Source organism: Artibeus jamaicensis, unplaced genomic scaffold (genome assembly GCF_021234435.1).
Source record: "Artibeus jamaicensis isolate MK-2021 breed Jamaican fruit bat unplaced genomic scaffold, CSHL_Jam_final contig_465, whole genome shotgun sequence".
Classification (NCBI taxonomy): Eukaryota; Metazoa; Chordata; class Mammalia; order Chiroptera; family Phyllostomidae; genus Artibeus; species Artibeus jamaicensis.
The window spans coordinates 22,158,862-22,230,950 of NW_026521843.1; the positions used below are offsets into that span (position 1 = coordinate 22,158,862).

Below are 72,089 nucleotides of genomic sequence, written 5' to 3' on the forward strand. Positions count from 1 at the left end.
TCTACATTGATAAATCATTATGCTTCATGTAGGCCCATGAGTTTTGTAAAACATTTTAAAAATCAGGTAGTTTATAGAGTCAGGGACCCTGCAAAAAACATTTGCCCAGGAGTGTGCACTCTACGGACAGTTCTTACTTGGTGCCACCTTATGTTCTTTCCAATTAAGTTACTCTTACTTCCATTTGTAGTTCCTCATATCCTTCTTCAGGGCTGAGCTTTCCCATATGTATTCTGCTCATTTAGGTTGCTCTTCCTTTGTTTTCTCCTTTTCAAAAATCAGCTTATGCTTTTTAATACTGTATATTCCTCAACTCATTTTCAGGCAGGTAATTGCCACACTTTCTCTCTGTCTGTTTGATCATCTGCCTGTCTTAGTCTGTCAGGCATTCTTTTCTCTGTGTGTCACACACACACACACACACACACACACACACACACACCACTATGCATGCACACACACAACCGATGAACGTAATTCTTTAATATATAGGAAGTGTGTTCAAGTAGAATTTGCTTCTTGCTTTAGAAACTAGGAAACCCATGAAATGACGAGTCCCATATTTAATACAGAAAAAAAAAAACCCAGCCAAGATCACCCACTGTCATTCTCAGATCTAGCATCTGACAATCAGGTCATAGGATGCCAAGAATGCCCTGATGCCCAGGGTGGCACAAGTGGAAATTCTTTGAGGTGCCCTGTTCTGCGTGCTCCTGTCTGTGGTTGCAATTTGGCTCTTTAAATCTTTGCTTGCTTGTGGATCAAGTGTCCTGTGACTGGTGACAGCTGCAGTGTTGGATGAGATGAAGGGGTGCTACGTGTATCTCCTGGCTCTGTGTCTGTATTTTTACCATAGCAAGCCAGTAAACTAAAATCACATCTTTATATCATTTAAAAGTTTTTGGATAGTGTAAGATGCGATTTTTTGCTTTCAAACAACCAGGAGCCAAGATAGTCCATTGTTATGTGTTGTGTCCTCTTTGTTATTATGAATAATTTATATGTCTTTATTCCTGATACTCTCTGGCTGTCCTCGACGTGGCCAATGCCACCATTTAGGATGCAAAATCAGTTGCTGCCAATGCGCTGTCTTATTGTGCATTCATGCAGCGCATGGGTGTGGCATTTGAAAACCATTTGCTTCAGCTCATTTAGATAATGTATGGTAAAGGTGACAGGCTTAGGTTTGGTTTTTTTTTTCCAACTTACACATTAGTGTCTCTTAAGTGGCAGATTAAAAATTTCATAAAGCACTAACAGTGATTACAATTTTTTGTTTAGGCTTGTTCAGGACTTCAAGTGCTTACGGGCTCCAAATCACATTCTTGTCCTTTATTAAACCAACAGCATTTTACAAGCTGTAATGGCTCCATCTTTTGTAGCAAACAATAATAAATTCCTATAGCACTATATATTTTATAAGGTAAATAATGAAAATGTGTAAACATGGAAAAACAGTCCTGATCCATGGAAACATTTGCAAGTATATGTATACTTAAACACTTTCTGTCCTATTAGTCTGCAAATTCTTTTGATACATTGGAGACATGCATTATTCCTTGTTTTCTTTTCCTCAGAAATTCTTTTTCAGAATGCAGGGCATCTCCTGCATCCAGTCCTGGGACCTGAGATGTCTTAACTTCTGTGGACTTAATATGTTGTGGACTAATGAAAAATATTCTCTGCTGAGTATATACTTTAGTGTCTGCTTTTTATCCATTGGTTCATTCTCGCATCCTTTCCTTCCTTCAACAACGGCTCCATGCCTGGCTGGGAGTCAGGTCTGAGGACTGCGCTGTCTCATCGGGAGGATGGACTTGGTTATAACACCGTGAAAGACACGCTGTGCAAAGTGTGATGGGGCCAAACGGGGATAATAATTGATTCTAATGCAGGCTTCCCAGAGGAGGCAGCAGTGTGTTCGGAGTAAAGGAGAAGCTCCTGCAAAGACACAGAATGAACTGGAGACGTGTAAACCGTGCTGGCAGGTTGAGAGAGGGTCAGGGGTTTGAGGCCGGGCTCTATGGTTTTCAGTGGGAGAGACTGGAGCTCGTTCTCTGTGCCACATTCTCCACGAGTCGATGACACTGATAGACAGTTTTAGCCACGATGGTCAGAAGCCAAGTCACAGTTCTGTCCTTCCTGTGAGATTAAAGACTTTGGCTATTTAGATCTTTCTCAACTCCCCAGAGGGCTCCTGAGCCTCCCGGGCTCCCTGTCCTGAGAGCCCCCCTGTGTCTACAGTCACAACTGAAGGGTCTGCCCTGCCCCTGCTGCTGTCACTGCCACCTGGCAGTCTGGCTTCACCTGGTGTGACACTCAGAATCCCCTCTAGGGCTACACTTTCTCCTTCACCTGTTTGTGTCACATTTGGGTTGCAGGACTCTGGGTCTTATGAAGAGCTCAGGGTGGCTCCATAAATAGTTAGGGGTTAGTGAGATGCGAAGCACTCTGGGCGTTATTCATTCCCACAATGCAATGGGTGAACGTCAAATGCCTAACAAGGGCCTTGAGGCATTGAACCCTCAGCCCCTGGGACAGGTAGGTAGGGCCTGTGTCAGCCATAGGAGCGCTTTCATTTCCCTTCCAATGTCTCCATTTCCTTTGGCAGGACTCCACCTCCAGCACCCTGGCAGTCTCTTTGCCCGTTAGCCGTGGGAAGGACATTTCCAATGCCCCTCACAGCACTCCTGGGCCGCAGCAGGCCCTCTGGCTGCTTCTTTGATCCGCCCTCTGCATCCTGGGAAGGCTGATTTCACTTTGCCTGGCACTGGTGTGGGCAGGGACACTTCTGAGGCAAAAAGCTACTGAAGAAAATCTCCCAGACAACAGCCAAGGGCCCCTGTGCAGTCTTTCCTTCAGTTGTTATCTGAATGACAGGGAGAAGCAGGCCCCTGCCCACATCAAATGCTGCCTGGGGCAGGAAACAAGCCTCAAAACATGTTTTAAATTTTTTATTTCCTTCCATCTCCCCTAAGTTTGCCCACCATGTAGACGCTTGACTTGCATTACACCAGCAACAATCAATTGTGAGTGACAGTGACAAGTAAGCCTGAAGGCAGCTGCCTTCGCTCCCAAGGGCTGAGGTATCTCACACCCGTGTCTGATTAGACACTGTTACCCTGTTTGAACACAAGGCACATGGAAGCCGCTTTGTCTCACGCACTTACAGGGGGATGCTTTCTGGAAAGGCTACTGCAGAGCTAGGCTTTGCTCCTGCTGATCTGTCTGGAGATCAGGAAGGTTCTCTTCCTCTTTGACACCAGCCTGAGCACACCTGAGTCAGTGTGAACTCCTCTCCTAGTACTGGAGACTGAGGTCTGGGGAGGTGGGGTCATCCTGGGCTTATCTCCTTAAAGAACCTAAGTCTCTGAGGGGCAACTTTTTATTAACTCTCTGTACTAGACAGCGTGAGCCGCCATAACAGGACACTGTTTAAGCCTGGGTGGCTTAAACAACAGCAATTTATTCTCACAGTTCTGAAGACTGTGGCTGAGTTCTCCTAAGGCCTCTCACCTTGGCTCACAGATGGCACCTTCTTGCTGTGTACTCATGGCCTTTTCTCTGTGCATGTGCAGAGAGAGAGAGAAAGACAGAGAGAGAGAGAGACAGAGAGAGATCTTTCTCATTCTCTCTTTTTAAAGGCCATCAATCCTACTAAATTAGGGTCTACCCTTATGACCTGACCTTATTTAACCTTAATGACTTCTTTAAAGACCCTGTCTCCAGAAACGGCCCTGTTGGAGGTTAGGGCTTCAACATATGAACTTAAGGAGAACATAATTCAATCCATAGCATTCTCTATCCTTAAAATGCTCCGTTTTTCTGCATTTTCTCCTATGCTTAGGTTTTGCAGTAGTTTCCTGTGGCTGCTTTAACAAATGGCTACAAATCTGATGGCCTGAAACAACAGGAATTTATTCTCTCACAGTTCTAGAGGCTAGAAGCCCCAAGTCGGCACCACTGGGCTGAAATCAATCTGTTAGCAGGACTGCGCTCCCTCCAGAATCGCTGAGCTATAAGGAAGAGTGTGTTCCTTATCTCTTCCAGGCAGACTCATGGCCACATCACACCAATCTCTGACTCAGTAGTTTGTTTCCCCTCTTCTGTGTGCCAAATTTGCCTTCACCTCACTCTGATAAGGACAACTGCAATGGCATTTAGGGCCCCACTGGATAATACAGGAGAACTCCCCAGCTCAAGATCCTTAACTCAGTCATATCTGTAAAGATCCCTTTTTCCAAATAAAATAACATTTTTAGGTTCTGGGGATTAGTACCTGATACTCTGCAGGGGGCAGGGGCGGGGGACTCCTATGTAGCTTGCCATGGGTTTATTATTCATATACTGTCAGACGGTGTTATAATAGCAATGTCAGCCTTTGTGAGGAGCTCCATTGGAAGGACAAGAGACCCAGAGGTGTGTTTCTTGGGCATGTCCAGGCGGGATCACACCCTCCAAACCATTTTCCAGACAGTTGGCTCCTTCCTCTCCTGTGACCTTCTCCTAGGACCTGAAGGGAGAGCTGGGAGCTGGGAAGCTGAGGAGTCTCCCCGGGGAAAATATGCTTGGATGTTCAGGGACAGGAAGAAAGGAGAGTGTTTCCTAAGACTGTCTAGCATGTGGCTTGTAGCTCATTAGAGGGGTGGGAAGCCATTTCCCTGGCAATCCTTTGTTTATTGAGGGTTGGAGCAGTTTCCAGGAGTGGAGTCTTGGGTAGGAGGACTTGCGCCCTCTTCTCTTCCACAGCAAAACCTACCTCTCTCTGTTTTCTATTATGATGCAATTTTTTTCTCTTAATTGCCTAGAACATCTAATCCATTTTTAATGTGCTTATAAAGGCCAGAAAGCCAACTGAGTTGAAAACGAGCAATTTAAATCAACAGTGAAGGCACCACTTTAAAAAAAGAAGAAAAAGAAGGGGTTACTTTAGAGTGAATCTTCATAAACAGTGCTTTATTTGGTCACAGGGCCTTGGTCTGCTTCAACGATGGGAGAACTTTATTGGATGCTAATCTAATATCTAAGATTGTGCTCATCTGCTCTTCCTTCTTGCCATTTATGGTGAAAAATGTGAGGCCAGGGAACCATAAATGTTTTGCTTCTTGTTTCTAGTCCCACCCCAATTGTACTTTTATGCAATGAAAATAGAGGTTAGAAGATAATTAGCAATTTTCTTTTTGTACTCTTACCAATGCCTCTGCTTACTTTACAAAGATATGCCTAAACATTACTGTTTACTCTGAAAAATTCAGTATGTAATATTAATGTTGTCTCAGGCTTTTTAAAGTTTCATGTGTTTCTGGGACATGATGACTATTTACCTTAAAATGCAGAAAAACTGTTAGAAAGAAGACTTCAGGATAAAAATCATAATCTCTTTAAGGAAAGCAGGTCACTAAGATGCCATTGCTCAGGAGTGGGATGGAGGACCCACAGAGGGGTTTAGACAGTAATTTAAAAATCAACATTGGCATGGAGCCAATAATAAGGCCTGTTACCTTGTGGCCTAAAGGGAGAGGGGAATCTAGCCAATCACTGATAGTTTTATGTCAATCTTCTTCTGCCCTGTCTAATTTGTCTTGATTCAAAAGTAGATTTGGTTGCTTTTGCAATGGTTGCATTTAGTCTCTGACACCAGGGACACCAGCCAGCTAGAACCTTTGTTATCTCCTTTGGTGAAGGTCACATTTGGTGACAAGTAAGTCTTTTAGAAAAGCTTCTGTCCCCACTCCTTATTTTGGGTCCCTGGTAAAATATTGCATTAAGTGAACGCACTCTTCATGCTTTCCCTGGTCTCTCTTCCGCTGTGTCTCCCTTGCCCCAGTCCTATTGCTCAAGGCTTATGCTCTTAGAGTAGACACCTGGTGAGTTCACATCCTGTTGCTGATGGCTTCAAGATGCTGATTCTCCTGGAGTAGTCTAAGGGGACTCCAGGCCTAGCATAATACCTGATCCAAAGGAATGCATCTCTAATGGTGAAGTTTTGGCCCTGCGGCAGCTACATAGAGGAGAAATTGTTCTCAGCAGTGTCACTCAGTGGCCCTGATGACAGGGTCCCAATTCTTTCAGGCCTGGAACTGAAGTTCTGCCTATTTCACTATAAACAAGGCTGGTCATGGGCATAGGACACATCTTTGGGGTTTTTAACATTTATTTATTTTTATTTAATTTATTATTTTTGACATTTATTGTGACTTGTATGAAAGAAGGAATTTTCCAGGGAGGTGGTACCTCAAGGAACTCTTTGTTCAAGACCCAAATGTCATGAAAGGATCTTCCCACTTCTCACCATGGCTATTTGTGGTGTAAATAGCCATGACTGTGTGCTTATATGCTGAGATGACTCTTTTCCTGATGACCTTGTAGGGTAAGGGCTCATCCTACAAGTGAATGTGGTCTTCCCTGCAGGGTGCCTGGTGCAGCAGTCACCCCTAGAAAGAGGCAGATCCTCAGACAGGAAACCAGAGTCTGGAGGTCCAGGACTTCCACACCTGTCTGGGCTTCAGTTTTGTGAGTTTGGACTTCAAGGAATTTGAGAGAACGTCAGGGCCTTCTACTCCACTGAGTTAGCTTCCCTACTCAACTGAGACTTTTCCATGACATTTGCACTTTCTATTTCCTGAGGACTTTTCTCCTTTAATGTGGGAGTGCTCAGTCAGAAATTACAACCCAGCCCGGGGAAAAGATGATTTGAGAGGAGGTGTGAGGAATCACGGGTGGGGTAGGTGTCCAAGGCTGTTCAGTCTGGGACTGTAATAGGAACTTGTTTCATCCGGTGCTGTTTCAGAAGATACTTAGCTCCTCTCACTTCTTTCATCATCATAAATGACTTTCCCCAAACACCCAGCAGCTCCCTGTTGAAGTGTCCCCAGTCTGCCTTCAGGTGACAGCATGGGCCCCACTGAATGCGCATGAACTTTCATGTCATGGTGGCTTGTCGCATACACATTTCTAACCCTTGACTCCAGTCTCTTTTCATTTCACTGGGAGAGTAGTCTCAGGAACAGGCCCAATTCTTTCAGGCCTAGAACCAAGCATTTTCTACTTTAATCCCTGTCCCAGGACTGTTTTAAGTAGGAACCCTACTAAGATGCAGTGTATCTGTGTGTTTGCTCATCATCTCCTTCCCCTAAGTATGCCTCTCTCCCTTAAAAAAAAAAATCTCACTAGTTCCCTTCGGTCCCTTTTGGATCCTCCTCTTCCAGAAGGAAGGCTTTCCCTCCCCAGAACTTAAGGCACTTTTCTCCCAGTGATCATCTGGCAATGAATCACACACATGCCTCATGACCTACCCCAACAGTTATTTTATGGTACGGGCAATGCCCACTGCACTTACTCAGCCTTGCTAATTTTGATGCAGGGCAGCAAACTCCATCTGCACAGTAAGTCTCTGGGATACTAACTCTCGTCTATGTCGTGGTTTTGATTTGAGCAGATGTTTTTTCATCTATCACCCATGTCAATATTCTTTCCATGAAAGAAATCTGGCCGACCTTCAAAGGATGACGATTACAGACCTCCCTGGGAAGCCAATACAAGTGAATTCACTATCAGATTGTTTTTTAAGTAAAAAATGGAAGATAATTAAATACAGTGTAGTTGTAAAACGGATTTCATTGTGTTCTACATCACTTCATAAAATAAGCAGTTTCCATATGACTTTTTTTTGGTGGCATTTTAATCACAGAACGACTCCCTGAAAACTCAAGTACGAAACGTCAGGCCTACTTCTTAATAAGCACTTGCTCTAAAAATAAGGTGAAAATTGAACATTCTGAGATGGGAGGCTGGTTGGATGAAATGCTGTGCCATCAGACTAAAGCATGACATTCTAGGTATCATCAGATGAAATAAACATGCAAAAAAAAAATCTGTCTGGGAGACCATCTTCCACCTTAGACAATAAATGTATTGCTTGGCCAGAACTAATCAGTTAGTGTGAATGTAGTTTTGAGTACCATGACCTTCTTGAGTCCTGTACAACCAAACAGAAGTCTACCCATCAGAGTCAATGGTAGCTTATCATTTGGCATCTGAAAACTTCGTATTTTGCTGGATCTGACCCCCAAGTATAGAGACACAGGGCAGCGGCCAGTAACCCTGTTTATACAGCTCTTCGACTTAGAACAAAATAAGTCATTCATTTGTATTAGTCTAGTGGGCTAATTCTAAAGTCTGAGAATTTATTGGAACTATTAAATTTGGGACCAGGCTGGTAACATAATTTCCAAAGGAGAAACTCTTATTAGAGCAAAATGATCATATTTATTCACTCTATTGTTTATATATTTCCCAGTAAAATTGATTCTCTCCAGGTTCCATAGGAGGATCAGAACCATCATCTGATATGTCATGTTATTTTGTCTGTTTTAAAATATTTACCAATCTAATTCATGGACTCATGGATTTCCTCCGGTCTGCGATTTCAAGTGTCTTGTGGAAAGACTTGAGGGAAAAATGGTACATTTCAGTAACGTGAAAAAGGAATAGACTGCTTCTGGAGCTCCGGGTTCTTTTGGGCTTAACCACGTCAGGTTTTGTTGTTGATGGTGACTTTGATTCACTGAAATGTGATAATCAGTGACATTATACTTGTGAAGTACTCTGATGTTTTGATCTTTCTAAGCAGATAGTTTCAGGTGGAAATATTCTGTCCTTTTGTTAAGTCTCTGCCCAGGGCCAGTGCCCCACAAGAACCTGCCGGCTACAATGCAAAGGGTCTTTACTCTCACAGATTGCCTGGGTCACAGGTGGCTTGCCATTCCCAGTTTGCAAATAAAGTGCATCTTGATAAATTAGGTTAAAAGTAGAGTGATCACAGGCTGAGAGCACCAATTCAGCTCTCAGCAGGTGCCAGTCAAAAGTGCCTTTTTGCAGGATAAAGCCACCGCCAGCCAGCTCTGCACCTGCTCCCCCGTAGAGGGGCCAGGTATTAGAAGGCATGCCACAGAACTGACTCAACAAAATCATGCATAAGCCGGATGTGGCTTTGTATTCTCTGTAATAGGGGCATGTTTGTTGCCATCTCAACTCTACTTAACCTTGTATTACAGACTTTTTGTGTGAAAGGGCTCAGGGGAGCCCTATTTAATGGCTAAGTACCTGCAAGGATGCATTATCACCCGAATTCTATTGAGCAAACCCAACCCTGGCAGAACTGTTCTCCATATGTCACAGAGGGAGAAGAGAATAGGCAGACATTTCTCATCATTTCACCTAACAGTTCAATCTTTTCCTTGAGGTCATGCTGCAAATGAAAAGTTAAATGAGAGAATGAATATAATTAAGATGGAGAACATGTTGAAAGAGTCTGGCAAAAAATGAGATACGCCAGAGTCTTCTTATTCACCAGATTTGGAAGTAGCTGAGAAGTCTCCTCTGCAAGCTGTGAAGGGGGTGTGCTCGACAGAAAAAGAACACTGGAAAATCGTGGGATAGAAACGCAGCCGGGAAACGAAGGCAGGCACTCAGTGGTCTGAGGGAACTGGTTTCCTCTCCTACATAGTCCCCCTGACTTCCGTTCACTCACTCGCAGTTCAAAGGTTATTGCAGATGAACAGAGAATTACAACCACCCCAGACCTGTTGAGGGAATCACTGAAGTCTTTGAGAGAGGAAGTCATTTCAGGGCTATATTTCAAGGACAAACAAAAGTTATTGTGGGCAAGTGTTTGCCTTGAGGGGGGAGGGGTGGTTAACAAGGTGCTGGGAATGTATGTGTGCATTTCCTGTTACTGTTTCCTTACCTGACACCCTCAGGGAGTCTCTGGCTCCTTGCGGGGCAGGTGCTCTCTGCTGCCCCCCTTTAGCCTTCTTAGTCAAGTTACACAGCACCTGCCCCCTGGCAGAAACACCTGTCCCGTGGGGATGGGATTGGGCCTGTAAGAGTTCGCAATAGAGTGTGTTAGAGTAAGGGCGGGGGGAGTCACAGAAATGAGCTTTGAAAGGTCGGCTGGCATCAGTGAAGACTTAAAAAAAAAAATTCTAATCTCAAGTTTCTTTCTGAGAGTGGATGGAGATCACCTCTTACCTTATTTGAAAGACTCATGTACATTTAAGAGAAGCAATTTTTTTCTAGCTCTGGACTATATAAAAGAAAATATTACTATTTTCTTTTTGTTTATTACTATAATCATGCAAGTTCATTTTAACATTTACTCTTTATTGTGTTGTATGAAGTACCTATGAAATGCAAGTATGTACTGCACTAAAATACCCATATTTCCAAAGAACATTACGTGGTGTAGCCCACAGTCTCTGCAGAAGCGTCTTGAGTAACCTGTGCCTTTACACTTGATGATCCATCGGTGGCTGCTATGAAAATTTAACAGGTGCAGAAAAAAGAAAATAAAGCTAAAGTACGAATACACTTTCCAAACATACACACGAGCAGCTTACAATGGAACCACAATGGAATCAAGTCAAATGACATTTGCTGTAGTATCTATAAAATGTAGACTCTGCAATAAAAAGCCGAAGGCACATAAAAATATATTTTAACTTTAAAAATAACTTAGTTACAGTAACACTTTGCTTGTGTCTTACCAACATATCGCCGACAGTCCAAATTCCACAAAATCAACATATTCTATAGAGATATATAAGAGCTACAAGAAAATCCCTCAAGCCCATAAAGTTGTTCAAGTGTGAAAGCAGAGAAAAGTTTTAACACTGAAGAACCTGCTATGGTGAGCCCAAACAACATGATATAGAAAAGAGTCTAGAAAAAAGGCGTAGGTGTAAAATTAATGTCAACTTCCTCTTGCTCAGAAAATGCCAGAGTATTGTCAAGTTCCTCACTGTGACGTGGCGGCCCTTTGTAGCCAGTGCCCATGCTGGCCAAGCCAGGTTCCCACGTGTCCACAAACAAAAAATGTGAGCTGAGCACCAGCCACGCCTGCTGAAAATGGGTTCTGACCGACTCACTTCCTCTTTTCACCAAGTCTTTTTTTTCTTTAACTGTTTTTGCAAATAGGGTACAGAAGGTAGAAAAATACTTTGTAGGAACATTGCTTTAGAAAACCCATCACATAACTGCAAATAGCCATCGAAGCTCTTCTCTTCGACTGTGGTTCATTATTGTTGAGTGTTTTGTTTGTTTGTTTGAGACCTTTCATTCCAAAGAGATTGCTGGAGGTGTCCTGTTACTTATTTTTATCCATGACATTCAGCACCTCATCCAAAAATGAGGGCCCGAGATCGAGCTGCAGGGAGAGGAGGGAGCCCGTGAGATCAGAGAGGGACTCCTCGGATTTAGTCTTTTCCTTGACGAGCTCGCACGTGGTGGAGTGTTCGAACATGTCCTCAGCTGGCCAGTCGGGGTACTGTTCAGAGAGGCTGGAGGAGTGGCTGTCCCTGCCCTGGCTGGACTGCGATGCGGACCCGCTGGAGCCCCATGAGACATCTCCCTGGTGGACCGTCCCGTTCTCCAACAAACCGCTTTTCTCGGGAGCCTTTTCCTCCATGACAGGCTCACAACTAAGCCTGGGCAGCTTTGCTGGCCCAAAGGACTCCTGTTTGGAATTAAATGTCACTGGTGACAATAAGGGTAACATGAGTGCTTGGGACCCTCCGATGGTCGGGAGGGAGATGGCGTTTTTGAGCACAGGGGAGGGCGTTTCCGCGAACACAGAGTCGGAGGTGCTGTTGGCCCGGAAGAACTCGTTGTGCCCGGGGAACTGGCCCAGGTGAGCTTTCTCCTGGTTTCCAGGTAAAAGCTCGTAGTTTCCTTGGAGAAAGGAAATATCTCCAAAGACGTCGTGCTGGCCCTCTTTGCCGATGTGAATGGTGTGGCGAAAGTCTCCAAGGGGGGGACTGATCATGTCAGGAGACAGAATGTCCCTCAGTTTAAATTTCTTTCCTTTCTTGTTATTGGCAGCTTTCAGGTAAATTGGGGTCTTGGCTGGCATTTTGGAATTTGAGAATGTCACTTCTGCAAGGGGGAAAGAGGGCCACTTCCTTCACAGAGGTTCCGCGTTCCCGGTGCTCCTTTCCAGTAGGAATGTCACACCATTTTCCTCCAGTGGCTTCAGAAGTGGCCGTGAGGGCAGGTGAAGGTTGGAGAGACCCCTTCGGAAGTGACCGCCAAGGGGGGCTTTCTGAGGAGCCGCTTACTACGTCCACTCCCTTCCACAACCTGGAGAAACCTGGAAATGGAAGCAAGGCAGGTTAGGATCACCTGACACTTCAAGGCTCCCTCGGGCAGGCTGGTTCCCACCTACAGCCAAGCTTTATGGTGGTGTTTCCCTCCACGAAAGCAGGATAAAAACGTAAGTCTTAACGAGAGCCTGCGAAACTCAGTCTTACTTCAGGGGAAAAAAGGAAAAAGAAAAAGAGAAGGAGATTAAAAAGCGCCAAACCTATGTCATCAGCACTTTTTAAACGTGGCCCTGGGCAGAGTTGTCTAGGCAGGTGTACGATTTTAGCCCCTTTCCTTTATTAGAAGACAGCACACGGCCAGAGTGAGCTCAGCTCCTTACATACGACTGAACTTGTCTTCAACTACATTTTCTCTTTCGCTTTGGCATTCGCACTAGCAAGACCAATATCATGTTTGTTGAGTTTCGTAGATAAATAAAATTAGTGCAATAAAATGATTCGTTCCGTAAGGAAAGGGGCTAGAAATATTTACTAAATGCCAGTGACTATATTATATGCTAGTGTTCCAGTAAATCTTAATGAAATGCATCCTCACAGATGAGAAAATTCTCAGATCCAAAGCCAAAAACAGAGGAATTAAAAAAACCCACTCTTTCTCAGTAGCAGTCAGCTGATACAGGAAGGAGCAGGTGCTGAGACCCAGCTGTGGCAGAAAGAACTGTGCGGTCCAGGGGGTCAGGGTTTGGAGGTGTTGAGATGGAGGAAGAAGAACAAGGTGCTTCTTGTCAAAGGAAAAAGTGGGATCGCACAGAATAGGCTGGGTCTTCACTTGGAAATCCTCTTGAAACATTGACTGGTAAGTTTGTTTCCTCTCCCTGTGGCAGGAAGACCCCCCAGGGAACCTGCGATCTGCCCCCGGGTGTTAGAGCTTCTGGGGCCAGAACCTGTGATCTGCTTCTGGCCCACAGCACATGGCAAAGAGGATGGGACGCCACACGGCGACCAGGTTCCATGATAAAAGATCCATCTCGGCGAACTGGAGGGGAACTCCCTTTATTGGCTTGGAACTGTGCTGAGAGAGGGCCTGTGGGATGCATTCTGCCAATAACCTAAGGGCACCCGGGACTGGATCTTTCCCCAACAGTTCTGACACCTGGTTCACATCCTGAGGGGACCAGGAGCTAAGGCCCTGCCCACACTGCTGACCCACAGAACCCGTGGGGCATGAAATGGGTGGTGTTGTAAACCACTACACGGATGGCAGTCTGAAAACTAACCCAGCCTCCTTGCCCAGGCTGCATGACGAGATTAGCGGTGATGAGCTACGAGGAGGTTTGGGGGCTCTCGTTTTACAGATGAGAAATCTTCATCCTTGAAAAGAACTCTCCAACTCTCTGGTCACATCAGCTGGCAAGGAACAGCTACACTGTCCTGCTGCAGGAATTCCTGCAATGGCTCCGCTGTGACCCATCCCTGGCCGCAGAGCAAGTAAATAAAGAAATGCTCCTGGGGTGGGTTAGATAGCGGCTTGGAGAGCCACACTTGCTTTGTAGCAGCTGGAGGCTGGCTCATGTTGGCCCATCACTCTTTCCTTTCAGCATGAGTTTTAAATTCATGTCCCTGTAGCAGGTGGCAGAGACTGCTGAACTGGAGAGACACATCCCCACTGGCTGCTGGAAAGGGGAGGGGGCAGAGGCAGCAGGAGAGGGGCTGCACCCACAGGGAGCCAGCCTCAAAGCTGCCAAACAGAGCCCTTCAGCCACCATCTCCCGATTTCTCTTTACTCCCACTAAGGCACTGGCTCGGCCTCCCTGAAGCGCTGTGTTGTGGCCACATGGACAGTCCTGGGGGGGGGGGGTCTACTTGCCCATTTCAGGTTACAGATGCATGGAGATTGTTATTCAAAGAGACACTTGATACTGAGAGAGAAGACGGAGAACTCAATCCTAGGAAGACATTCTCTTTCATAGTTGTAACTCTCATGTGGGGTCTCCCAGCAATAAAAGTTTAAACACTGAGTCTTCCTGCTTCCACCTTAGAAGTTCCTTCCCCTGGAAGTGCACCACAGCCTAGGGTCCCTGCCACCTGGGGGTGGGTGGCATTGCCTTCTGCCAGCCGGGCCCAGGGCCACAACTGCCTGTAGGAGCAGCTGGGGAGCCTCCTGCAGAAGCCGGGAGCAGCCCTGGGGGACAGCTGCCCACTGGAGTGTCCTCCCACAAACAGCCGGGAGGGTAGCTTCCATGGAAAGATATAGTGTGTCCACCCCCACACAAGGGCGTGCAAGGGCTGGCTGCCTGTGGTCAGCTGGTGCTGCCAGGGTTATGCAAGGCCAGAAACTGAGGCAGGCCATGTCCCATTATTTAGACAAATGAAAGGCTGTAAAGTCGCAGCAGCCAGGGTGCAGTTCTCTACCTCTCTCAGGATCACTCACACTCACTGGTTACTTGAACAGCTGGGGATGAGGGACATAGGGGAGGGAAGTAAGGAAAGGGGAGAGAAAATGCCTGCAGTAGTCAGAATGCTCCAGGAGGCATGCCGAGTCCACTGTCCCTGCCTGGCCACAGGCACTGCAGGCCCCTTGGCAGAGGCTTGCTTTGCCTGGTAGAAGCTGGGTTTCAGGTCAGTGGCATGGAACCAAAGGTGGCAAGGAGGTGACAAAATAGAAGTGGAGAAAGGGTTAGTGAGTGTAGGCTCATTAAGCTGCTGGCAAAGAGATTCTGGCGAGTGGGAAAGAACAAATCTTAAAAAGCATTTTCCTTTCTTTCTACAAATATTTATGTAGAGTTTACTGCATAATAGGGACACGGGCTTCTAGATTTTGGAAACAGTCATTTGTATCAAACTTTCTGCTCTGTGCCAGGGCTAAGAGCTGCCAAACACATTGGATGCTTTTTAAAGAAGGAACTGGGGCAAAATGTCAGCAGTACAAGTTTAGGTGCGTGGATGTTTTCGACGTGACACGGGGGAAATACCAGAGAGCTCCGACCCTAACCCCTCGATCTTATCTGTTATCTCTCTCCTCCAGCTCAGGACCAATCAGACTGGACCTCAGGGGAGACAATCCAATGACATCTTACCCTGACTGCTTCCGCCCCTCCATCCTAAACCCTGGGCTCCCTCGCTTATCAGCAGTGGACCTCCATGCCTGCTTCCTTCCCGGGCTGACTGCTCTCAGTATCTTCCTTGCCGTGGCTCATGCAGAAACCCAAGGGGCCGTTTCTTCCCCGGTAACAAAGTGGCTGGGCCTGGAGAGGGTACGTGTGTGTCTCCAGGGAGTCACTGACATTGAATACCACAGTAATGTTTACGTAGCGGGCACTGCCCTAACCTTTGATGTGTACTAACTCACAAGAACTCACGAGGCTGTCACTGTTCACACCCCCACTTTCCAGCTGATGCACTGAGGTGTAGACATTGAGCTGCTATGCCAAGGCCATGTGGCAACCAGACGCTAAGCCTAATGGCCAGGGTCTTTCCAGACTTCTAGAATTTGAAGTCTTGACACTTAATGAGCACACTCCCTGGGAATTCAAGTCAGCTCCCTACGTGTGAAGGGGAGGCACTTCAGAGCTGTTTAAGACACAAGTGTGTGGTAAGACACAGGCGATGAGGATGGGGAACAGGCCTTGCATCCAGAGAGGGCATACGCTCACACACAGGTCTTACCTCCATGGAAGGCCATTGAGCAATACCTACCAAAACTGCAAGGCTCATGCCTTGGGCCCTGGAATTCCGCTTGTGGACATTTATGGAGATTTATTCAACATACGTACTTGGGGAATCATCTATGTACAGAGTTATCAGTCCAGGACAGTTTATAACAGCCTAGAGCTGGAAAGAACCTGTCTACCGATATATATAAACTAAGGTGAGTCCATACAAAAGAATATTAGGTCTAAAAAACGATAAAACAGATCTTTCTATGCTGACACAGAAAGATCTTCAAGGATATGTGTCTTCAGAGGGAGAAGAGGTAGGTGCACGAGTGTGTTGCCACGCTTGTGTTGGCCGGTTGTCTGTGAGGCACCTCTGGAGGCACACAAGTAACGTGACGGCCCACAGAGAGGGGGGAGGGGGAGAGAGAAACTTGTCACTGTGTAGCCACTGATGTTTTGGATTTTCCAGTGAATTAGTTACTTTTTAAAAAAAAGATAAAGGAATGGGTGGCTTGGGGCTCAGACTGCACTTTCTCGCAGAGACAATTTCATACACTGGCCCCGAAAAGCCTACTGAATCTAGAAGTTACTGACTCAAGGACACTGGAGGAGTGGCCACCGCAGGGTGTCCACATGGGGGAAAGCAAAGAGCTGGGCATGCAGCTCTTTGTTTGGGAGGTGGCCAGTGACATGAATAGGCAACATTTTATGGTGGAATGGTCCTAAATACTGCCACACAAAATCCTGTCCCTCCTTGCTATTTTCAGAAAAGGAGACTTGGGCTCCAGCTGGCTGGTGGCTGACCACAGTGGAAGTAGGCGGAGTAAGGAATGAATCAGGTGGCACAGCCTGAGTCAGGGGGACATTCCAAATCTTTGCTCTTTGCCCCCAGGGAACGACATTCTTGCCATGGTAGTGGAAGGAGAGAAAAGGAAGAGCTAAATTCGAAGGGCTTACAGGACAGAAGCGAATTGTTAGAGCAAAAGCTGGTAGGCAAGCCCTCGTGGGCATGTTGTAGGCCAAAGAGAGAATCTCCAGCCTTCGTGTTTCAATTGGACTTGACCCCAGTAGTAACTATTAACTATCAGGTACTGAGCAATCCTAGGGTGCTGCCTGCCCACACTTGTGTATCTCCTGTTCTCCAGCTTTCTTCCGTTGCCATAATTCCTCTACTCCTACTACCTTCCTCAAATTGAAAGAAAAAAAAAAAAAAAAAACGAAATAAGGGGGGGAGGGAGTGAGGAAGGGAAGGAAGGAGGGAAAAAAGAAAAAGCAGGGAAAGAGAGAAGAAATTGAAAGAATCTTCCAACGTGTAGCCTTTTCTCAATACCCCCCTCCTTGACCTTGAAATCAGAGCTCTCCACAATTGTCAATCCCTTTCTCAGAGTTCTCGGTTAACTGTTCCTCTTTCTCCCCTTTAGATGACACTCAAGATAATATTCACCTGAGAAATTAGATGCCTCTGAAAACAAGGGTCTCGGTTCCTGGCACTGGAGAGAACAGATTCCCAACAAAAGGGTTCAATTCCCCAGTCAATGGCTTGTCACCTTCTTTCAAGGTCAGAGATTGTCCGGCAGATGTGCAGGCATGGAAGTCCAGCTGTAAGTACAGACTCCCACGTGCAGGTATTTGTGAGAAATCCCAGGTTTAAAAGGACTGGAGAGGAAGTTAAAGTCAGTTTTGATCAGAGAGACACAGTGCCCACGGTCATTCCTGCCCTAGGCTGGCCAATTCTAGTTTCTCACTGGTGACTGATTTCAGCCTAAGTGACAGCATTCGTTGGAGACACCACCTCAGCAATAATAATTCAATGACGGAAAAAACAGAAGTGGCCCTTCAGTTCATTTCTTTGTCATATTTTTGATAAACAGGGTGTTGCTGAAAAGACCGAAGCAGGGCAGTGGCCAGGAGGCGGGGAAAGACAAGGGGACACGACAAAGTGACACACCGAAAACATCAGTCCCTCAATGACTTAAGAGCGGACTGTACTGGCAAATCACAGGGATCTGGGGAAAAAAATAATTAAAAAAAATAAACAATACAAAGAGATGGAGGTTTTCTGAAAAATTCCATTTATTTTAGGAAAGGAATGTTTGGTTTGTCTAGTATTTGTTTTTAGATCATTCTTAGTGGAGAGAGAGGATGAAAAAATGTTTTGCATCCTGCAAAATAGGCTGCAATGTTAATTTAAAACACACGTGTTGAAAACAGAGGCAGGTGGAGGGAGGGGGTATAAAGATCCTGAGGGACCTACAGGCCTTGGCCTTTCTTTTGCTGGCAGGAAGTGAGCCTGCACAAGACTTCCCCTTTCTTGTTCAGTGGTCACATCCTCCAAGGACATCCTAGCTTCTGGTCCCTCTTCTCGGTCTCGGCGTTGTGCAGTGTGCCCTCCTTCCTAGCACATCTGGGCCCCAGGCAAAAACACTAAGTTATTCCCCCAACAGTCCCTGGGAAGGACGACGAGGTGTCCAAGAACCTTCCACCACCTCCTCACCCCCAAGCATCTTTGGAGTATTTTTCTCTGCTGCCAACGAGAAGACAATTCCACTGTGATAAGCCCCAGAAAACTGCATTTGACCCCGGGCACCTCACTTTGGAAGGAACAAAGACTACCTGTACCATGCTCTGATGGGTTCTGAGGGGTTCTAGCAGGAGCAAGGGGACTTGGTTGTGACACATGAGAAATAGCTAAAGGAATACAGCAGCTTCAAGAAAACTCAGACATGGAGGGGACAGAAAGCTTCTGGGATCTGAAAGATTCACTTCGCTGTAATGGAAAAGGCCTTAGCATCACTGAGCAGGAGCTACAGGGAAGTAGACTTTGGATCCTTCCAAAGAAAGCCCAGGTTTCTGGAATGATGGAATGGTTTACATGGGGAGGGGACATGAATGAGGACAAGGGTCTCCCAGGAGGCAGCAGCCTTGACCCTCTGAGCCCACCTGATGGTTGACCACAGGTGGTACTTACATACCTGTTCATTCTGGTATGTAAGTACCAGATAAAGGAACACTATCACTGCTTATTTCCTTGCATCACATTCACCTATAAAAATGCTCAGACTTTCCCTAGAAGACTTCCATTTGGAGATAGAGCTGTGTTTTTCCTAATATAAAGATGACCAGCTGACCTTCAGCATCAGAAACAGGGAAACCTCACTACAGCAAGGCCCCTCGTGTCAACCCCTGGCAAATGTCTGTGGGAGGGCTTCTCCGAGTCATCCGAAGACTTTTAAAATTCGAGAAACAAAAATCATAGTATTAGAAATTCAACATTGAACTTCAATGAAAATCTAAGACAGAAATAAATGTAACTAGAGAACATCCCGTGAACAGCATCCTGAAGATGCTTTTCATATTTTCGGTCTGTTCTACTCCACCCAAGAGAAGATAAGAAGATGCCTTTTCTATTTTTAGATTCTCATCCTCTCCTCCTGTCATCTACACTGAAGACAGAACTATATGCCCTAAGACTCTAAAACTCCATTAGCTCACGTCCCGGTGGCCTAACTGCCATGCAAATGAACTTGCAGCCTGACTGGGCAGACTATATTTTATAGACCCATTCAGAAAGCCTGTGATGTATCCCACCTTCAATTATTTATAAATAGGCTTCTCGTGTATGATTCAGCTACAGCTTGTATTTTTCTTTTACAACCCTGATTATATAGAAACCCACAAATACCATATGGGAGACTCACTGCTAATCCGCAAACACTCTTTACATTTATAGGATCTGACTGTACTATCTGAAAGACTTCAGAAGTGAAATGGGAAGACAGAATATTCTCCTCACAAAAGATCAAGTCTGTACTTTTGCAGAGGCCATTATGTCCTTCCTCCCCATTAAAGTGACTTATTGGGGAAGGACTCAATGTGGACACGGATCCCTGGCAGGGGGACAGGTTCTCTCAAAATGCCTGGCTCATTCCTCATGACCAGCTTGGCATGGATTCAGTCAGAAGGAGCAAGGCAGGCACTCTAGTTTGGTGGATAAGAATCAAATAAGGCCAAGACTGTAAACTGGTCCCAAGCTTCCATAACCAATAGATCTCACGTTATTTGTGAAGCTCCAAGGACTCTATCAATAGAGGAAGGGAACCCGAGGTTTTCAGCAATTTTCAGCCAGGATATTCCTTCTAAACTCCGCTCAAAAGAGAGTAACTCATAAAGTTGCTAGCTGCTCACAAAAAAATACAATACAATAAAATAAAATCTAAGTCAGTAATTATTTTCTGAAAACTTCAGCTCCAGCAACAGTTAACACTGAATGATCCAACAGGTTTGACAGGTGGCCAGAAATTCAGGCTACAGGCACGTGGCCCAAGCCACCACAGAAAGTGAAGCTCCTCATCCTTGGCCTTTAAAGCGTATCCTCAAATCTAGGCTTCCCTGGTGGGGTGAAGAGAGATTTCTTCACTCCCATCCTGCCAGGCCTTTGACAATCACCCACGTTTGTTCAATGGGCTGAAACCTGGCTTCTCCACCTCACACCAGCCACTGGGTATGTTTGGAAACTGTGGTGGCCATTCCACTCTCAGTCCACCTCCATGGCGGGCTCCCCACTGTGTCATCTGTACATAAATATCTGTCCACCGAATGAGTGAATGTTCCCTCAGATCGGGCTGAGAACTCTTCTATGAACACAAACTGGCTCTTATCCATCTTTTTGCCTCACACAACACATGGCGCACAGTGAACATAAGATGTGTTTGAATCCCTAACCCCTGCTCGACCTTCCATCATGAGAGATGAGTTGGTTTGCCCCCAGCTACCAACTCCAAGTCCGAGTCCGAGTCCACTGGGGCTCCTCTAGAAAGCGGCACATTTGCAACGCCTGATTCCCTAAGGAATTTACAGTTGTGAATAGTAATGGCTAACTCTTCACTGCTTGCCATGGGTCAGGCAGTGAGTGTTAGAACACACCTCTTAGGAAGCAGTCTTAGATTACCATATTTTTCAGACTATAAGCCGTGTATTTTCCCCTGCAAATTTGGGAGGAATAATGGTTGCTAATGCTGCTGTTGAGTTCTGTTTATATTTACACTGGTGAAATATTATGTTTTTTATGTTATTAAATATTTTACCACAATTTTTGCTTCAAACCTTTTCCCCTATCTTTCTCCTCTAAAACCCAGGTGTGTCTTCTTATGGTCTAAAAAAACAAACTCTTGGGTCGGTCAGCCCAAAGGTGGAGAAGCTGGGATTTCAGGCACAGCTGGACTGCAGTCTGTGCTCGTAACTCCTGCTAACTGGGTGACGTGGGGGCTGCCATGGAAGCTGGTTGAGAATGGAATGGCCACTCCAGACTACCTGGCTAGAAGGCCGACAGCGCCCAGAGGAACTAACAGGCCACGGTCTCAACATTAATCAGAGGCAGAGGCAATACAACGACCTTGTCAGGAATCAAGAATGAGTAAAATGGTCCCAAACACCAGCTCCTCCAACTGTCTTCAATATTTTTGCTCTTGTCAAAAAGAATCTCAAAGGGAATTTCACTTTATGGAAAAGGAAAGCCAAGAGATTAACATTTTGAAGTATTGAAAGCCCCGAGTCTCAAAGAGAAAAACAAACATCCTGTTCTTAGAAAAGGCCTTAGTGCCCTTAATTCTTTCCCCAGAGGAAGCACGTGCACAGGGCACTGTGAGAAACCACGGGGCTTTCTCGGGGACAATGGCTCCCTTTCCTCACCGTGGACACGTCCCTTCCCTCCTGCCTTTCTAAACCTCAGAACCCTGTGTTCCTTACATGGACTTCCCTCCTGCCTTCTTACCATTCACCCCTAATCAAAACATCCGCCAAGACTGCTCCAGTCACGTCCTTCCTGAGGGACTTCTCTGACTCACCTTGTGTAATGCAGGCCTCACACCGCCTTGCTTGCAGGTTTTCTGAGGGCTCCTGTAGAGCTGGTATTTTTCTGTTACTTCCCTGCCCTCTGTTTTTGTCACAGCACGTCTGGTATCTGCAGGTACGTGGTGAGCTGGGTAAGATTAAGTAGGCAAAGGTGCTATCCGTAAGACCTGCTGATAAAAATCACCTACAGAGCCTCCTCTTGGCCATGAACACAAGAGCCCCTCAAAGGTTATTGATTAAGCTCTTTTGTTTGTCCTCTGCCCATCCCTTAGAACAAGGGTCTGCTCATTACTGTAGGTGGGCCCTGTACTCCCCTCCTCTTGGTAAATGGCAGAAGCCACCCAAAGCCAAACACAGTTGTCATCACCAACTCCTGGCCCTGCCTTGTTTTCCAAGTCAAGTCCCATCATCTTGTCTCCTTCTCCATCCCACTGCCTCAGTCTCACTTGGTCTCTCTCCTCTACAAAGGCATTTGCCTCCCCACCAGTCTCCCAGTCTCCAGCTTCATCCCCTTCCATTTATCTCCCACTCTGTATCAGAACAGGCCATTGAGCACTTTTCCACCCTTGTGGCCCAGAGATAAGACACCTGGTGAGGTTCACTGGTGCCATTTGGACCCGTCTCCAGCCAGTTTCTCCAAGGCCTCTTAAACTTGTTTACAACTCAAACCTACCAACTACCACACCACACTGCAATCACTACTTGTCTGCCCCACCAAACTGCCTTCTTCCGGGGACAATTTAATTCGCAGTTGGAACTGAATAAGTGTTTGTTGAATGAATGAATGAACAAGTAAGCAAGTTTGAACAAGATTGCCTTGAATTTCTTCCTCTTCAGTTGTACCCTGTCACCCTGGAGAGGCCAGGTGGAGTCTTTCTATGACTCCTACATGAAACAACTAACTAAATCAAGTCATTTAGCAAGGCGCTGAAACCTCTTCTCTAGTAGGGAAGGCTTTCTCTAAGTTTTCCATCTGTAAGACACTTTAACCTTTCTTGATCCATGTTAAGGTAAGATTTTAACAGCCTATCAATGCAAGCCACAGTAATCCTATACAGGCTCTTACAGATCTTTTGTATTAAGGCAAAGAATATTTGTTGATTTGGAATAAAAATTACTTCTACCCATGGCTGCAATGTACAGTCTTAGAAAGACAGGCAAGAAAAATTTCACAATACATTCCCCTGAACGCACACTCACTAGTTACGTGGTAGTCACTCTTCGGGAATGAGGTCCTGGAACAACAAGCTTGCTCTGTTGACCTCTCCTTTCAAAAGGAAGTGAGTTAAGAGGGGAACTTGGATTATTTGGCACAAGATGTACAAGGGAAACTCAAGAAACTCTAGTGAACATTCTATGGAGAGGGTTGTTTTCAACACCAATGTCTGACTAGCACAGATTAGTTTCTTGAAGAAAAACACGGACCCCATGAATGACTGCCTGGGCAAACAACACTGGCTAGGCCTCAGGGAGACAAGGACCCAGCCAGAACTTGGGCCAGCCCTGTAGGATCCTTGTAGAACTCCAGACACATAGGGGTGCCAGCCATCTCCCTTGTAAATGGAGATAATTATTATCCCAAACCTGCCTATTTCAGAGGCCATTATAAGAACTGAGAGTGAACATCTTCATACCAATAAAGTGCTATGCAAACACAAAGCATTATCTTTATCCCAAATGAAGAACCAGAACAACTACTGAAATACTGTATTTCAGTAGATGTTCTGAAGAAAAAGAACCAATCTAATCAACAAAATAGCCACTTCCATTTTCTTCTTAAATGTTGTCAATCAGTAAAATGCCTGTAGATGGTTTTGTGTGTGCCCTGTGAACAATCTCCACAATTGGAAGGGATTCCTATCCTCTAGCTTGATCAGAGGGGAATTCCTTCTGTCAACAGAACTCAAGTCTAACTTCTATACTATATAAGTTTCCTGTATCTCTGGGTGCAATTCTTCCAGCCTTGAGAACAAATGGGACTCCTCTGAGTTATGAAAATTACAACCAACCATTATTGGTCTGATAAAGAAAAGTTTAAGGGCATATGGTTAAGGTTCATGGGGAAGGGAAGATATGAGGTCAGAGTTAATCAGGTTGAAGGAAGGGAGGCCCATCACGGGAAACTTTCCCACTGAGTCTGAGATTGGTGTAGAAATTCCATAGGGAAGGGAACAAGGAAAAGAAAGCAAGCATCCTGCATGAGGAGAGGAGTTAGGGTGATAAATATCCCTATTCCGTGTCCCTAATTTAAGGTAGCATTGCCTGGTATGTGCATGTAAACTACACGTACATAGGGAGAAGAGACACAGTTATACACTTGTGCTTAAGATTTATTTTAACTTAATATTACAAACTACTTTAGGACAGTGGTTATTCACACCGTGTTCCCTGGAACCCCAAGGGGTCAAGGAAGGCACCTCTGGGACACTGGTGAAGGGCAGGAGGACTTGGAGAAGTGATGCCAACCTCCCTACCCAGCCCCTCCCTCCTATTTAACCAAAGAAATTCTGCTGGCATCTGTTAATATATCAGGATTACATTTTTCCTTGGCCTAAATAAATAAATAAATGAAAGAGAACTCGACTAAGAAGGAAAAACCAGCCATTCCTTCTCCTTCTCTCTCGGACTCTTAGGCCTCGGTTTAGTCATGTCCGAACACAGTGGGGCTGAAATAAGGACCTGACCGCCCATCACGAAACGTCAGGGTTCTACGTTTGCAGAGGCATCAGCTTCCAGGGAATTAAAAAAAAAACTTTTTAATAAAACTAAGGCTATCCTTAGAATCAAAATAGCTTTTTGCCAGCCTTTTTCATCATCTCTGCTGACCTTTCCTGGTACTAAACTAAGGGCCCAGGGCACTGCCATGGACTCTCTGGGAGCCTGTGTCCTCATCCGTGGAGACAGCAATGGCCAGTGTCTTCTTCGAGGGAGACAACACACACCAAGTCTTATTGGGCACTGAGCCTCCAATCCAGAGAAAGGGCAATTATTACTAATTCCTCCAAGAAACTAGAGCACTGCATAAGGAACAAGACAGGCTGAAAGCTCACAGCAGGCACTACTTCCAACTTTATTTCTTCTGGACATTGGGATTCGAACACCTAAACTGATTATTTTAAATATAGTGTGAAAATCCCCCAAATGTTCTGGTTCCAAGTATTGGAACAAAGCCACCGCCACCCCTGAGATAGGTGGCTGTGGAACTCCACCCGTCTGGCGGGCGAAGCAATACCTGGCCCCTCTGGTGAGCACACAGCTTCAGGGCTTCTTCACGAGGCAGGTGAACAAAATCCAACCGTGAGCCTAAACTTTCACTCAGTGAGAGGCAGGCTTTGGAGGCAGCCTTCCATGTGCCTTCAACTGGCCCCTAGCTAGTCACTCATTCCACAACAAATATCTACTGAGGGCCTACTAAGTGCTAGATACTATTCTAGGAATTGAGAGGCTACAGCTATGATGCACTTACAGAGCTTACATCCAGTGTAGACAAAAAGGACACCAAGTAGTGGCTCCTACAGGCACGGCTGAGGATTCTAGGCAAGCACTAGAAGGAAGTGCAACGACCCTTATTCTCTTCAGCACCTGGGCTGCCCAGTCTGTGCTCTAAGTGGACACGTGGTGCCGGGCCACCACAATCACAACTGGGTACAAGAAAGCTGTAGTGGAGGTTGCAACTGCCCAGCAAAGACTTCGAGGAAGTTCGGGTGGTGGCTTGATTTTCAGAGAACCTTAGATGATCATTATCAGGAGTGTCAAACCACTGGAGGTGCCTCCCCTCAAAAATTGGAGTGTTTTGTAGCCTGGCAAGGAAGAGCTTTACTACAATAGGGACTAAAAAAGCCAGGTAAGTGGTAACAGTTTTTGGCTTGACAACACTAAGAGAAGACATTGCCATAGGCAGAATCAGATAACACAGCTAGGACTCGATCGTTTGCTTTTTCATTAAGTCCTACTATTAAAAAGGTGAATGTTTAGTCCCTACTCTCAGGAAGCCAGTGGTCTAGCTAGGCAGCCACGGCATCAATAAACAAGAATTTAAATGCAGTATGTGTTACAGGAGAAGGTACAAGACACTATAGAAATGCCTTTTGTACAAGGAAACAGTAATGGAATTAAAGCAACATTAGAGCCAGGAGAAACTGCACACCTTTCTCTGTACCCCTCCCCCTCCTCCCCAGACTTCTTCACCGAGGAGGGCACAGAGCCAGCCCAGACAAGGGCAGGGATGTGCCTGGTGACCTAGCTGGCGGGGTTAGCGTTTAGAGCCTCACCTCCAGCTGTGTTAAAAATCACTGTTATATGTCTGAACTGACCCCTGGCAGAAAAAGTTTTTTTTAAATAAATAAATAAAAAGGAAAAGAAAGCAAATATATTCCAAAATGGCAAAGCCACATTTCACCAAAAATGCCTTCGCTTGTTTGAAAATGTGTGTAGCCTAAGTGATTATAATGGATTTGAACAGAACAGGTCTTTTTCAACTAAAAACACAGTGATCTATCTTGGGCACGATGTGTCTACAAATAGGACCTTCAAGTTGTCACCAGGACATGATGGATTCCCAACGGTGTAAGCTGTCCAAACAGAGGCCTGCCTTTGAAGTCCCCCGCCTTCCATGCCGGCTCCGGCTGCTCTGCCCGAGATCTGCACTGGTCTGTTTTTTCAACCCTAGGTTCTACATTATTATGAGTAAGGCTGCTGGGCTGATAGGTGCCACTGGTCCTGACTCACTGGATTCTACAGCCAAAGATTATCTGAAATCATCTAGGGCCAAATCCCTCATCTTGGAAATGAGACAGTGGTCCTGAGAGGTTAGCTGCAGCTTGGGTCAGAGCTAAGGCCTGTCCCTCTGTGTCTGTCTCTATTTAACTGTGCATTAATTTTATCGAATGGCAAGATGAAGGGGCATTTGCTGGCATCTTCTAGAGTGTCCTTATGGCTCCACTCCTGCACACCTGGCCATTCTCTAAAATCTCCTTGGGAGGCAGACTACAGCGTGTGGCTTCTGCCTGCGGCACAGGGTTCCCGGAGTGTTTCCTGTCAGACTAGTCCCGCCAGCTGCTCCGTGGTGGAAAGGGACTTGAGAGAGGCTGGACACTATCTCCCAGTGGAGACTCACTGCACACAGTGACGTACTAAACGCTCTGAAAAGTCCTGCCGATATGGACCTTAATAAAACCGGTTTCCCAAAGAATCCTTTACTGGTATTTCCGGGCACAGGACAGGCGGCGCTGTATTAGCCAATGGCAGGTGTGTCACCCAACAAAGAACCCGGGGCTAGAAGGCTAGTGACGACTTTCTCAAATATGAAAGGAAAACCCAAGTCACTGAAAACCTGGCTGTTTTTAAGTTTGCAATTTCACGATTCTGCTATTAATTCCAGACTTGGGCAAGCATGAAGGATCAAGCAAATATTAGCTTGGAACTTATCAGCATTCAAATTCTTCAGTTGGCTGGGCTGCTCAGAAATAGTGAACTTCTAATAATACCAACATTATGCTTCATATTATAAAATTGTATGGTTTCATTTTAAAAACTGCTTTTTCACCAGAGGTACTGCCCATCTTCATGAGACTGGTACAGCTTGGCAGTAAAGAAGTATATTAAGGCCAAAGAGGCTTTTTTTTTTTTTCTTCTCTTCTTAAAGAAAAGAAACATGTGACTGCTGTGACAGAACTATTTGGCTACTTATTTATTCTCATTTGTGAGATGCCATTTCATTGTGTAGCCTTTAAAGGTAAAGGCAGAAGGAAGAAGTGTCTGAATGGAGGGTAGACCACTCTAAGGCCCATGGCTTTGAGGCACTGGGGTTACTTCAAACCATCCTTCCCAGAACCTCAACTTCAGTCTGAACACAGTCACCTGAGCAGCCTCCCACAGCTGATCACAAACCCACAGTATCAAAGGCAGGGGAGTCCAGGCAGGTCCCCCACAAGTTACCCAGAGCATCCCTCTAGGTTTCAAAGGCCTCTTCTGTCTCTCACCCCAGAAGCTTCTCTGGTGGGGCCTGGGGTATGAGCAGGGCAGCGATGAGGCCTGACTCCTGCCAAGGACAGAATCTTCCTGCCCAGCTTCCATAGGCCTCCTGCCTCTTGCTTTCACTCTCTTGCTTTAGCTCATCTTGAAGCAACATCACTATGAAATACATATAAAATGTCACCCGAAAGCCAGGGACTGAAGAGCTATGCACTGTGGATGTGATCACTAGGGTCAAGGAGGTAGCCATCCAAACTATTCACGGAATGCTGCCACCCCCGACTTTCTAGAATTTTGAAGCAAGGATTCAGTCAGTACTAAGCCCCACTTCATCCCTGGCCCCTGAAATGCCCAGTTCTTGGCTGTGGCGGGGCTTTCTTGTGTGTTCCGGAGTCCTACCTACATGTTCACCTAGAGAAACACCTTGGTAGGAATTAAACTGCTCGTGTTAACTCCAGCAGTTTGATGCTGGACCCTCTGCCAGGAGACTGTTGCCACACCCAATGGGACTGAACTACCTTCAATAATAAAACCATTCTAATGGGATCCCCTAATACTGCAAATTACTGTCATCTTCCTTTGGGCCTGGTATTGTGGGATACAGAGTAATAAGAAATGAGTTCTTTGCCAGAGGCCAAAACCTCTAGCAAGAGTCAGATGTCATAAGCTTCCCTGTCCTTCCTGTGGGTTATGGTATGTTGCACAAGCTCAAACAAACTTGATTGTTCAGTAGCAAAGCTGAGTCTGCTACTTACTTAGCTGTGTGACCTTGGCCAAGTTACTCAGCCTTTCTGAGCCTGTTTTATCATCTGGAAAATGAGAAAAATACTATCTACCTCAAAGAGTACATATGAATATTAATAATGAGCCAGTATTAAACACCTAGGAAAACAACAAAAGCATCCACATTTTATTGTGCCTACTCCAGACCAGGTACTGTTCTGAGGGCATTGCATTTTAACTCATTTAATCCTCAGAGTAATATTAGTGTTCCCATTTTGTAATTGCGAAACTGAGTTACATAGGTTAAGTAACTCGCCCAAAGTCACACAAGAATGAAGTGTCAGTGCTAGGATGGGAGCCCAGGCAGCCTGACTTAGAGAGGTTTCCGACCCTTGGGATGTTTTCCTACCTCCTTACCCCAAAAAGGTACTGACTTTCAGGCAGGACTAGTCACTCATATGTGCACCTATCGGGTTGTTAAACTGCATGCAGGGTAGGGCAAAAGGAGGTTTACAGTTTGAGTATGTGAAACAGTTTATTCTCATGTTATTATTTATTAATTATTGCATTATTTTCCATTTGAACAACTGTAAACCTTCTTTCGCCCCGGTCCTGTATATGTGTTTAGGTATGTGCCTTGCTGTGTACTTGGGGGGAAAGTCACATGACAGGTTCTGTCCTCAGTTTCCACACCCGGAAAATGCCAATATTAACGGTTCTTCCCACACAGGATTGTTAGAAATAAATGAGTCCATCAAGATAAAAGGATAAGAAGAGTGCTTGGCGCTCAGGACAGGGTCCACGTAGGAAGGACCTGTAGCGTCTGAAGTCATGAACAGTGTGATGTATTAGAAACCTCGGGCGTCAGAGCTCGGTAAAGGGGGATTTGGTGACTGGCTGCACCCAGAGTTTCAAATGATGCTACTTGTTCCCTGGCAAACATACTGCATTTAAAAATAGATTTAAGTTCTGATTCAACCAACGAATAAGCAGGTCCACAGGTTTCCAGTTAGAAAGAAATCAGGCCAGGCCTAAATGAAATCCGACAGAAAGCAAGAATTGGAATCATTAAAATAATCAGAACCGTCCGGACGTCTGCCGGAGGTTTTTCAGGTTGTGAGTTGGAGTCCACCTACTGGACAAATGTTAGGACTACTGGCCGAGGAACTTTAAAAAATGTTTGTCCTGCTAAAAATCTTTGGGAGACGTGGATCAAAACCACTTTATTCCCGATGCAGTTGAATACCACGGATTTTAGAAGTGAAACAGGGAAGCTTTTGTGTGAACATGCTGGACCTAAAACCACATTAAAGGGAAAGCTGTAGAGCAGAGAGCACAAACGAGCTCATGCTGGCACTCTGCAATCGATGTTACAGCTTCATCTTTACTCGACGTGCACCACATCTAAATTTACAATAAAAGGCAACAAAATATAAATGGGCAATACTCATTCTAGCTGTCTTTACATGTTCCATTAGGATGCAAAACAGAATTTCACTGCTCAGATTTTGAGACAAGGGGGAGCCCATCTCATGTCACGCCTGTAGCTGCTCCCACAGCCACAGCACCATGTTCTGATCACGGAATTCGTAACCTAAACCTCTTGCCAATGATACTACTGGAAAGCTGAAACTGCCATGGATCCAGAAGTTCTTCCCAAGATCCTACCTGTGAGCCCAGAGGCTGGTACTGAGTGCTTCATTCAATGAGTGAGGCCCGTGGGGAAACCTACATTCTCTAGGAGGCTTAATGAAGAACTTTTAACCCCTCCTTGGCTATACAGTCTTTACAACGACTTCACGTGCAACAAGGCCAAACATTTCACAATTGCCGAGTCACGTCTGAGTGTTTAAATCTACTCCGAAAAGAATTTGTCACACCCGTACCTGTATAGCTTACTGTTAATGCCCATAAGAGATGATGCAAACTACATGTGGTATCAGAGAACTGTCCAGAAAAGAAAATATGTTCTCTGGTAGCTACATGAAAGATCTTTTCCAAATTAGAACATGACAGGAGTCTTTTAAATTGCCTTAGGGTTACCCTAGCGCATCCAGAAAAGTAATTCTATAAAATTGGTTTTGCTATTCAAATGACATCCTCTGCTTACCTAATTTTTGTTCTTTTTTAAGTCAATGAACCAGGGGGCTGAGAGGGGAAGAAATCTTTGTCATTCCAATACATGCATCAATTCCCTCCGCCTCCCCAGCACCGCCCTCCCCAGAACCCTCTACACCCTCAGCAGACATCAGCAGCGACTCCCCAAACACACCAGGGCTGAACAATTCCAATTGCCATACCCTCCTGACACTCCTATTCCCGCCCTCATTTTAATTCACTCACTTTTTTTTTTTTTTAAACAAAATGTAATTACTTGACTGTCAGCCTGGGCTGCACTCTGGGGCTTTTACTCCTTTCAACACAGCTGAGCTCCTGGCTTTGATGCTGCGGTCCACACAGCTTGTCCCAGCCACAGCCTGGCTCTCGGTAGTGTAACATTCAAGTGCATATTTATTTTTAAACTGACCTCTCCTAGACTGTACAGTACAAAGGAGATCCTGCCAAAAAATATGCTACTTTCTATTTATAAGATAAAACACATGCCTCCTCAAAGTCGAGAGGGGGATGGAGTATAATAATTCAAAACGAAGAACTGAGTGGCCAGATCCATTCTTCCTCACCTCTGATACTTGTCTGTGTCAAGGCACTTAGTTTCTAGAAGAAAGAAAAAAATCTTGAAAACGCTTCAGCTGTTCGGAAACCACCGACAAAAAGATTAAAAAATTAATCAACTGCCAGATCTGTAGGTTGGAGCTCCGGCCACAAGTCTCCCACCCCTAACCGTAAAAGTGAGGAGAGGGCACTAGGCGAGTACTGCCACCGCAGATCTGCACCACGACGGGAGGGGAGCGGTGGCCAGCCATGTGCGGCTGGTTCTCAGATGGAAAAATGCAATACACTCCCCGAATGGCTGTCAATAGCTCGAAAGATGCAATAAACGTGCAGCCCCACCCTGAAGAGTGGTAGGCTCAAATAGTGGATGTCTGCGCCCGAGTCGTGGCGCCCGGACCCCTCTTGGAGTACTTTATGTCCCCTTTTGTCTTTTGGACACCAGCTGGAAGGTGATGCCTTAGTATCCTTACTCCCTTGTGCGTTTCCAAGCCTAGCACCCCGCGCACGCCGGAAGCGGCCAGGGCCGCCGATCGCACGGACTCACAGACAAATAATGAGGAAGGATCCGTGGGCAAGCAGCAACTCACCAGCAGCCCCCAAGGATCGCAGTCGCTGCCCCGGGACCCGGCGCCCGGCAGCGACGCCTACGAGGGCGCACGCAGTCCTAGCCTGTTACCCGCTGGTGGGCTGGCGCGGCGCCTCCTCACAGCATTATCTGCTCCCGCACAGCGTGAAGGCGCCCGATGCCGCTGGTTTTCAGGATCGCCGGCTTGTCCGACCCGCCACGACTCTGCCCGCGGCCGACGGAGGCAGGAGTGAAGGTGCGAGGAAGACTGAGCGCGCGTCGGCCGGACTCCCGGACTGAACCTGCAAGGGCGGGGCGGGGCGGGGCTGCTGCTCCGGGGGCGGACCGGGGCGGGGCGGGGCGGAGGGAGTGGGCGGCCGAGCGGACCCGCCCGCAGTCAGTACCTGCGCCGCGCCTCTGGGCGGGCAGACTGGCGAGGATCCCCGGCGGCTGAGCCTGCGGGCTCACGGAGGACAATGGGCTCCCATTGTTACCTCCCCAGCGCCACCTCTAGGGACGTGGCTTCCCGCGGAGAAGCTGCGTTCAGCCCCCTCCTCACAAAAAGGTCTCCGAACGCTCGGTACAAAAAGGGACCCCGGGGTGCGGTAACCGAGGACAAAGGGACTCCACTGGCAACCCAGACACCTGCAGTAATCGTGCGCCCACCTCTCCTCGTCCCGACAAGCCGACCCAGCCCACAGAGGTTCCGGCGTGGCGGGAGGGCGGGCGGAGAAATAGCGCCACCTGACCGTGCTGCCCTTGCCCGGCTGCGGGTCCCCGGACCACTAAGATCCCGGACCAGGGGAGGAGGGTCGTGTTCGTTCAGTTTCCACCTCGCTCCCCCTTGGAGCTGTCGCCAAAACCCGGAGAGTGGATTTGGCAGACTGGAGACATCCAAGCTACAGGCTGAGCCAGTGGGCACATCAGCAGCCGACGCTACAGGTTTTTTTTCAGTGCACGAGGAGGTGTTTTTTTCTCCCGCGGGTCCCTAAAAGAGATATTGCCTAAAACTGGGGCAAGAGGGTAACGGCTTCCCCTCTTGACGCGCGACAAGGCGCAAGTGGCACAGCTGCTGGCTGGGAGCGTGAAATTTCTCCCTTGGCGACACCTGCGCCCGCCGGTCATTCCGGGGACCGCCGCTGCACGCCTTGCGCGTCCGCCCGGAGGCCGACTGAGCGCCCGGCTAATTAATTTTCTTAATCCGTCTCAGACTCTTCCTCCTAGAGTCGTAGCCCTGAGGAACGAGTAGGCGACAGGAAAGGGCGGTGTTTTCCGGCTGTGAGGTTCCAGCCCATACCGTGGGCCTGGGGAGGAGACTGGAACCCGAGAGAGTCAGGCGCTGCGGGCCTGGCCCCAGGCCAGCGACTCTCAGGTTGGATGGAAATCCCGGCACAAAGCAGAGACCCTCCGGAGACCTTGACTTTCCAGTGCGGTATCAGCTGCGGGTCAGCACCGCAACGTCCTCGAGTCTTTCTGAAACCTTAGAGGATGCTCGTTAAACCGATGTTGTAACCCGCCGCTGACGTTAAGGTGAAGTGAGAAGGAAACGGACACACTGCTCTGGAGAGCAAAATACTTGGGTGGAGCGTTAAAAGCCTCAAAGAAAATAATAGTTGGCAGGTCAAACGGCCAGGAGGTTGGACGTCAAATACAAGACTCAGCCGAAGTGATGTGAGAAATCTGACAAGCCAAACAGTCCGTGGAGATAAGAGACCCGGCATTGTTTCCTCTCTGCAAATGGCAATTGCTCCCAAGTTTCCTTTGGCAGATACCTGGATTTTACTCCAGATTCCTGAGAGTTTTACTTGGGGTTCATATTTCAAAATATATGTTCCATTTGGCACTAATGTATATTTTTATGTATGAATTTATTAGAAAATATTAAATGGTATTGGCTGACTTGAAGGTGTTTTTATAAATATGCATAGCTTTCATTGCATATGGTATTTTCATAAGTACAAATAGAGTGTATATATTAAATACCATATGAAAAATTTTTTGCACACGCAAAAACATTCTTTACACATGTCTAGTATGAGAACTGTTTTCATTTTCTCTATTGTTAACTGCTGTTAACACGACTAAGTAAATAACTTCTTTTATAGCTTCTGCAAACAGAGTGGCAGATTCTTTGAGGTAGCAGTTTTATTCCAAAACCCTATTTTCACTTTTCTGCACCATTCCTCACTTTCTAGAGATTGTCGTTCTCTGTGCTTCCTTTATGAAGAAGCTTCACATCTGGGCTATAAACAGTTCATCTAGAACCTGCCTCTTCAAGGGCCTGGTAATGCTGGTTTGATTTATCCTGGCTTCTTTGATGCTCTCTACATTATTTATTTGTGCTGAACATCTCTCTTGGTGCTGACCATATCCACTGAGGAAGACTGCCCTTATGTAGTGAATTATTTCAAAGGAGAGAGTTTCCTGTACTATGCTGGTTTCTAGGTTTAATGGATTTTGGTTTCGATACGAAAGAGAGAGAAAAGCTTTGCTTTAGGAAGATTTTCGGGGTTCTGAGGTTCTAGTATGGATGAGAGAAAGGTTTAGCCTTGAAAAATTAGTGGTAACCTTAGAAGCCGAAGTGAGACAGACTGGGTATCGAGAAGATATTTTAATCAGGTTCCATTAACACACTAATATCCGTAGAGCAAGCATCTGTCAGGCCCAGAGGTGGGCTATTTATTTTTCTGTTAGTTCCAACTGTGGAGAAGAGCCAAGAAATGTCAGCATTAAGTAGTACCCTTGGTGTCCAGAAACCTGCAATCTACTTAAGGGGCAGAGAGGACATGCCAGTGCATGCAAGCAAGTGCGGACTAGAAATATTCTAGCCTCTTGTCACCGAATGTGGTCCTGGGACAAGTAACAGCAAGGCTCGTGCCAGACCTACTGAATTGGAACCTTCATTTTAGAGAAATGTAGATGGTTCATGTGGACATTTGATGTTTGAGAAGCCCTAGTGGTTTCACTAGTTTTAAGTCAGACTCATTTTAAAATGTTTTGGGACTTATGAACACTCTTATTAGGAGAATACTTACAGAGAATTACACAGAAACCCTTTCGCAGCTTTGGAGTTTTTCTGAACAGCAGTCTACGGATGGTGAGCAAGTCCCCTGGCAAAGCCTCTGGTCACAGAGCCACTTAGTGTCTGCCAGAGGATTTCGGGAGGGTTCTCAAAAAACTTAAATTAATCTTTGAAATATGGGAGAAATTGAGTAGGGAGAGGAGTCAAGAAGCGTGGCAGAAATTCACAGGTAAATGGCCCCAGGTGGTCCTGGCTGCTCTGGCTCAGTTGGTTGGAGCATCACCCCATGAACTGGAAGGTCTTGGGTTTGATTCCTGGTTGCAGGTTTGGTTCCTAGTCGGGGCATGTGCAAGACACAAAACCAGTCATATTTCTTTCTCCCATCTATGTTTCTCTGTTTCTCCCTCCCTTCCTCTCTCTAAAATCAATAGGCATGCCCTAGGGTGAGGATAAATAAATAAAATAAAATAATAATAAATGGGCCCAGGAGAAAAAAACATGACAAGCATTTTTTTTTTTCAAACGTGCATCTGGAGTAAGGTGACTATAGGTTAATCGCAGGCTTTCCTTGCAATTCATTATCGTTGTTTGAACCTCCAAGAAATGAAGCTGAACTGCGGACTTGGAAGTCCTTCCACTTCGCAGGCACCAGGAACACTGTGACATATGTTTTTTTATGTAAGGCCTCATTTCTGACTGCTGGCTTTCCTGCTCCCATTCTGCGCAGGCCACCGGGCCTTCGGGCCTTTCCAGGAACTCCAGCAGTGCCTGGGGCACTCCATCTGCCCAGCCACTTCTTTCCCCCAGGTAACCAAAAGAATTCACAGTCTTTATTCAAATGAGACTTCAGGAGAGCAGCCCTTCCTCTGGTTCCCTTTCCCAGCTTAAAGGAGAAAGAATATAATGTACCTGACATTGCTGTATATTTATTTATAAATGTGTCTATGGCCTGTTTTCTGTAAAATGTGGACTTTGTGTACTGTCCACATTTAGGTATCTTCCATACCTAAAATGGGGTCGGGCACATAGTAGGTGCTCCATAAATATTTACTCTATAAAGGGACCCCTTGACTACAACTTGAAATGAGTGTAAAAGCTCTGTTTGCAAATGCCATTGCTCCAGAAATAATACTATATTAAACATTCCTGAAATATACCACATGTATGCTGAGACAGAATTTTCAACCACTTTTCTTTAGTCTAGCTGAACAAGAACTACTAAACACATGGAACATTTTAAGTTCGAAAACTCAAACATTTTAAAGTAAGGCTTACAAAAAACGTCTTTATAGTCCATGTATAATGCATAAGCATTTCTCTTCTGGCAAAGCTGAAACATGCTCATGTGTGCTCAGCTGGGGGTTTTCCCCCAAAAGGCCATATTCAGACTGAATTTGTGCGTGCATGTGCTCGATTATCCCCTGAGGTTAGATTTAAGGAACAATGTGAGAGAAGCTGGAAGGTTAGAACATTTGCAAGGAGAACGTTCTCATAGCTGGAGGATTCCCTGCCTTGCTAGCCAATTAGGATTTCACTAGTCCTGGAAATAAAGTCAACCCATTGTAATGAATTTGGTTGAACGATTGCCAAAACCTAAGGAATTTTCAAAGCAGCGCCTTCCTTACAAATAAAGGACTTCGGGTTCCATCTTGGGTAGGAGATTGCAGTTTCACCTAATCAAATGCAGCAGGAAATGATGTATATGAGACTCTGAGCGTGTGGACTGCAGACCTAGCATATGGTTCTGAGCAGGTTAGCCAGGTGCCTGGAGTAACCACCACTCTCAGTACTGTGGGCATTTGAATTAGCTTTTGAACTCAGGCAGCACCAATTTTATTTGTGGGTGAGGCCTTCAAATGGGGGTGCATATTTGATCCTGAGTGTCGACTAGAAACCAGTGACTAATAAATAGTATTATCTTATGTTTATATAGCCTTTCACACTTTAAAAACCCTTTACCTTCCTCTCATTTCTTGTTTCTTAGGTTGTCTGTCCATGTTTGGTAGATAAGGTAGATAAGAGTGATTCAACTCTGCCTCATTCCAGAAGGGATTTGAGGCAACTTTTGTGTATAATAAGTCCTTCCTGTTATATTCTTTGTGGTGTATTCTTTCCCTCAGATACCTGTATCTCTTCCTCCTTACCTTTTTCGGGGGGCCTCTGCTTAAATGTTAGCTCCCCAGAGACCTTCCCAGAAAACCTATATAAAAGTCACCCATGGCTCCTTTTACTCCCTTTATTCTTCATCACACTCATCACCCAACATATTGTGTATTTATTGCTTTATTATCTCCTTCACCCCAACAACACAGGAACTGTGAGGGCAGAAACTTTGCCTGTTTAATTCACTGCTGCATTCCAATAACTTGATCAGTGCCTGGCACATAGTAAGGACTTAATAACTATTTGGTGAATGAATGAATCCTCGGTTTTTAGTATAGATTGGCTATTTCAACTTTTTCATCTCATGGCACACACAAACTAATTACTACAATTCTGTGGCAAACCAAAAATATATCTTTTGCAGATCGGATAAAAATAGCTATAATTTTGATTCATTCACACTGAATAGCTATAGTGTTGGCTGTTGTCATTTTTCTATTTGACAATCTAAGGGAAAAGAGGTCAGTGCCCATGACTTCGATTTTACTCAGGTATTGCATGTTTTAAAAATTCTTGAAGAACATCAGTTGAAAATTGCTGGTATAGGTATCTGGCACATGATAAATATTTGTTGAATTCCATGATGCTTGAATAAGTGAACCAGAGAAAGGTCTGATTGGTTCAAGGTTATGTAGATAGTGATAACTTGGCTTGTATAGATTTCAACCTCTACTAATTCTTCCTCCAAAGCTTCTTCATGTGTATACTTGGTAGCTCCTTCAGCCTGCTTTTTGTCCAACTTTCTTTGTTCATCCAATTTAGTACCTGTCAAAACAAGCATTATAGAGCTATGCAGGAGGTATGATGATTTAAGTTAATGTTCTGGGTTAGAGAGAAACAACATGAAAAAAGAGCGGAGAGGAGAGAGGTCTGCAATGACAACCTCCCTCCCTCGGTTTCTTCTGCTCCCTTCACGCATTCATATACATATGGAAGGAAGGACAAGTAACCCATGTACCTCCCCCAATACACGCACAAAACATACTCATAGCTTCCAGGTACATATGTCTTCACCGTCTCTGCTTTTCTTGTGTCAGTCACCTTGGTTATGTTATGCTGTGTCAGAAGTCCCCATGCACAGAGGACAGACCATCTTCTCCCAAGTTTACTATAGGTCACTTAGTTGGGACTCCCACAAGAAACCCCAGCAAATACTCACTGGGGGACACCCAGAACTGCCCTTACATTTACTTCACAGAGAACATTCCAGGGGGATGTTTGAAAACCACATCTGACAATAGTCTCCCCAAGGTCACTTAAGTGGCCTTGGATCACTTAGGGCCGGGATCTTTTGCTGCTCTTCGCCCTGCTGATGCACCAGACTCTCGAGTGCACCTCTCCTTAGCAGGCGGAGCAGATGCTCCCTCCCAAGCCCACTTATTAGCCTTTGGTTTCAACTGTCGAGAAACAGTGCTTCTGGTATTTTCCTCAAGAAGAATAATTAGTAGGTGGGTGTGTGGCCTTGGGAGTGCTTTGAGCTGCCTGACAAACTGACTGAACAGGTTGCAGCAGCAGGGGAGGGGAGCCATTTCACACATTCAGGGCATATTTACTGAATGCCTATTCTGTGCCAAGGAATTGGGCCAATAATGTTGGCGTTCCTCCTGGGCTGACCTATATTTCTCTCATCTTTCCAAACCTGCTTGACTGAACGTGAAAACTGTGTCCCAAATTCTTTCATCCTAACCCTCCAGGGCTATCTGGTGCCCCTGACAGTGCTCTGGCCGCCTTTCTGAACAGAAGAACATGTTATGCAAATTAGATATGCACATAAGAGTCAACACTTGGCAGCCCTCAGCTTTGCACCCTCACCCAGAAATATCATGAGATTCACACGAAGAAATAATGCTGAGCTTGTTCAAAGGTAGCTGTCTCTTTTGTGGCCCTATGCTAAAATCTGTTTCTAGAGTTAGCTAAGACTTCCTTTTTGGTTTGTAAAGCCCTGTCTTTAAATCATTCCTCGTTGTGGGTCTGCCTAGAAAGCAAAGATAAGAATTTTGCACATTCATTCCACTATATTATAAATCTTAGGACCTGCTGCACAAATCTGTTTGTTAGTAAGTATGACCTAACGTTCTTGTTGTCACTCTACTTACATTTGTTGAACAGCAGAGGGTAAAGCCCAGTAACAGGTACTCTAAAAGATGCAAAGAATATGCTTCCTACATTTAAGCAGTTCAAAATTTTTAGAGATCATAAAACAAGCACACCAGTATTATTACAAGACAGTACATGATAAATGTCATCAACTCCATGATATTTTCCAAATGTCAAACAGGGACACAGATTCTGATATGTTCTCTGACAATGAAACAACATGTATCTAAATTGAGACCATCTGGGTTGTCTGGGATAGATGGTCTAGTAATAGTGATGTTTCACTGCACTATTGGTTTTGAAGTTTTTCCCTTTTCAAATGGAATTGTAAGGTGGTCCCTGGTGTATGTTAGGGGCGAAAGAAAGTACAGTTATTTTGGCTGAGCTGTAGTGGGGAGTCTTTCCTCTCTTAACCCTCCACCTTTTCACCAAGGAGTTTCTTGAAACTTCCTTCTGACTCTCATGGGCTCCAAGAAACAGTTGAAACCATGGTGAGATGATTGGTAAGTGGAGAAATTGCTTCCATTTAGGGTGACTGGGATGTCCTGATGCAGGGTGAATGCTTATCTTTGCATTTGAAGAAGGCTTCGGTGTAGGGTAATCATCGGACTCTTTATTGTATAAGTCTGGGGCATATGATCCGTGTCCGCCTATACTAGGCCCAGATCTTGATAACAGTAATTGGCCTCCGTAGAGGGTGTCGGTGAGGATCCAGCACTTGATTTGTGTTTCTTGGTGGTGAGGTTTACCTCTGACCTCCTCTGGCCTTTCTCACTCCTCCTCCTCTTCCTTTCCATCTCGCCAGGAGGGACTTTCTGTTATTTATTTGTCAACTCAGAGCTCCAGCAACTCTGGATATTTGTCCTCTGCCAGCAGCAGCATGCACAATGAAGTCTAACATTTATTTCTTCATCAGTGGACTTGAGAATACACCCCCTAGTCACTGCAACAATGATGAGCACTGCGGTCCTCGGAGAATGCTGTGCTTTGTCCTAAGGAGGGCAGGCTTGGGAGGGAGGCTACACTCAGGAGCCATCGAACCAATGAACTAGGATCTTAGTCCTTAGGCATGGCATTTTGGCTAATCAAAGTTTTACGATACCTTGGAGTAGAGTTAACATTGCTTGGGAGGTGGGCGGCCTACTCTGAGGATCATGTCCTGCAATATTCAAATATTAGGATTAAGATAAAGGAATGACCGAGGCTCAGACACCATTCGCTCCCTTAATGGTTTTATTATCTCTAGGTGCTATGACATAGTTGGCTATTAGGAAATCAGGGTTTATTAAAAAACCCAAAGGTGGAAGTTATACCTAGACTTACAAATGTGTGGGGTTGTGCAGAGACTTCAATTCAGTTAAAAAATATATTTGTTGAGCTTTTCTTAATTTTTTTTAGAGTAGTCTTAGGTTCACAACAAAACTGACCAGAAAGTACAGAGAGTTTCCATATGACTCTCTGCCTCCCCACACCCCGCTCCATGGCCTCCTGGTATTAACATGCTGCACTGGACTGATCCATTTGTTAAAATCAATGAACCTATATTGACACACAATCACCCAAAGGCCACAGCTTTCATTAGGGCTCACTCCTGGGGTTGTACTTTCTGTGGGAGTGGACAAATGTGTAATGACACATATCCATCATTACAGTATCACACAAATAGTTTCACTGTCCTAAAAATCATCTGTGCATTGCCTATTTATTCCTTCCTTCCTCATTATTTCTGGCAACCCCTGATCTTTTCACTGTCTCCATGGTTTTGCCTTCTCCAGACTGTAATATAGTTGGAATTGACTTTTTTTACTTGGTACTAAGCATTTAAGATGCCTCCATGTCTTTTCATGGTTTAATAGCTCATTCCTTTTAGCACATTCATTGTCTGGATGTGCCACAGTTTATTTATCTATTCGCTTACTGAATATTTCTTGAGTGTTCACTCTGAATAAAGCATTAAGCTATATGCAATGGAGGGACATAATGTAAGACCTAGTTTAAAAAAACAAGACATTGTTCAGTTACTCAAAGAAGTTGTACTATACATTAGGGCCTTCTCTTAGGTGGCAGACTGGAGCAAAGGAATTACAATAAAGGAGAGCTTCCACCTGCTTAAAATTCAGGCCTCTTGGAGAGAAAACATATGAGGAAGGATTAGGAGAATGGGTAGGATTCCAGCATTGTTATGGACTAAATTGCATCCCCTCAAAATTCATATGTTAATATTTTAACCCCCATCACCTCAGAATATGACTGTATTTGGAGAGAAGGCCTTTTAAAAGGCAGTTAAATTTAAATGAGGTCATGCGGACCCTAATCCAGAATGACTGGAGTCCCTATAAGATTATCATTGAATGCATCTTGAAACTAGGTATGAAGATTTAGTAAAACAGTTCTTGTGAATGTGACTGATACATTATCAAACCTCAAAAAGTGGGTTCAGATCATTTTTCCTGTTCCATGTAGTCTTATTTGTCCCTCTTATAAGGGCGCCCCCAAATAAGGCTAGTCTTATTTGTCCCCCTGTCCCTGGGACCTGGCATAATTACTGTCACAGAGTCCAAGTGCAACAGATGTGTGTTGAATGAATGGAGCATCAGGAGTGGCCTAAGAGAAACAATAAAGCCGGGAGAAGAAAAAGGGAAACGTAAGATAATATATGGATAGTGGATAAGGGGGAATTTGTAAATATTTAGATTCGCAGGCAAGCAGAAAGGTTTGGGCAATGTTAAAGGGCAGTCAAGGGAAAGAGGACTCCCCACCTCCACTGGGTTGCGTGGGACCACACAAATGGTGCACTTGATATTCCTTGCAAGGCATGAAGTACAAGACAGGTGTACAGCAGCTGTCTGCAGCCTTATCCTACTAGGATTTGAAGAAGTAAAGGTCACCTCAGTGGGGATGATGACACGGCTCAGACCTCAGGAACCAGTGAGGTCAAGGGGGAAGATACAGAGGACAGTCCCCGGCGCTGCCAATGACAGTAGACTCAACAATAAAGACTACGCAAGGTGGGGTATATCAAGCGTGTCTTTTTATTCCCATGCTTTGATGTTGTGGGGCCTTGCTAATGCTGAAAGGGACCAGCTCTCCCAGGGTCAGCTGATTTCCAGAAATAGCAAACAACTGGCCTGGAAGCCCACCTATGGTATGTAAACCAACCAACCCAAAGCCCACACCCCAACTCCTCCTTTATGGAACTCTCAGAAGGCTCTACACACAGAGTCAAAGAATAGCTTCGAATGAAGTCCAAGACAACTATGCGCTACTAGAGCCATCTTATGGAAAAAACCAAGTGAACTTTTTGGCTCAGCCAATATTTAAAACATGTTCCATCACCTTTTTGTGTGGGCAGTGGTGCCTCTTTTTAGAATGCTCTTCCCTCTGCCTACCATCTGACTACCACCTCCCTATCCCACAAGGCTTACTTTTCCTATAAGGAAGTGACGTGCTGTCTGCTGGGCTACTGTCCCTCCTCTGTGTTATTATAGCTCCTTGACCTTGGCTCCATCCCATTTTTTATCTGCTGGAATGCACCCCGCCTCCTTCGTATACTGTTACTCATCCTCCAAGACTCCCCTTTGGTAGCCCTGCTCCCTTTAGTCAGAGTTCATCCTTTATCCCTCTGTTATAGCCCTGGGTTGCATCTGACTTGTGTTAGTTGCTGGCATGTTTTGTCTGGCTTTTCTCCCGATTGTTAACCATTTCATAATAGGCAGCTTATCTCCACCTATTATTTGAACACGATGTCTGGAACAACACCTGTTAGTAAGTTAATTACCCTTTCTGCGGTTCCTTGGGCCTCTAGGCAATCAAACATCTCAAGGCAGATGCAGAGGCTGCTCGGTTGGCCCCATTTCTGGACATTCTAACAGGCAGGCTTTGCCAGTCTTTATATGACTTAATGAGACCCACACAACCGGGAAGTGTAACTTACAGCATATTCATTTCTCCTCTCCAGATACCTGTTCTGCAATCATGAGCAAACAGAAAGAATACATCTGGACCAGGATCTGAAATGTAAAAAGGCTACTTGTCAGCTGCACCATTGTTTTCTGCTAAAGCTGGCAGAGCAGCCTGGGCCGCACATTCCTGGGACATGAATAATATCAGTTGTGATTACACTTCAGTATCTCATCCATCACCAGCCTGTGAGCATTGAATATAACCTAATTAGGAAATCTGAAGGTCCCTTTGCTGGGGATGAGTGCCGGGGAAGCACCGGTCCATGCGCCTCTCCAGAGATGGGGACTCAATGAGGTTCACACGCAAGTTTGGGTCCTGCAGAACTCAAGGGCAGACCTCACTAGTCTAGTTCACACTCCTTATATAATCACCAGTAGGCCAAGATCAGACACCTTGGATTTCATCCTGTATTACACAGCCCCGTAAATGCATCTCAAAGAAGATATATGGGACTGATAATCGGTCATTTAGGGTATTAACTAAGTGATTAACTCTCTGCCTAACACATTTTTTGTTTAACTAGTTTTGACTGACCTCAAATAGAAACTCTGAATGAGTTGGCAATTGGCTTCTTATCTTTCTTGACTTCTAAATTCATTTGTCCTTTCCTACACAGTTCTCAAAATGCTCTGGAGGGCTGTGTTTTATCTTCCAAAGTGCAGAGAGCACAGGACTAAGGATGTCTGCAGGACCAGTTTTAAAGAATGAGACAGCATCCTTACTGTTCCTTTGCATGAGAAAAATGACAGGCTGTTCTCTGTACAAATGCTACTGCATTGGAATCCCCACTTGTCATGCGTGGGCTTTAACTCGGTGCATTCATCACTCAGTCCTCTGTCCATGCCCTCCTCTGACATTTGTCGAGTGCCTGCTGTGCATGGACCCGCCTCATCCCCTGGCATCCATCATCGGCAGAGGAACTGGCAGGAGCAAAGAGGCCTGAGGCAGTGAAGCAGTGGGAAGGACTGAGCTGCTTCGGGAGTGAGTGCCTGGTAGATCACCCAGAGCCCCAACAGACCGAGCTAACTGATAAATCAACCTTAATTCTATTGGAAAAAAAAAATCTGTTTTGGTCCAACTGCTATCAGTGGAAGTGGTGCAGTGTCTAAAGGGAAAGAATTTCCTGATACTCACACAGGAGAATGTGGCTCCATGATATTGGTTATTGATGATGTACAATTAAGGGGGTTCCCCTCTTGACTTCCTAATGTCTCATCTCTGTCCACCTCGCCATGGAAAGTGTCCAATCTTGTCATGAGTAGGGCCAGGACGGAGGCCACTGCCCGGAGTTTATGCTCCATATTGAAGCACGGTCCAGCCCAGCATCCGGAGAGCTTAGCACGTGTTCCCAGCTGTAGTTTGTCTCTGGCTCCCTCCTGGAGGCCATGGAGAGAACAGGTGCATGTACCATGCCAGCCCAGGTCACGAGTAAGAAAGAGAGAGCTCCTTTGTTTCCCTGGGTCATAACCAGGGGGTTGGGTTGGGGACGGATCAGGTGCTTTCCCAAAACGACAATCAACTTCCCAAACTTTCATGGGCTTTGGATGGGTTCGCAACCCCTAGTTAGACCAACAGGCCTCTGTGGTCCAGCATCTCCCCCTGCACCCCATCAACAACACTGGTACCTGAGGAGGGAAGGGAGGAATGTTAATCCCCTTGGCAGAGCAATGCTGTAATCCCCTGGAGTGAGAAAAGCTGTAGCTTCCTGATTAAGCAAACAGGCTCCTGCTTCCTAGTTCATTAAGCTCAGCATCTGGTCTCTTTGCTTCCCTTTTCAAGCTAAATAAATACCTACAGTAACGAGACCACCCTCTGCCACTTAACAAACATTCCTATGACCTATACCTTGCTTTGATGATGTGTGGGTTTCAATGACATGCTCCGTGGTTCATTTGATGCTGGGCACAGGGTCTCAGGGATGATCACTAGAATTATTGATTTGTCTTTTTTCTAATTTTCTGATTTAATTGTTATTGTATTTTCCCATTACCATGTAGTCCCCTATGCCCCCCTCCCCACAGCAATCACCACACTGTTGTCTGTGTCCATGAGTCCTTTTTCCTTTTTGTGAAGTCCCTCCACCCCGGCACCTCCCTGTCCCCCAACCTCCACTAGCAGTCATCAGTTCTCTGTCTGTGAGTCTGTCCACATTTTCTTTGTTAGTTCAGTGTGTTCATTAGATTCCATATATGAGTAAAATCATACAGAATTTGCCTTTTTCTGACTGGCTTATTTCACTCAGCATATTGTTCTCCAGGTCTGTCCATACTGTCACAAGAGGTAAAATTTTCTTCTTCTTCTTTTCTTTTTTTAAAAATATATTTTATTGATTATTCTATTACAGTTGTCCCACTTTCCCCCCTTCACTCCCCTCCACCTTGCACACCCCCAGACACCCACATTCCTCCCTTTAGTTCATGTCCAGGGGTCATACATATAAGTTCTTTGGCTTCTACATTTCCTATACTATTCTTACCCTCCCTGTATTTTCTACCTACCATCTATGCTACTTATTCTCTGTACCTTTTTCTCCTCTCCCCCTCCCACATACCTATTGATAACCCTCCATGTGATCTTCATTTCTATTTCTGTTCCTGCTGTAGTTATTTGCTTAGTTTGCTTTTGTTTTTGTTTTAGGTGTGGTTGTTAACGACTGTGAGTTTGCTGTCATTTTACTGTACATATTTTTATCTTCTTTTTCTTAGATAAATTCCTTTAACATTTCATATAACAAAGGCTTGGTGATGATGAACTCCTTGAACTTGACCTTATCTGAGAAGCACTTTATCTGCCCTTCCATTCTAAATGAAAGCTTTGCTGGATAGAGCAATCTTGGATGTAGGTCCTTGCCTTTCATGACTTGGAATACTTCTTTCCAGCCCCTTCTTGCCTGTAAGGTCTTTTGTGAGAAATCAGCTGACAGTCTGATGGGTACTCCTTTGTAGGTAACTGTCTCCTTTTCTCTTGCTGCTTCTAAGATTCTCTCCTTATCTTTAATCTTGGCTAATGTAATTATGATGTGGGTTAGTGTGTTCCTCCTTGGGTCCACCATCTTTGGGACTCTCTGAGCTTCCTGGACTTCCTGGAAGTCTATCTCCATTGCCAGAATGGGAAAGTTCTCCTTTATTATTTGTTCAAATAACTTTTCCACTTGTTGCTCTTCCTCTCCTACTTCTGGTACCTCTATAATTCAGCTGTTGGAACATTTAAAGATGTCCTGGAGGTTCCTAAGCCTCTCCTTATTTTTTTTTTTGAATTCTCGTTTCTTCATTCTTTTCTGGTTGGATGTTTCTTTCTTCCTTCTGGTCTACACCATTGATTCAAGACCCAGTTTCCTTTCCATCACTATTGATTCCCTGTACATTTTCCTTTATTTCACTTAGTGTAGCCTTCATTTTTTTATCTAATTTGCAACCAAATTCAACCAATTCTGTGAGCATCCTGATTCCCAGTGTTTTGAACTGTGCATCTGATAGGTTGGCTATCTCTTCATTACTTAGTTGTATTTTTTCTGGAGCCTTCATTTGTTCTTTCATTTGGGCCTTTTTTTTTTTTTTTTGGTGGTGGTGGGCATCTTGGCGCACCCGTTATGTAGTGAGGGGTGGAGCCTTACGTGTTCACTAGGGCGGGGCAAACCTCGTCACGGGTTTGTGACGCTGGTTTGTGACGCTGTACGCGGGGCAGGGGTCCAAGAGGAAACAATGGCGCTTGCTCTGCTCTCTGTTTGATTTCAGTCACTTCCCCCGCTACCCACAAGCAAACTGAGCCCTTCTGGTGCTGATTCCTGTGTAGGTGGGTTTGCGTACATTCTAGGACCCTGTGGGTCTCCGCAACAAACTCTCCTGTGAGTCTGGGAGTCTTTCCCGCTGCTGCCTCCACCCCCACCGGTGTTTTCAATCCGTGATTTGAGGCTTTATTTCCCTGAGCCGGGGCCCCGGGTTGCAAAATTTGTCCCACTCCCCAGTTGTTTTTCCCAGTTTATCTGCGTGCCAATGTGGGAGCACGCACTCCGCAATCCGCTGCCTCGATGGCTCCTCCAGCCACTGCCTTGTCCCAAGTCTTCTCTGCCCTGCTGCCCGACTCTGCCCCTTTTTTTGGTCTGGATGAATGTGTCTTCTTTAACTCCTTGGTTGTTGGACTTCCATACAGTTTGATTTTCTGTCAGTTGTGGTTGTTGTTTTTAAAAAATTGTTGTTGTCCTTCTTTTGATTGTGCAAGGAGGCACAGTGTGTCCATCTATGCCTCCATCTTGGCCGGAAGTTATTGATTTGTCTTGAGTCATGGTTAAACCACTCTAGAGTGTCATGATTATTGGCCACATTTCCCCTGGGGCTTCCCTGGATTCCCATTTCAGGTACGTGGTCTATCTTTCTGTAATTTAATGCTGTGTTCTCTTCTCAAGGGATGGAATCTGGCTTGGCAAAGACCCTCAAGAAATACTAGGATGGTGAGTACCACCCACTCCATTCTTCTCACCAGGATTTGACAATGACTGGGGACATCCTGCTACTTTCACCTTTTGACCTGATCTTTGCCTGCTTTGTTTCTGGACATCACTTAGTTCCCTTGCTTACCATGACCTACCTGCTTGTTGGAATTTCTGTTGTCACTATAACCCCAACTTGTCTCGGCAGTTGTGCCCTGTTCATGCTTCACATAGAATCATGACATTTGATAAGGACAATATCTTCACTGTCGTTGCTTTTGCTTTACTGTTAGGAAACCTAAGGCCCAGAAGGATTAAGTGGCTTGGCCAACTAGATGTCAAATACCCAGGAGAACCAGGCCTTAAACAAGGTACCGTTCTCTAAATAGTTTGCTCCTTGCACAAATTCATGCTATTTACTCTAAAAACCATAAGGGAGATTTTGAAACTTAGATGTAATTAAAAAAAATGAGCATATGCAGAAAGAAATCTTTCATTATCACTGTCATCAGCAAGTAGGCTTCCATCATTTTTCAGCAATGTGATTCTTCTGCATCTATCTAGGTCTTTGAAACAGAAAAGCTTCTGCCTCATGAATCAGAGGCAGCCTGCACGTGGGTAGGAAATTATGACAATGTCCACAGATGCCAGGTGTGAACCAATTACCTTTCAAAAGATTTTTGTGGTTATTTAGAATGGAGACCTCCTTCTAAATGAAGACTCCTTATTTAGAATGGAGACCAGAGAGTGATACAAGGGGTGATTACATTCTTGGGTTATCCCACAAAGTTTGTTCGCTTAATAATGCAGCTGGCATACATATTTCTAGATCATAAGGTAGCTGTTGTAATGCATATATTAAGCCATTGCAACATAACCATCAAGGCCCTGATCAACGGAGCAATATTTATTTTGAGCCTGAGAATTGTTTCCTGACAGCAGTGATGCTGTTCCTACTGACTCTGTAGAGTGCATAAGGGTGGCTGAAAAAAAATCTCAAACTTTAATAGCTGAGAGCTGTTTGTCAGATGAGAATGAGAAGGTACTCTAGAGAGAGGTTAGGCAAAAAAAAAAAAAAAAAAAAATGCAGATGTGGAGTAGAAAAAGGTCAAGAAAAGAGAAATTCCAGAAATGAGAACAACACCAAAAAGGTGTGAGCAGAAAGGTTGGAAAAAGTCATAGTTATTCTAGGATAAGAAATAAAATCTGATAAGGAAATGGGAACTAATAAAGGGACTTAGAGAATGTGGATTTAGAAGGTTAAGGATTTATAATGTGACAGAAGATGGTTTTGGCAGAAGATAATATTGAATGGCTTTGGATAGAGCAAGCTCAGCTTTGGAGAGATGCATGAAAGAAAAAGCTTTATAATAAAGCTTATGTCACCTAACCCTAACTGAGTATAACCAATGGGTTGCCAGGTCAGCCATAGATTCTCAGTGATGGGGGTCAGGGTACAACCCAGAAGGGGCATTTCGTCTGAAGACTGATGGGAAATTGCCTTGTGGGGAAGCTATACCCAGTAAAGTAGGAGAAAAGCAATTCTGCAGAGAGTGGCTTTGGTGGAATGTGCACCTCTGTTAGTTGTTGCTTTATTTCCAACATTAGAATGGGAGGAAATCTGGACTAGAATAGAATTTGGTCCAGGATGAAGAAAAGCAAGGTAAATAGTAGCAATTAAGTGGACGGCACTGTTATTCTCAAAGATGCCATAATGGGCTTCTTTGTTGGTTTGTTTGCAAAAACCTGGGCTAGGTCTGGAAATAAAAGAATAGGGAAGGAAGATTGATATCTCTTTGTCAACAATGAAACACTGCTACCTCCTTCGTGACCTGGGGAAGCTCTGCAGATCCCTAAACTGTTGCATTTAGGGAAATGTTTCTCTTTTTTAAAAGGGATTTTGAGTGTATTTGTTTTGGGAGGGTTGGGTGTGCCTGTTATTTAGAAGAAAGTCCAAAGTGTCTTCCAATTGAACAACTTCAGTCTTTTGGGGGAAGATACTGCTGTGAGCTCTCAGGTTTCACGATTGCCCTAATTGGAGGTAGAGGATTATACATTAGCATAAGACCAACCCCTTTAAGTGAAGGATAAAGTTTCCTAGAGGAAGGTAGAGATTTGCAACACAATGGATTGAAGAATGTTCTGTATTTCTGGTTACCCAATGACAGGATCTATGTGACAGATTTAACTTGCTCTTTAATTTTTTTCCCAGAGACCCCGGGAATAGTGGTGTAAGGTCATTGTTAATATTAACAATTATATAATTATCTCTATCTTCAACCCCTTGTCAAGTACAACAACTTTGTATTGTTGATAGAATGGATGAATTTAGGGCATGTGACCGCAGAGGAAAATGTTACCTTCTGTTGAGGTCACAGTTAAAGCACCAGGGTTCTAGGGAAGGGACAGTGCCCCTGGAGATCTAAGTGGAGAACTAGCAGTGAATAGCCAGAGTCCAAGTGACGGGAGAACTCGAGTTAAAGATTTTAGCTTTAGTTATAGTTGATAGGCTTAAGCGATTAATGCATCTGGAAAGCTGTTATTCCAGGAACTGGAATGCAAGACCTGTGTGATGCCTGGAGGTCTATAGCAATTCAACCTTTGTGCCCCAGGGGGTCTGCAAGGTGACATCTGAGTCATTGTGTTCTAGGAAGAGAAGCTTCAAAAGGCAGAAAAAGACTTGTTAATCAGTAGATGGAAAAAAAAATGCTAGGAAAAGACTGCAACTCTTACCTAATTAACCTTTTCCCAAACCCCTTACCTACCCTTTTCTTCTTATAAAAAGGTCAACTTGCTATGAGATGTCAAGATGGTTTTTAAGGTACATAACCCGCTGTCTTCCCACATCACTGGCATCTGAATAAAGTGTCCATAAAGATTCAATCTTTGTCCCTAGTTATTGGTTCTGGCAGTGACAGGCAGCATGAATGCCAATGTTCTGGTTTCACAAGGTGGAGAGCTGGCAGCGGTAAGCCCTGGTGCTGGACCACTTCAAGAGCAGACAAGAATTAGAGTGACCTTCAGTGGGGAAAGTGTCCGTTGGGATTACACAAGCAAACAATAGAAGCTTTTCCATATATCCTTCCAGTAAGATGTTGGAAAAGCAGATTTCTCAGGATCCTGGGTAGTTGAGCACATATATGGCTGAGGCTTTCTCAGAAATGCTATACATGTATTCTAGAAGGGTGGAAGATGAATGGAGAAGGTGGGAGCCAGGGGGGATCCATCAGAGGGACCCTAACAAAAGTCACTGGGGAAGCCAAGTCAGGAAATCTTTTTACCTCATCTGTCACTATGGTGAGTTAAAAAAAAAAAATGCATCTGTAAAGATGTGGAATTTCAGCAGGTCTAGGAATTGCCATTCCCATTTGCCATTTATGAGTATTATTTATTGTGTGTTCCTTCCTATTAATTAAACTTATATTAAAATAATCTTGCGGTGAGAGGATTGGCAAGGAAAACACCTGTTCTTTATTTCCTTACTAAGCAAGTCGGGGCTGTTGGCAGAATATTGCAGCAAAAGCAGTATTTTATGAAACTAATTACCTGGAGAACTTCTGGAAGGATTTACTGTGGTGGGTGTTACACTTAGGTGAGGAATATTGCAGTAGCTGCGGAGGTCTCAAAGGATTTATCTTTGAGGTGGGTTACCCGGAGAAGTAAAAGTTAACAGTTTGGGGTGTGGGAAGAAGGAACAGAGCCTGAGATAGTTCTGTCACTGCAAAGTTAGAAGGTTTTGGCAATGCTTCCAATTATATCATATAATTAGGCAGGAGGTTGGTGAGGTGAAAGACTGGGAATCTGGCCTCAATTTTATTCCATTTGAAATGTTGATTTAAATTTCTGCTGGGTTTGCTCCATCTATTCCTCTGGTCTTTGGAAAGGGAGTAATTTAGCTTCACACAGGAGTTCAGCTCCATCGAAATCTCCTCTTCTTGTCGGTTGGGGAGGACAGGGTGCTAATCCAGTTGCGGAGCCCCCACATCTGGGGTGATGATTCATTGGTTTGGGAAGCTGGTCCTCACCTCTAGCGCCCACTAATGCCACTGTGTACGTGGCTTTTATCTCTTTCTAATTCTACATCTCTGTCTGTCTGCAGGGCAATGATGTGTGACTGTCTTTATATATTGTGTTTAACTTACTAAGTAAACTTACATAGTGCTCTTCTAACAACACCTTTCATAGTTTTTTTAAAAATTTTTTTTCATTACTGTCACAAGAACTACTTGGCTTTTTCTGGTTCCCAGAATAAAGATTTAGGGCCTTTTTGACATCCAGCATTCAACCCTTTATCAATTTTGCTAATTCCTTTTAACAGAATGTCCTGTTCTCCTATGCCAGTTCAGATTTTGTAGTTTAGTCAAGCAAAAGTGCTTCCTGTTTTTTCAGTAGCGTTTTTATCTTCTTGTTTTGGCTCATGTCATTTCTTTAATCAGAAATACTATTTTTTTTTCTCTTAAGCCATTAGTGTGCGCTGAGGCTCTACACTGAAGACAAACTTTAACTTTAGTAGCCAGTTCATATTAAATTCACCCAGTTCTGACCTTTTTTTCTTTCTGAGTTCTCTAGACATTTAGGTATTCAGTTTATGTTCTGTTAATTTATAGTTGCTGAAAGGTTTTTAAAAACTCTGTATTGCCAGATATTGCAGCTGTGTATAGTCAGGTTGGAACTGGACAAGGGACCTGGCCCTGAGCCGGTCTGCCTACGGCCAGCCAGTAGTGTGTGGGTTCTTGACTTCATGTAGGAAGTATTTCACACCATGAGTCCAGATGACTATGAGGGTACATTTATTAAAGCTGGGGACAGTGAAACAAGGAAGGGCTTAGCATAGAAGCAGCAACAGGAAAGCCCAGGCTGGGCTGCTTTATCTCACTTGGAAGTCAGAGAAAAAGGGGACTCAGGCACAGGCTCAGGGGGTTAGGCTGGGATGAGCTGCAACTGCCCACTGCTCCCCTGGTTGCAGGACTCATGGTGTGGGGGACACTTAGAGTTTAGGAAATGAATGCCTGTGGAGGAAGAGGAGGACGAAGGGAGAATGGGCATGCTGGGTCCTTTGTCTCGAGTTTTTATTTCTCTCTTAGAAGCAAGCATCTTAGGGGAGGTCTTCAGGGATGGTTTCAGCAGGATAGTCATCAGTTTTCCAGGTGTGATCTTTCAGGGTCGTGATCTCCACCGATTGGTCAATGACAGAACAGGGGGTCATTTGTCATTGTAGCTAGTCCTGGTGTCACCCATCTGATTTTGCTGCTTTTCTGGGCCTGGAGCTGAATGCAGCTGAGGCCTAGATGTTATTTCTAGGGAGGTGACCTTCTGTATCTGGCTATGAACCGATTAGCTGTTTCGTTCAGCTCTCTGTCTCAGTTTTCCTATTCTACTTGTCTTGGCTTACTGGCCTGTCTCAAGATCAGATTGTAAATTGATGGGGACATGGGCTACCCTAGCTTTGCCTCTTCCCAGATCACCTATATTAGCTATTTTCCACAAGCCAAATTCTATAGTTCTGAAGGCAGTTCTAAGGAAACTGAACGTGAGGCACTTAAAGAAGTCACAGTATATCTAAAAGGCAAAGAGGTCAAGGATGCTAGATAGATATAAATATTTAGTGTAAGTTCTATTGTTGAATGAGTAAATAAATGCCTTAAGGCCACTAGGACCTGGTTAATCCGTTTTTGGTGGAAATTACTCTGGTACATCAAACATTTATTAGCACCTAATATATTCCTGTCACTTTGCTGGACCCACAGATGAAAATGTAAAAAAAAAAAAACCCCAAAACAGAAAAACTTCAGAGCCTCTGACCTGTAGGAAACACAGGGAAAGATGCACACAGACTCATATACTTAACACAAACCAAGCAGAAGATACAGGGAGAGCACACGGAGGCTTACTGAGCTTATAATCACTTAGGAAATAGTTCCTGGATAAGACAGCAACCAATCAAAGCTTAATGTGTAAGAGACAACCAGGTAAAGAATGGAGTAAAGTTAGGAAGGGCATTTCAGGCAAGGGGAGCTACATGAAGAAAAGCAGAGGAGTGTTTTAGCATGTAGAGTATAGTAAAGGGCAAGTTGTTCAAAGCACAAAGTGGAAGGGAGAAGTTTGGGAGAGATAAGAATGGAGAGATAGACAATAACAGATGAAAGAGGGCCTGTTTTCCCAGAAAGGGGGTTCAGCCAGGCTTTGGGAGAGTCACTGAACCAGTCCAGGCAGAGGAATAACATGGCCAGCTCTGTGTTAGAGAGGTCTCTTTGACAGCCAGGCAGAGGATGGATTTCTGCAGTGAATTCAAAACAGAATAAAAGTATGGCCATCTAGGCAGAAGATAACTGAGGCCTTGAAATATACTTTAATAATAGAAACATAGAGAAGAAATAAGTCAGAGAACTATTTAGCAGGACAAAGGAGCATGACTCGGTAAATGGTAGAATGTGGAAGACAAAACAGAAAAATGACTATAGGTTGACCCTCAGATTCCTGGTTTGGGTGTTTGGGTAATTTCTGTGTCATTGTGTCATGGAGGCAGGGGGAAGAAAATGAATGATGTAGAAACAATGACAGGTTCAATTTTGCCCTTGCTGAGTTTGAGGGACCCATTGGCATATTGAGTATAGGAACTCCTTCAACTAAAGAAGGGTGCTTGGGAGAGCCATGTCCTCAAGGGAGAACCCAGTTTCAGTTAAGATCAGAAAGTGGAGGGAATGTTTTTGAAGAGGTTGAAGACAAAGGATGGGTGAGGTACGGTGGAAGTGGAGTTCCAGAGGGTACAGTTGGTGCTATGGGGCAGGTAGGGGGAGGAGAGGTGAGACAGAGACAGGAGGCTTGAAGTCCTATGAAATGATGTGTTGGAGGGTCAGGGGAGCATTGGTGAACATTATGTTTGGTAACTAAATTGAATTCCTGCACCCATTTCCAATCGGCTACTAAGAGATAGCATCATATTCCACGGGTTAAAGGTTTAGTCCTACAAGACTGGACCAGACCACACCCGCCCACCTTTAAGATGCCAGATGCAAATCCAAGTTACTTATGCTTCTGACAAATAGGCCACAGATTGGAGGTTCCACTGACCCCCTCCAGCTTGGAATGCCAATCTCAAGTCCAGGTTGTTACCTGTGCTTCTGACTGACTGGCTGTCAATCAGAGATTCCCACAAACCCCTTTTGGGTTCAATTAACTTGCTAGAACAGCCCACAGAACAGTAAGAGAAACATGTTACTTACTAGGTCACTTGTTTATATAACTCAGGAAGAGTCAGGTGGAAGAGATGCATAGGGCAAGGTATATGGAAAGGGGCTGAGAGCTTCCATGTTCTCTTCAGGCACTCCACTTTCTCTGAATCTCCATGTGTTCACCAACCCAGAATGATCAAATCATTGACCATCAGCCATTAATTCAACCTCCAGCCCCTCCCCCCGGCTCCTGAGATTGAGGGCTAGAACTGTGCAAGAGTAAAAGTCTAGACAGAAGCAGAAACCAGAGAAAGCTGTCCAGGTCAATCCTCAAGATAAAGAGAGACAAGACAGATAATGAAAACGGGAGTGTGGGGACTGAAATTGGGAGGCCTAAGATCAGGATGAAGAACAGAGAGTGGACCACCACCTAGAACAGGCATTGTCGACCTTCTGCTTCTATGAGTCTCCATGGTGTGGGGTATGCAGCTGGCCTCATTCAAAGGGCCAGAGATGGGGCAGTCACTCTCCTCTACTTGGGGGGAGAGGGAGGAATCCTCCATTGACTTTCATTTGTGGAGTAAGTCCAAACTCTTTAACCTGGTGTAACCATTGTGTTCAGGTCTCAGTAGCTTGGGGATTAAATGGTCATATTTCCTTTAATGATTAATTATTGTGACATGCTTAATGGCAGGTAAGTCCTCTGCCCCTTGGAGCCATGCCCACTCTTCTCTCAATCTTTGGCCCACTCTTCAAATCCTCATTTTCTGTCTCTACCTCTTCTCAGAGTAAAACATAGTGGGAATGGCTTTAGAAGATATAGTTCTGCTTTTCCCTGGGTTCAGTTTCACTCCAAGGATGATTTGCATTTGGCCATGGAGCTGATCACTTTATACTTTATGGTAATACTTTCTATCTCTCTCATACCTATTTCTTTAAACTCACATGTAATCATAGACTCACAGAAACAGAAAGTAGCTTAGAGATTATTCGGTAAACTTCCAGGTATTTTTAAATAAAGAAACAGAAAAGTTAATTGACTTGCCTACATGACAATTCCCTAGGAACAGAGTTAATATTTGCGCTCAGGTTTCTTGATTTTTAGTTCAAAACACTTCCTTTATGCAACCCAATGTCTTATTAATTAGGCAACAGGTAATTTAAACAGAATTTAGTGGTAAATGAAAGATCCAGTTTTATGAACTGAATAATTGTTCCTTCATTTATCCCCGTATCTGACAGAGGTAAAATATAACATTTTTCAATGAGCATAAGCAATTATAATTCATTTGACTATTCTCTCTACTGTCTACCTGTGTGAGTCTCAGAAACGTTGGGAATAAACTTTAGAGTCAGTCGTATAGAATTGTGGAGTTACAGGCTGCGAAGGCGGAGTTATGAGTGAGAAGTTTCACTTTTTTGCACGTCTGATCACTGATTTAAAGTTCACATAAAGCAGGGCCTGTGTCCTAGTCACTTCCATGTTGCCAAAGGCTCCCACAGTGCCCAAGACTAAAGATTTGGGAGGTATGTGTTAGACAAAGGAGAATGGTTGAAAGAATGTTCCCTTTTCCACAAACAGGAACGATGATATAGACAACAAGCAGAAGAGATGGTCCAGGATATACGGAATTGGTAAGGCAGGGAGATAGGAGAGTGAAGAAAGGGGATGTTTCATGTTTTAATTCTCTACTGTGGTGTAACAAACCACCCCAAAATTTAGTTGCTTAAAACAGCAGTAATTTATTATTTCTAATTCTCCTATGGAGGACTGGGCTCATCTGGGTGGTCCTATGAGTACAAGGCTACACTCAAGGGGGAGTTCCTTCCAAGATGGCTTCATCCTCCAGGGACTCTTGGTGGCACCTCAAATCTAATGTTTTAGTCTGAGTTTCTTAAGTAGAGGCTTAAAGGGTGAACTGCCCAGTCTTGGGACCCATGCCTGGAATGGACAAGGTGTTGCTGCCATCATATTCTATTGATCAAAGCAAGTCACAAGGCCAGCCCAGGTCAAAGGGAGGAAAAACAGACTCCACCTCTTGATGGAGGTGGTGGCATGTGCCTACAGGAGTGTGAGGAATTGTTGCAGCAATATTTTCAGACAAACTACAGGGAAGAAGAAAGGCTGTCTATAGTAGTGCTTTGACTGATTAAGTACCAGCCCCTACATGAAATGAAGATACCTAGGCAAATGTCTATCTTGAAAGTGAATGCTACTGTCCAAGATTATTAAGGAGCCAAATAAGCTGAAATATGATTTTCTCAGATTGCTTTATCACCTTAAGTTTCTGACTCAAGAATTGATTTATCCTGAACACTATTGTCTGCATCCAGTAGAATTCTTCAAGATATGAGCTCTGAGGGCAAGAGTATAATATATTCAACTACTGCAACTTTTCTTTAGAGAGTACTGGGGTTTTAAATGAAAGTAGTAAATTTTCCTCTTCTGCCATCATGAAAAACCCTCAAACCATTTATGTAGCATAATTCGGAAGTTATAGGACAGTTTACAATGAAGTATTTTTACGAGTAATCAAATGCAGCCGTCAAAAGATTTTTTCCTTTTCCAGCTTTAAAATGCTAAGACGTCCAGCCATACTGTGAACCAAAAACAGAAATGAATCACAAGGGTAAAGAACGGGAAGGTCTGGGTGCCTCTGCAAACTGTTATTCACTAGCTCACAGCCAAGGCTGGTCACCCAACTGCTCCCTGGCTCTGCTTCTTCATTTTTCAAGTGTGGAAATATAGTGGGGTCTGCCTTGCTTGGACCATCTGAACACTGAGAAGTGCTCTAAATGTTATTTGATGTCAGTAGAAGAATAAGTAGGTACAAATATATATAAATGTCTATGTTGAATATTATCACTTTCTTTGTAGAGGTATTATTATTGTTATCAATTCATACAGAAATGTAAGCTAATTATAAAATATTCAGACATATTCCTGGTCTGTCCAGAAAGCATCCAGTCATGTAATATGAAAAATAGAGACATTAATTGAATATTTATTGAAGAAGATACAAGAAACACTGTACACAGGACAATGATGCCTCAGTCCCCTTCAAAGTAGGCACCTTGGGACCTCACACAGTTCTCCTAACTGCAGCACGATGTTCCTTCTGCTCTGGTAGCAGAAGCACCAGAATGAATTTTGCCATGACACGTTTCATGCCAAGATCCTGTGTCCAAATCTCAGACAGAGTAGTTTTTGGAATCCCTAGATCAGCTTTAGTTCTCACACTGTCAGTTGCCAATCTTTGTTGATTGCAGCCCGTACACATTCAACATTCTCAGGTGTTCTGCTTGTTGCAGGCCTTCCAGAACGTGGATCACTTTCAACAGATTCTCAACTGTCTTTGAAGCATTTGTGCCACACATATTTGTGTTGCACTCATTGCATAGTCACTAAAAGCCTTCTGAATCATCCAAATAGTTTCCACAGAGGAATGTTCAAGCTTAATACAAAATTTGATGTAGATTCATTGCTCTACTTGCTTGGTCATTTTGAATGCAATGGCTACACGGTATACATGCTCGCTCAGTGGCATCTACTGCCTCCACTGCTAGTACAGTGAAGTCGTCATTGTTCACATGTGCACATTCCAGTCCACTCTCTTTAGCTGCCAGGTCACATCGATGTTGCACAAACTGTTCTCATTATATTAACAATGGCTGGGTAGCTGGACTTTTTCTGGACAGAACTTATATAAGGTAAAAATAAAAGAAACCATTTTTGCATTTCAATTTTTATCCCATCTCTTTTTCTTTCCTCAGAGGTAACTATATTTATGTTTGGTGTCTATTTTTTCAGATCATTCCCATATTTTTAAAATACATACGAACATAGATACCTATAGAATTTACCAAAATGGTATCTATTAATGTGGATTTCCTTACACTTTGTAGAAAGCTTCTTCAGAAATCAATGACACATTTTTCATGTTTCCAAATTAAAGTATTGGCTAAAGGCTTTATAAGTTTACTGAGACACCTTTTGCAAATCTCATGCACATAAACTGCTTTTCTTACTTGTATTCCTTATTTGAATCATTAAAGAGAAAACCAGAGACCCAAAATAGCATCATTCATGCTAAAAGCCCTTGGTACGAAACCTAGATGTAATACCTGATCTAACTGCAGTTTCAACTTCTCCTACAAACATAATCAACCAGCCTGGAAACTTGTGGTCAACACCAGTGAGGTAATTGGTCCAGCGGGTCCTCTCTATGCACTGCCACCCCATAGAGAGAAGATAAAAGCCCTTCCCTCTTCTCTGCCCTACCCTCGAAAGGAAGACCTCTAGTCCTCCAAATAGTCCTTTCTATTTGATAATAGCTTCCTTGCCCCACCCTTCTTCCTATAAAAACCTTGCATTCTGTGCAAACCCTCAGAGGCCCTGCTCAGCTGCTAAATGGGGTGCTGCCAATTAGAGGTTCAGTGAGACTACATTTTATTTTACTGTATTGCATGTATCTTTGCAAGAGTTCTTTAAAAACTTTGAAAACAAGATTTGAGATGCATAAGAAAATGTATCAAATGTTGGTTACTTCTGCTTCCCCTTTCCTTCCCTGGACCGCTTTGCTTTTACTAAACAAGCTATCAAGCTGATAGCAGCAAGCGCCTAGCCCCTCCCTTGGCCTTCAGTGTTTTTCTGGGTCATTCCAAGTTCAGAGAGTGACTTTTACCTCAGATAATGCCCTTCTCATACACAAATCTAAATCTACCTCTGAATTCCTCCAACATTCTTTCATAGTTACCGCAGGGAAATCTTCACTCTACCTCCCAAATTTACTCGGCTAAAAAATATGACCCCGGGTCCGACTTGCTAGTGATAAATCTGTACCAATAAAAAAGTCCATCTGCTAACTGACCCTTGCTAAAATGTTCCTCACGTGCCTGCTCTGTGCCAGACACCAGGGACCACCGGTGATGGGAGCGCGTGCCAGGCCGGCTTTAGGGATCCTGGAAGGCTTCTCTGAGGAAGTGTTGACCTGAGGTCTCAGAGAGGAGGAGGAAGAGGCAACCAGTGACCCGCGTGCACCTGTGCTCGGGTGGGAGGGAAGATCTGGTGAGATCTGCATTTTGATACAGTGATTCTGACTTCAGAATTGAAACAGCAAGCAAGTTGAAGGGTGCAAACATTTTCCAGGGGGACTAGTTCCAAAGGATTCAAGTAAAAATAGATAGTGATTTATGAGGATGAACAGCCTCCGATTATCTTGAAATGACACAGACATTCTCTTTAAATTCTTAAATGTTCATTTATCACCTAATCCTCTGACAATTAAATCCATCGCAAGCATTAAGTATTATTTAAGATAAAAATGTGAAGAACCTGTTTCTCAGTTGTGATGATTCATGTTACAACCAGAACCTTTCTACTATTTTTGGTATAAACTGGTGCTGGTCCTGCTGCGTTCTCAGCTGTGGGCTGGGCGGGGAAGAAGGGCGGGGAGGCTTAGGGTACAGTCTCGGCCTGTGAGTCCCAACACGTGATTCATTACCCTCCTGCCCCTACTGCGCTAGTTTTTCCCAATTTCACTCAAAACCATTTATGCATGATCCACATTTTTAATACGTTCATACTTATCAATAAATATTCAGGAACCATTTGTTGGGCAGGGAGTAATAAAACAAAATATCTGTGCAAACTGAGCCAGAATCCCCAAGACACAGGCCTTGACATTGTCAGGGGCATATACAAATCAGGAGCATATTTCATCCTCCTCTCCAACAAAAGGCTCAGTGGAGCGGTGTTAACTGTCGTGGAGACGAACAGACTCTCTCCCAGACACAGATGAGCTGCTGCCATTTAAGGACCGTCTCTGAGAAGAGAATTTTGTCTCCTAAGAATCTACTGATTCTGATTTAATCCACACTTTAAAATACTTAGGAATAAACTCCACGGAAGAACTCTGAGAATGAGTGCTGTCCAGGCGACAGTGTTAAATACGTCATTTACTTTTGTTTTGGGGGATACTGATTCCTATTTTATTGTATTTTTAAACAATGGTTTGATGTCTTCATATTTTTCAGCTGCCACTTTTGTCTTTTGCTGTCGTATTTCATAACATCACCTTCCAAGATGCTCGAATAATTTGTGATTTTTTTTTTCAGAAGCAAATTTCAAAGATGATACAAAGATTTTAGGTTGGTGAATGGTTCTGTTTGGAAACACACCCTCTGTTGAGGCAGGAGGAGGATAAGAAAAAGTAAAAACATGAGGAAGTTAAAGCAAGACCTAAAAACAAGACATTATGGATGAGCACCCCATGTCACTTACAAGAGAGACCAATAATTTCACGTGCGTTCTATGATGTGGCCAGCTGGGTGGGAATGAACCCATTCCTGGTCTTCCCAATCACACATGTTGACTAATCCTAACTGGAGAAAAAAAAACTTGAAGCTATTAAACACAAAAAATCATAGTCCTAGTTTTTTGTTGAAGCATAGAACAGAAATGGGAGATGGTGGGGTAAGGAGCACTGGCTTTGGAGATTAGATGAATATGTAATAATGTATAAATATGTTAAATTATCTATCAATATTGATGATTAAATAATGAATAATGGAGATCTATTATCTCCATTTATCTCAATGTCTATATGGCATAGTAAACAATGTTTAGATGTCTTTTGTTATTACTATGGTTCTCCAGGAAAGACTGGCTTAGAGTTGTCGTGGCAGGCTGAATAACAATCTCCAAAGGTGTCTACATACTAATCCTTGGAACCCTTGGATGTTTAAATATATAAGGATGAACCCTTATATGACAAAGGGGGCTTTGTGGATGTGATCAAGGTAAGGCTTTTGAAATGGGGAGATTATTCTGGATGACCAGGTGGGCTCTATGAAAACACAAGGGTCTTTAATTAGAGAGAAAACCATGTGACAACAGAGCAGAGGGACAGAGAGAGAAGAGTGGAAGGGGCTAGCTTGGAAGACAGAGGGAGACCTTGAGCCCAAAGATGTAGGCTGCCTTTGAAAGCTGGAAAGGGCAAGACAACAGATTCTCTCCCAGATCTTCCAGAAGTGTTGCAGCCCTGTTGGCTCATTTTAATTTGTGAACTTCAGAATTGTAAGATAATAAATCCACGTTGTTTTAAGCCTCTAAGTTTGTGGTAATCTGTTATAGCAGCAATAGCAAACTAATACAGTTGTGGTTGAAAAGGATGGGTTGGAGTTTCCCCCACAACCACTTCTCTCTGGGTGGTCTGTCTGTGAAGACTCATGGCCCCAATCCTACAGGAGCTGGAGCTGTGGAGGGAAAGCCCGAAGGCATTCTGAGGAAGGCTCCCCAATGCTGACTTTGGAGATGTGCACACGTGCCTTGTCTTTGACATCGCTACCAAGCACATTGTACCTGGCCTTGCACCTCCTTTTGAGCAGAGCTGGGATTTAGTGGGAGCTCAGAGGAGTCAAGGAAGAGAGAGAGAGAATCAGGAGCCCACCCACACACATGGCAAGTGGTGGATTGCTGGCTGTGGTTTTCCTGAAAGGCTCTTAAATGGCTTTCAGAACATTCTTTGTTGGGGCCTTACATTCTTTGGCAGGGCTGTCGTGACCCAAGGGGCGTGGCCAGCAACCCACATCCTCTGGGGTGTTTTGTGGGCTGCTCTGCAGCGTGGCACAGGGACCCCGGCTTGAGAGACCTGCTTCCTTCTCAACCTAAATACTCAGGAAACCTTTGGCTCTTTTCTGTTTATCCTTGAGATGAAAAAGTCTCTCCAATCTCCCTCTGCGAAAAGGACATCGTCTTAAGTTTTGACAAAATGTTACTTAAGTGTACTTACACCTGTTAAAATATCACCCCAAGTCCCAAAAGCCAAAAGTAAGAGGCAGCCTCTCACTGTTTCCTCAAGCAGCGACTGAGCCACCAGGGTCAGACAAGAGGCCATCATCCCACTGTAACATCCCGCTTGCTCCTCTGTGCTCCCATATGCAGCCCTGGTCAGTAGCTGCATGTAAGTACTTGTGCCAATATTTTGGAATCACTTGCCCCTCCCTCCCCCAGACCCATTCATTCTTCAGTGCTGAAATCATGTCTAACAGAGATTAGCATGGTGCTTGGCACATAATAATTTATTGATAATTTTTTTGATGATCAAACTTTACCTTATGTTGATACCCTCCAGAAGTGGTTGCTTTTTAAATACCGAAGTATTATTTACACACAATGCATCACAAATTCAGTATTCAACAATTTTGACAATTAAAACATGACACCAAGCAAGAGGCAATTGCTATTCGTGGGATTTTTTTTTTTCACTGTGAATTAATTTTGCCTATTTTTGGATGACATACACATGGATAATGCAGTATATACTTTTTTGTCTAGCTACTTTTACTTAGCCTAAACAGAAATCTTAAGAGTCATCCATATTGTTGCATCATCAGTATTGTTTTCTTTTTATTTATGACTAGTATTCCAGTTTATGAACACGCCACAATGTGTTTATCCATTTTCCTATTGATGAACATTTGGACTGGTTCTAGTTTGGGGCTATTATGAATAAAGCTCCTCTAAATATTCTTCTTTTTTTTTTTTTAAGATTTTATTTATTTATCTTTAGAGGGGAAGGAGAGAGGGAGAGGAACATCAATATATGGTTGCCTTTCATACATCCCCTGCTGGGAAATAGTCTGCAGGGAACTGGCCTGCAACCCAGGCATGTGCCCTGACTGGGAATCGAACTGTGATCCTCTGGTTCACAGGCCTGTGCTCAATCCACTGAGCTATACCAGCCAGGGCTAAATATTCTTGTATTAAACGTCTTTGTGGTTTCCATAAAGACATGTTTCCATATCTTCTGGGAAATATTGAGTATGAAATTCCTGTATCACTGAATAGATGTAGAAGTTAATTTTATAAGAAACTGGAAACTGTTTATGTTTTTCTGCCATTGTCCATTCTTACTGGCAATATTTGAGAGTTTCAGCTTCTCCATGTCTTCATCAACTTCTGGTATTATTGTACTTTATATTTTACCCATTTTATTGTGTATGGAATGATATTTCATTGTGGTTTTAATTTACAGATCTCTAATGACTAACGATGTTGAAAATTTAGACACATATTGTTTAATTTTCAAATACTTGTATGTTTTTTTAGATACCTATTGATTTCTATTTAATACCATCATGGTCATAAAATGTACTCTGTGATTTAAATTTTTTTATATTTCAGTGAGTCTTGTTTTATAGCTCAGCATACCTCATCTGTCTTAATTAATGGTCCGTGTGCAACTAAGAAGACTGTGTATTCCACTGTTCTTGGGAGCCGTTTTCTAAAACGTTAATTAGGTTAAGCTGATTGATAGTGTGTTCTAACCTTTTACACCTTTACTGTCTTTTTTTCTACTTCTTCCATCAGTTACTGAAAAAAACGATGTCAAAATATTTAATTAGGATCAGAAATTTTGTCTTTTTCTCCTTTTTCTATGTGCGTTTGCATTATATATTTTGACGTTTTTTTCCCTTCCTTCCAACTGTTTTCATCCCTTTATTCTGCCTTCTTTTGGGTGAATTGGGGTTTTTTTTAAAAAAAAATATTTTCTTTAATCTCTTTTATTGACTTTCAAGCTCTACCTTTTGTAATAATACCACTACGTGATTTGGGGGAGTTGTTTTGATATTACAATATTCACCTTTAAATGATCCTAATCTGTCTTTAATAAGATGCTGCTTTATAATCAGTGGAGGTCATCTTGGAAAGCTTCTCTAAATTTCCTCATGCTCCACGTCCATGTTCAGTCCCTACATGGAGCTGTTCTCTCTGTCTGTCCACATGCATCAGTTCCCTGTTGCCTTCACATTTTCTCTGAAGTTATAGTCCATATGTCAGAGGACAGAAAATAGTTCCCAGCAATGCTCTGAGCATCTGTGATCCAGAAAGATGTCTCCTTATGTGACCAAGCAGTATATGATTGTTCTCGTTTCTACACTGTGGAGGAGACTTGCTTGCTCAGTGCTGGCAGCATTTAGAAGATATCCTTCCCATCAAACTGAGCAGGGCCCAGAGCAGCAGGCTGTCTGGGGCCTACTCAGAGCAAGAGAGGAAGCTGCAGGACAAACCACACACATTAGCAGGGATGCCAGCCCATTGTGCCCCTAACGTGGAGAAGCATTTTGCAGGCACATAGGAGAGGAGCAAAATTCCTCACCAATGTGATTGACCAATAATATTCTGAACTGTGAGCAAAGTTCAAATCTGGGCTCAAAAGCTGAGGTTTGGATGTTTTACAAATACCAATAAAGGCCCTGATGCAAAGGTAGAGTAAGACTGGATGCCCTGGCTGGCGTGGCTCAGTGGATTGAGTGCTGGCCTGTGAACCAAAGGGTTGCTGGTTCAACTCCCAGTCAGGGCACATGCCTGGGTTGCAGGCCAGGTCCTGGGTTGGGGTCACACGACAGGCAACCACACATTGATGTTTCTCTCCCTCTCTTTCTTCCTCCCTTCTCCTCTCTAAAAATAAATAAACGAAATCTGTAAAAAAGTGGTGAAAGAAAAGAAATGCGTGGAGGATTTTGACAGGCAACAGTGGGACTTGAAACATCCCAGGAAGATGCCAAAATGGAGACAGTTGTTTATATCCCACCAATTCTTAGTGATGGGAAATTGGAAGTATATACCAGGGAGCCATTAACGATTTAGAGTTTGCATTAAAAAATCATGCCTCACTTTAGCTCAATAACAGTTCTCATCCTACAGTGGAAGCTGAGGCATTTTTTTTAGTACCCCATCTATTGCTTTCATAAAGCAACAGGCTGTAAGATTTCCAACTCACAGGTCTTTTGTGTCAGTTGGGCTTAGGGTGCCTGGCATGACCCTTGCAGGCCACATCGCATTGCTCAGAAATGGAAACCGGTGTGGACACCGGAGGCCTTACACACAAGAAGCTGCTTTAACAAGGCTTTTCTCTGGCAGGGTGTGGTGCTCATTAGACTTTTGCACCCCTCCTGCCCAAATGTTCCCTCATTTCCTGTTACAAAGCAGCATGACAAGCCCTGCAGCAGACAGTGATAGGGTTGCCTCCAACAGAGACAGTTACTACGCGCTGCAGAGCCACAGTTGCCATGGAGGCATGTGATACTTTGAAGCTGTGGGCAGAGCCCCCCAAACCTTGAGAACCCATTGCTGAGCGAGAAGAGCTCACAGACTACAGCCAGCCTCCGAGCTGCAGGGGTGGCAGAACCCTGTTGTTCCCAGAGGGGTGGCCTATCTTGCCTTTGATCGTGTCCTTTAAACCAGAACCCAAGTCTGCCCACAGTGACAAGTTCTAAAACATGGAAAAGCCAATCTGCCTCTGGACTGGTGATCCCTTGTAACAGGGTCATTGTAAAAAGGACAAATGACAGTCACCCAAGTGAGAAGGCTGACCTCAGCGTCCTGTGCTGCAGGTTGCTGAGAAAGAACTGCATCTTCCCTGGGAATTGCTATTTTCTTTTCTGGTCTATTTGGTTTTCTCTTTTTCTCTCCATCTTTTCTTTGTCTTTTTTTTTTTTTCTGTTCTTGTACTTTCATGATGATTAATCTAGAAAGAGAGTGAAGTATAGGAACCATCTGTCATTCTTTCTGCTTTCTTTATTTCTTGTGGCTAACCCATCGGTATCTCACCCTTGACAGTGACACCAGCCCAGGAAGGCATGAGGTTCCTCCTAGAATACTGTCCACCACTGCAGCAGCCCCTTGGGATTGCTGAAGAACACGGTGCTTGATGATACTTTTCACCCAAGTTTGACTAGAGGCCCATCTGCTTGGTATAAAATTATAGGCTAACCTAGGAAAGACTACTGTGCCTCGTAATTATTGTAGACATTCAAGGAATAGTCATTGGAACAATCAAACAGCTTTTAAACTGCTTTGCAAACATAAGGTAATATTATTAGGGCACTACGAGCCAATTCTAGAATTCTAAGGTATCTGCGGTACAGTTCCCATTAGGAAAGAACACGAGCACCCACACCTTGTGTTCTGATGTTAGGGAGGGTCAGTTAAAAAAGTAATAGGGACACTCCTCCCATTTGCAGGTATTTTGATATTTCCTGTCTGACTCCTGTATGTACTTCTCAACTGAGTCTTCTTAACAAAACCATCCAGAGAAAGAGTTCTTATCCCACTGTTGTTCCCACCACTTCCCAGCAAATAGCTCTTCTGCCAGGAGGGCACCTGGGACAACCTATTTGGCTCCATGACCTTGCAGTACTCGCTTAACTAAAATAGTTTCAATTCAACGGGCCCCTTGGTCATTACGCTTTTGCTTTGCTTTGTTGGCGGTGGTGCTGGCGTTAGCATCGGAGAAAAGAACAGGCCGGAAGTGCTGGCGTTGGTTGGTTGGTTGAGCAGTTTATAGGAAATCATGGTACGTCTCATAATTCATCTCATTTGCAGAAGGTAAGAAACTCCTGAACTCTGGCTTTTTAAACGAAAATTTTTATTCAACAAATATTTATTGTTGAATAAATAAATATTTGTTGAATATTTGCTGTGTTAGAATTTCTCTGTAGCTAGGGCTACAGTGATGAGCAAAACCAGATTTAAACTCTAACCTCACAGACTGGCTTTAGCAGTCACCAGAAATGACTGTGAAGACGCCTGTCTTTCATTTCTCGATGCCCCTAGCCAGATTTTTTTATTCTATGGATCCCGTAGGAGGTCCCTAAAGACCACACACGGTGTTCTCTAGAACTAGCATTGGGTTAAATTTTTAAACATTTCATTGCTATGCTTTATAATGTAGATTCAAATCTGTAATAGGAAACCTACCACATTTCACTTAATCTAAGATAATGTCAATTAAAAAGCTGTTATTTTATGTACTACTATGAATGCAAAAGTCTGTCAATTAAACTGACATGTCAACACGTTTTAGACAGAGCCTGATGTCAGAGAGATAGAAATGTGACCAAGATAGTCAGGGCTCGCCAAGGAGTGGTCGAGTCTCTAGACCCAGATCACCAGTATCACCTTGAACTCTTGTTAGGAATGCAAATTATTCAGCTTTGCCCCAGACTTCTGGGAGTGGGACCCACAGGATCTAGGTTTGATAGCCCTCCAATGGATTCTGATGCATGACGAAATATTCAGAACCACTGAAACAGTGTATCTTAGCATCTTTGGAATATGATTTTTCAAAAGAAATTTCAAAGGTTCAGCCATCTCAGTAAACATTTCATGAAAACCTATGACATGCAAGGTATCGATTTGGATGCTCAGTTCACACTCAGAGTTTAACAGGACTTATCGCCAACCAGCAGTTTACAGTTCAGAGGCAGATTTGTCATTCGAGAACTAAAAGGTCAGACCCAAGGTGATGAGTGCTGTGGCTGAGACGCCCTCAATAGACTGGGGAAGCCCAGGGGAGGAAGGGGTGCCTCTGACCTTAACACTGGCAATGGCTTCATGGTGAAGTGGCATTTAAAACTGGGCCTTGAAGGATGTGCAGGATTTTATTTTTCAGAATGAAAATAAATGAGAGATAACATTCCTCAGGAGGCATGTCTCCCAATGCCCTTCCTTGTATGTGTATTCCTGAAAAAGTCAGCAATTAATAAGAGAGGCACATGACAGAGAAATAAGCGCAATGGCAGTCATGCCAATCCTCTCTCTGACTCTGGAGAGACATTCACCAGTGGCACTCTGGTGCCAAGAGGAATGCCAGTGAGTACCAGGGGAAAAGGCAGGCCCAAGCAGTCCCTTGTATCAGCGAGTGACACCCAGGATGGACATGTTGTCGATGAGAGGGTGTCCCAGCGCAAACAATTTTTATGGACACACGAGGTGAAAGAACAAAGAGACCAAGAAGTCTTGGTGGTGTGTATTTTGGGTCCAAGCAGTGGCAGCAGAGACGTCGTCCAATTTCACTGGTGCGGAGGGTCTCTAGCTAACTTCATTCACCACCAGATTCTGAACACAACATTTTCCGCACAGAGTACTTGTGTTTAAAAGATAACTTTGGAGTAATAAGGACAAAGGAAAACACACTTTAACCCCCAGAAGTAGTATAATGACCAACCTGGGCTATATATAGTCTATTCCATAAACTAATCGAATCTTTACATTATCTTCACCTGCAGAGCATCGTGTACCATGTTTGTGCTGCTCGCACCTTTATGCAGGACAGGTACAGCCTTTGCGTTTATTGGAGATGGCAACCACTCACCCAAGAAGCGTTTAAGACCCTTCGCTTCTCTTCAGCAAGGGGTGGGGGGAGTTGTTAATGCGGGGACTGCAAAAGGTGCTTGCAGTTACAGCTGTTCCCAGGAGTTCTGAGAACAGTCCCACACCCAGGCCTGCTTCCAGCTCCCAAATTCTGGAGACAAAAGGAAAGCAAATCTCTGATGAAAGGGAGCAAGGGGATCCTTGCCAAGCCTTCTGGATGCTTCCTTTAGCCACAAGCACTTCTTTTTCATTCCACTTGAAAATTAGGTCCCAACTCTCCACCTGTCGTCCCTTTTTTGCTGCTGTGGTGGACTTAACATGTGCTCTCAACCTGACAGACATAGGACACACAATACACAGGCAAGTTCTCCGTGACTCTGGAGGCTTTGAGATGAGCAGTCCCCATCAGCCCCTTCTTGGTGAGTCCTTCTGGTACATCAGTGGGACACGGCCAGCCTCTCCTATTCACTGCTTCATCTCCTGGGAATCCTAATGAATTCTTATGTTAGACAATGGGGCCATCGTGGACCCAGAGAGATATTAACTACCAACCAAGCACAGAGGCTTCTCATTTGATGCACAACTGTGTTTTGGAAAGTCACAGATTCCAGGTTTTTCTGCTTGTGTTGTTCTCAAGATACTAGGAATAACTCTCCAAAGGCTTGTTTTACACACTGTCCGATGTGTTTGAGCTGTACATACACTCTGTACTATGTGCAGATCGCAATCTGAGACTCTCATTATTTGCCTCCACCTGTTAAAATGAAGTGGGTAAGAGAACAAAAGATTTCAACATAGTCACACTGTTTTTGCCTTGTGAGGAATGAGGAAACAAGAAATGGTCTGCAATCATAGTTTTGGATATTCAGGGAAAAGTAGACATTCAGAAATTGTCCCGCTGAATTGAGTGTATTGTTTTTTTTTCAGCTATAGTGATACTTCACAACGAAGCAATCAAATGTCTTATAAGAAAAGCGTTATTCATAAGTATTATTTTGATTCAAAACTGGACTGTGGCCTTTCAAGGCTTCTCCAGTTATCTATGGGGATAGAGGGAGGGGGCTCATAATAACTGGTGAAGAGTCAGGGATTTGCATCAGACAGGCGTGGGTTTAAACCCCAACTCTTCCATGTGGGATTTGGAAAAGTTGCTTCCCCTCTTCTGTGAAACAGAGTTAATAATGTCCAGCTTATAGAGTCGTCAGAACTATTTTTGAGGAACAGAGATGTTAATGGTTGTAAACACGGTAGCTGGCAGGTAGTTCATTCTCACCGAATGGTATTTTAAAAATTATCCATCCATACATTATGGGCTCTTAAAAACAGAGGACCCCTTTCCCAGTTAGCAGAGAGCAGGGAATAGAATTACTTTCCATGGGAGGATTACAGTGGGGGACAGTGGGAGAGATAGGACAGAGAATTCAAAACAGGGCAGACCACACAGGGCATCCTCTCTGGGTGTCCATCCAGGGAGCTCTTTTCTCCACAATGCTGGTGTAGGAAGTCAGGGCAAAGCAGGTTACCAATGCCCACAGAAGGGCATGGACGCAGCCATCACTGGCAAGCTGTCAGTCACAGTCCTTGCTTGTAATGCAATTGTAAAGTGGATGCTCTGTGAAGAAACTCTTAAGCAAATGAAGCTTTCAGGAAAGGCAAAAAAAAGTGAACTATTGGCCATTCTGATCAGGGGGTGAGGCGGTGGTGCCATTTGCTTGCAAAGAAACAATGAATCCACATTTTCCAAACCACTCATCTGTTTTGCATGTGTGACACTGGCATTGGAGCACAGCATTTGGCACATCCTTGCATGGCATTAACATTTTCATATGGACTGTGACAGTGCATAGAAAAGTGACTGCAACATGGGAAACAATATTGGCTTTGGCGAGCTGACCACTGATTCTGCGCTGCAGGAGTGAGAGCTGTGCAGAGGAGGGTGCCGGTCTTGCCCTGACTTCCACTCTCCAGGAGGAAGTCATCGCCACCCATTTCTCTGCCCGGAGAAGCATTGTTCTGATCAAATGTATCTTTTACAATCACAAAACTTGGCATGCCTTTGAACCATCTTGTCCTTTAACTCCACAACGGGGTCTCTGAGACCTCTGAGCCAGTGCATGTTCTCAGGTGAAAGCCCAGAGCTGAGAAGGCAAGCAAAAGCACAGAAATAAACCAACCACGTGCCTTCTTCTGGGCATCTGATCTGGTCTAGGAGTGTGGACTCAGAAATCACTAGATGCTTAATTACACATCTAAACTTAGTCCATGCATTTGCATGTGTAAGTAATCAGGGAAATATTTGCTTAGAAATGTGTTCCATTTCCTCTGTTTGCTTTAAAGCAAATCACTGAGTAGCAGATCAGATTCCGAAATACTTTTAAACAATGTGTTCTACTGCCCCACCACTTTAGCCTGGGACCCTGTCAGACCTCATGACCGACCAGGTTAGACATAATGAGAACTCTCTTCGGGAAGGCTGCCAATGGCAGTCAAGGACATGGGCCAAAGTAGGTCAAGTGACTTCAGATGCGAGGCCCTTTTCCTTCACTCCTCACTCCAACAGGACCCGGACCTCATCCGTACTGATTTTCTCCCTGTATTTTAGTGACTGTAGTGAGAACATCCAGTAGGCACATAGAAGGGGCATTATGAAGGACCAGGGACAGAGCCTGGTATAGTACTACCTGTCTCAATTCACCCATTTATCCATTAATTCAAATGTTTTTAAATACCTACTATATACAGTATTGTAAGTAGGAAGGTGGGAAGCATAGCCCTTGCTTTTAAGACAGTAACGGTCTACAGCAGGAGTGTCCAGCCTTTTGGTGCCTCTAGGCCACACATTAAATACATTGTGACATGTAATCACACACAAAAAAATCTCATAATGTTTTCAAGTAAATTTATGATTTTGTTTGGGGCTGCATTCATAGCCATCTGGGGCTATATGCAGCCCACGGGATGCAGATTGGACACCCCTGGGACCTCACATAGATTGTGACAATGAACTAGGAAAGGTGCTATTGATATAGGTGGGATAGACTGAATTATGGGTTCCCATTTCTCACTTCTCCATAGCATTACTGTTATATATCCACACTTTCCATGGTTTCTTATGGGTAGCATATACTTCCCTGGCTTTGGTCCTGGGTTTCAGCCATGTGCCTTGATTTGGTCAATGGAGCACAGGCAGAAAACTGAAGTTGGGCTTGAGGTCTTGAGTTTATTCATCACCATGAGAAAAATGTGCCTTGGTGGACAACTACTCCTCAGAACGAGACACAAAGCAGGGGCTGTTCCAGTGAGCAAACAAATGCTCACTGTTGTGTCCCCTTGATACCCTGTGGTTACTCAGGCGCAGAGCAGGCGCTGCCTGATGCACCAGGTCTAGTGCCCCCAAATGTATGAGGGGCTTCAAATCCAGGCTTGAGGATCCCAAGGAGGCTCCTGAGAGGTGGTGATGAGTGAGCTGAGACCGGAACAATAAGTGTGTGTGTGTGTCAGTGGGAGGTGGGGGTTGGCGGTGGGAGGTAGAAGGGAGAGAAGA

The 72,089-nt window shown here is 44.3% G+C and overlaps 1 protein-coding gene across 2 annotated transcripts; it reads right to left on the reverse strand.

The window, feature by feature from the left end:
* Positions 1 to 10,143: 10,143 nt before the first annotated feature.
* CDC42EP3 (CDC42 effector protein 3) lies at positions 10,144 to 31,848 on the reverse strand. 2 transcript variants are annotated; one of them, XM_053667065.1, is made up of 3 exons: positions 31,564 to 31,848; positions 17,202 to 17,413; positions 10,144 to 12,148 (listed from the first exon to the last, which is right to left on the reverse strand). In XM_053667065.1, exon 3 carries the CDS (start codon positions 11,909 to 11,911, stop codon positions 11,147 to 11,149), a length of 765 nt encoding a protein of 254 aa, XP_053523040.1. In that variant the 5' UTR covers positions 11,912 to 12,148; positions 17,202 to 17,413; positions 31,564 to 31,848; the 3' UTR covers positions 10,144 to 11,146. The 2 variants fall into 2 exon arrangements, with proteins under 2 accessions (XP_053523040.1, XP_037021311.1); XM_037165416.2 differs by lacking the exon at positions 17,202 to 17,413.
* Positions 31,849 to 72,089: the final 40,241 nt, after the last annotated feature.

Bases quoted from the DNA above. Each gene is read 5' to 3' on its own strand.
- CDC42EP3 (XM_037165416.2), bottom strand. From the start codon at position 11,911: ATGCCAGCCAAGACCCCAATTTACCTGAAAGCTGCCAATAACAAGAAA.